The sequence below is a fragment of the Varanus komodoensis genome, unplaced genomic scaffold (assembly GCF_004798865.1).
Source record: "Varanus komodoensis strain SLA01 unplaced genomic scaffold, ASM479886v1 scaffold14_1, whole genome shotgun sequence".
Taxonomy (NCBI): Eukaryota; Metazoa; Chordata; class Lepidosauria; order Squamata; family Varanidae; genus Varanus; species Varanus komodoensis.
Window position 1 is genome coordinate 7033966 of NW_025335438.1, and position 70046 is coordinate 7104011.

At 40.8% G+C, this 70046-nt stretch overlaps 1 protein-coding gene across 2 annotated transcripts; it reads right to left on the minus strand.

Moving 5' to 3' along the window:
• Positions 1–5912: 5912 nt before the first annotated feature.
• ZBTB10 (zinc finger and BTB domain containing 10) lies at positions 5913–49931 on the minus strand. 2 transcript variants are annotated; one of them, XM_044423789.1, is made up of 5 exons: positions 48920–49931; positions 36842–37733; positions 16134–16199; positions 13604–13776; positions 5913–8467 (listed from the first exon to the last, which is right to left on the minus strand). In XM_044423789.1, the coding sequence occupies exons 1-5, from the start codon at positions 49892–49894 to the stop codon at positions 8162–8164; spliced, it is 2412 nt and encodes an 803-aa protein (XP_044279724.1). In that variant the 5' UTR covers positions 49895–49931; the 3' UTR covers positions 5913–8161. The 2 variants fall into 2 exon arrangements, with proteins under 2 accessions (XP_044279724.1, XP_044279723.1); XM_044423788.1 differs by having other exon boundaries at positions 16134–16271.
• Positions 49932–70046: the final 20115 nt, after the last annotated feature.

Consider the following 70046-nt stretch of genomic DNA (forward strand, 5'->3'; position numbering starts at 1 on the left):
ATCGCACCAGCGATTGTGCCAGTCTCCCCCGCTCCCCCACAGTGCACCCGCGGTTTTCATCTTGGGCCCCATGTATAAGACACCCCTCCATTTTTAGGTAAATATTTTAAAGAAAAAGTATTGGCTTATACATGGAAAAATACAGTATTTATTAAATTCCTACCCCACCCATTAGCCAGGATGGCTCTCTTGAGTTGAAAAAAAACAGCAAGAGTTAATGTATTTGTGGGTAAACTAAATTAAAATGCATTCAAAAGCAGCCTTTCAATCTTTCTGTTGGAAATAATGTCTTAGTGCTAAGAGGCTGATTATATAGTAATAATTACGAGTGTAGTGGAATACTTCTGAATGTGCTTGAGTATTCCTGTGTAACCACAGAAAGCCTTACCCAGGTAGTGACTTACCTGGAGAAATTTTAAAAATCAGATCATTGTCTCTGCTTAATACTAATTGTAGCTTTTGGTAATAGATGCTTTGTCTACACCAAGAAAGTAAGTCTGTGAATCAACATGAACAGTTGCTTCAGTCCCAACTAACAGATTTAGAAGAAAGAGTTACCAAAATTCAAATGGAAAATTCCAAGCTGCAAACAAAAAAAACTTTTCTGGTAGAACATATTTCCTATTTACATAAACAGGTATCTTTACACTGCTCAGATGGTGGATTCTTTTGCCTGTGGTCCTTCATTATCTTATTTGTTCTTATTCTTTGTAAGTACAAATTTAATGTATTGCTTTTATTAACACAAGTTGTGGTGATAACTGCTTAAGGCCAATGCTAATTACGTGCATGTAGGTGATCACACAGTGAGCCAAGTGCAAGAAATCACAGCTGCACAGGATGGAATCTGATCAGAACTGGGAGTGTGTAGAAGGAGATGCTGGAGGATGGACCTGTGGTCTGATGCAATAGTATTCTTATGCTGTGTTGTAGGGTAATTACTAGGCTGCAATGAAATCCCTTTCCAATAATCCCCAAGAACAGTAACAGATCTGTGTCAAAAAAAGACCCAAAGTCCTGCATCACCATCTAGTATTATAAATCATGCTTGAAATAAAAGAGGGCACCTGTTCAATGATGAGGTGGAGGGAATACCTCTGGATACAAACTTCTAAAATTGGACTTTCTATCCCAGTTTCACAACTCAAGATAAAATTGTTCCTGACTTTTGTAAATGTTAAGTCATGGTTTATTTTAACTAATGCACTGTGAAATTCTGGGTTGTCATAATGTGTGACTCCAACCACACTAAAAGCCATACTTTATTAACAACCCAGAAAGAGTATGTTGTTGGATTATGAACATCTGGTAGTTTAAACCGTAAGTTGTTATTACAGTGGTACCTTGGCTCACGAACTTAATCCGTTCCAGGACTCTGGTCATGACCCAAATTGGTCATGAGCCAAGTCAAATTTCCCCGTAAGGTTCAATGTAAGTAAGGTTAATCCGCTCTGTAACCATTTTTTAAATCAGAAAGATGTGAAGGAAAGTGACAACAACAAAGATTCCGGCCATCTCCCCTGCCACCCCAAGCACAAGCGCAGCCATCTCCCTGCCCCTCCAGCACGACCGAGATCGCGCCTGTCATCCCTCCACACATCTGTCATCCTTGCAGGCACCCGTCATCCCCGCACGCTGGGAGGTGCGGGGGAGAGGCGGGCGTGATCGCGGGCGCACTGGGGGAGGGAGAGATGGGCGCAAACGGTGCGCTGGGGGTGGGGAGATGGCCTCAGTCGCAGTTCTGTTCCTGCAGGGAAGGTGTGCCTGATCAGAGGTGCGCTCCTGCAGGAAAGACAGGCAGAATCTCAGCTATCTCCCCCGCAGCTCTGCTTTGCTTCTCCTGTCTTTCCTGCAGCAGCGCGCCTCTGATCACCATGCCTTTCCTGCACGAAAGCAACTGCGATCCATGATCAGAGGCACGCGGCTGCACAAATGACAAGCGGATTCGCGGCTCTGCTTTGCTACACCCGGCTCTAGTGCAGCCACGCGCCTCTGATCATGGACGCCTTCCCTGCATGAAAGCAACAGCAATCATGGCCATTTCCCCACCAGGGGGCAGGGGGGGAGATGGCTGCGATCTTGGTCGCCACCCAAAGTGGTGTTCATGACCCAAGTAAAAATTTTGCAGTAATTTTTGTTCATGACCCGATTTGTTCATGAGCCAAGGTGTTCGTGAGCCAAGGTACCACTGTACATGCAAAAAGAGTGATAAACTCCACTAGTCTGCAGTGCTGTAAAGGCATTTGGGGTGGAGGGAGGGAAAGGGGGAAACCATCCAGCAACTGAGGAAATAAAGACATGGTTTCTTCAATCATTTCCAAATTTACTCTGGGCAGAGTAACGAATATATGATAGTGTTACATTTGTGTAGTATGTAAAACTGAGCTACCAATGAACAGTGTTACCAATTAGCATATATTCAATTTGTTGAAAGTTTTTACTGATACATATCAGTAGAATGAAACGGAATAGGAAGTTGATCATAAATATTGATATAGTTAATAGCATCAACTAAATAGTATAGCAGATAATATGGTCAATATTGCAACTTACGTTATTTGAGTATCATTAGGGCTGCAGAGATTGTAAGCCACCATTCATGGTTCTTAATTCAGAATTCAACATACAATTTTGGTGTTGTTCTAAAGATAACTTATGCTAGTGTTACGTAAATTGTGTAAGTAGAGCTGTTGGGCTGGATATTCCTTGTTTTTCTTTTTAAAAAATCTATGATAGGATTGAAAATATTTGGTGAAATCTCAGAATCCAGTATACCAGCAAACTTCTGCACTGTACATAACTTTGTAAAAAGTGTTTACATAGTCTGCATAATGTACATAGTCAGATTTCAACTTTCCTTGATGCAGAATGACCACCTCAGGTCGTCTACCTATTCTGGTAGCCATTAGGAAGAGCTAATGCAGCCTTGCTGTGCTTATTTGGAGGGTGTCCAAAATTTCAGCCATGAAACTCAGAAAGAAACTGGGCAGGTCACTTTCACAGCATGTGCACATTCATAAACACTTCAAGGCTAAGAAGCAGTAAGTTCTTGGGAAAAGCAGTAATTCTACATAGATTAAAATGTATTCCCTCCCGAAAAGGAAAACCTTGGGGACCATTCCTACTGCAGCAATAAATTCCAGTGGGGTTGCCATATTGGTCAGGAGAAACAAGGGTTGGCACCTTAAAACTATTTGAGTACAGTCCTGTGGAGATGCCTAAAACCTGCCACTCAAGGATTATAGGCATCCTATGGAAGCAAGAGAAAAGCAGAGGTAAATGTTACCACTGCATTCCTCTCACTCTGTAAATCACTTAGATGGCCAATTCTTTTTTATCTTGGCAGTGCCAGTCACCTTGCTGCTTCCCAGAATGCCCCAAAGTCCTTCTCTGAAGTCACTGTTCCAACTTTGTGGAAGCTGCTAGCATGGATCTTCCTCCACAGGCAGTGGAAGGAATGCAAGCATGACTCCAAATCCAAAAACCTATGGTCACCTAAATACCATCTAGTAGCCATAGGATTGCACCGCTCCTTGTGTCATAAGCATTTGTGAAATAGAGCCCACTTCAGATGCATTAAGTTTAATGAAGGGTGCTCTGAACTTTAAAAGTATCTGCTGTCAAGTACTTTGTTTTGTGACTTTGAGTGGACAGACATTGTAAGTATGTCCTGTGTATTTTAACTATACCCCCTTTATGTACAGAAATGCTAAATATAAAGCAAAAGTACTAACAGGGCACTGAATCCTCCTGCTGTTGTTGACCTATTCACTTTCAGAAGTATCATGGCAAGCTAAAGGGCAAGAAACTTGTGCTTTCAAAAATAAAATGAAGTAAGAATGTCTCAGGATGCTGAATTCTAATGGAAGTATTTTAACTAATCATTTACCATGGTTGCCTGTGAAGAGTACTCCTCAAATAAGTACATTTCCTTCCTAATCATACAGAGCAGAGCAGCTATAACTCCTTTCACTGAAACTTTTCAACAGAATTATAAAATGCTCAACCTTTTAACATAAATTTATAGTCAGTCAAATATGAAGACTCTAATTTTCTTTGTAGAATAGTTTTATTGCAGTACTCAGAATTAACATGTCTTTTCCATTTACCCAGCTTGCTGAAAAAGAGAAAGAAATCAACTTTGTGCACAGCCATGTTAATAGCTTGTCCTGTGACCTCAACAATTTGAAGACTCAAGTGGATCTTGCAATGCTCCTGCAGAAAGAAAAATGAAGAGTTCTCCAGAATATCAACAGCAAACCATGTATCAAGTTAACTTTCAAAAAATATGTATTATTTTCTGGCTTACTTATAAGGGTTTTAGCATTTCTAAATGTTTCCTCAAATTGAGAAGTTGCATTTTGCACATCATACTGTTCTTCCAGGATAAATTAATTACAGGTTGATATTTGAAGATAAAATAGGGTTTTTGTTTCAGTCAGTCTGAGACATTTGTGTCTCCTTAGGATCTCAGAGAAGTTTAAGCTTTTTGGAGTATTCATGGACCAGCATTCTCCGAGTAGAAAGGATGGAACACAGACACCAATCCTAAGTTAAGAATGGGCCTTGCATGGCATCCAGAAGAGCCATGCTGGATCAGACCAAATTTCTAGCATCATCATGCAATCAACACCCCCCCCCCATTTATTTTGGTTCTATACTGAATACCTCAGCAAAGAGGTAACAGCTGATAGGTTAACAGTAACGGGAAATTCATCTCACAGCCTGCTCCCAGAAAAATCTGAGAGTCAAGGAAAAGAGGACCTGCAACTGATGCGGTGCACTAATTTTGTACAAAATCCCAGTTTGCTGGGGGCATTTCCTTCACTATAAATAAATCTGTGTTATCAAAATGTTTACTTTTCAAAAAAAAAGGTTTCATTTTCTAGAAAAACAGAGGATGGTGAGCTTTAATCAAGCCTTTGATATGTGGCAAGTGCAATCTTACAGGAGCAATAAAGGAAAAACAGAAGGTATGCTTTAGCCAAGCTGCTTTCATAATTGGGTCTACACTGCTCTTTCTGTAGCACAAGCAGCACATGGATAAAGATACCTACTATTTAGTATCCTTAGGAGTTTTCTTCACCTTCTCGGGTGGGTGGGGGGAATTTATTAATGAACTGTGAATGGAATTTATTAATGAATTGTGAACGCATGAGCATAGTCAGGCTTTCAAGGAAAACTTACCCAAAAAAGTGAGATATGACTTGAAAGTTGTTTTGCTTGGCAACTACTAAGTAAGATGTTTCAATGTACGCCTTTAAAAACCAGAAGTATTTGGAGGATATGTTCTATACCCCATCTGGTGCAAAAATAATGTACTACCAATTTCTAGAAAGCAACTTTAAAATTAAACTTGACTTGCTTAAAAATAGCTGTTGTGTATGAAAATAATTGCTGCCTTGGAGCATCCTATATTGCATGAACAGAAATCCACTCCTAACTAGACTTTCTCTTCCTCACTCTACAGTCCCCAAAATTTGCTCTGAGAGATCTCTAGAACAGACTTTGAGGGTACATGAGGAATTACAGAGAGGAATTGTGCCTCTCCCCAATAGTTCTGCTGATGGAAGCAGTTCTATCCATGCCATAATTTAATTGGATTCCACCCTTTGTATTTAAAAAATAGAAGTCTACAGAATAACTAGTAAAGAGGTCTCAGCTACTAAAGAGTCAAGTGCCTACTCTAATTAAACAGCCCTAATAAAACTTGCAGGCAGCATGTTTTAAAACAAGCAACAACCACCAGAATACAACATTTGATACATACTAGTTTCTTTTAAAAAATCAAGTTTGACCAAAGAGGTACAAAAATCATTATTATTCAATCCAAGGTCAACAGGATGTTTGAATGTGTCTATTATAATTTTGTCCAAAATGATGTAATCCGAACAAAAAGCACAACAATTCTGTAGTGTACCAAGTGTATATTTCAATTTACTGTATGCAATCTAACAACAAATTTGGTCATAATTTACCAGATATACATAAATGATTTAAGTAGCAAAAGGAGATTCGGTTTCAAGAGAATAAGTAAAATACATTAAGAATGTAAAGCCAGGTCCAGTTTAAGCTTTAAGCGAGTAGTATGTTCTAATAAAGCAGATTTAGGTGGAATTCTCTCTCTCTCATATATATATGATCTACCAATTGTAAACTATTTTAAGGGGAATAAATGGGATGAAAGAATCTTTATACTATAACTTACATATTCACAGAGCAAAACATTTACTTAACGTTTAAAATACTTCCCATTCATATTATCTTTGCCCACTATTTTCTACTTTGGACCCCACCAGAATTACACATCAGTCTAGAACGAGAATAAGATGTATTCATTTTTTTAAAAGCAAAACCAAAAAAACTATCCATCTGTCAGGTTTACAGTGATGTGGAATCTACCAATGAAGGATTTGGATAGAAAAGGTTATACAATTTAATACCCATATAATTCAATCTCTGTTTCATCCTGCAGGAACAGTTTCTAACAATCCATTGTTGTACTGAAATAAGGGATAATAAAGCTGTCTCTTTAAATATATTTATATATAATATCATACTTTGATCAGATGGAGCACCATTAAGATTCTATCTGTCAAAGCAATTAAGTTTACCACACAACTACCATAATTTAGTTCTCAGATATAAAATAGGAAAATATACTCATTTTAAAGTTAACAAACTCAAATATGGTGACCCCTCAACTTATATTACAGTACTATCACACTGGCCTAGCTATGTGTTATGGTAAATGCTGTGCATATTTATTCATTGTGACATAGTAATATATTGAATGCAGTGTCTAACGTTCATGTAGCTCACTTACATTCAAGGCTAGATGAAGCTGAGAATTCTAAGCATAAAAAGGTGCAATACCCTCCCTTCCCTCAGAAAAAAGGCCTGAAATCATTGGTACAATATAACAAGTTTAGAAAAGATTTATGGCTACAAAAATTCAAGTTTCAACATCTCATCCAAAAACAGAAGCAAAGAGCATTGGGGATAAATAGCTCTAGCGGTTATACCAACAAATCTTTAAAAAAGTTCCAGCAAATTAAGCTGCCAGGTTAAATGTAGTTTGTTTGGTATATAAAAGAACCCCCAAAATAGGAGAGAAGCAAAGGTTCATTTTATGTTCACTTTAATGAAGAGCAATGGGGCACAAAAAAGGGGGGGAAGACAGCCTTGTCTAATTTTTCACATAACAAAACTAGACAAAAGCAGACAAATTGGGTTAAACTATTTAAACAAAACAAAAAAGAAAAGCCAATTACATTTATTTCTATTACACTCCTCCTCAGATTCTAGAACTCTAAGCTTTGTGATGGACTGAGGTATACAGTAGTGAATAAAAAATGATAGCCAATAGGAATAGTGCTAACAAAACATAAATTAAAACATGGGCAGCCATGCCAAAAAGTGTCTAATATAAAGTTCTTTAAGTGACAAGGAGAAAATTACTTTCATTCCAATCACAATCCTCCTTGTAGTTTTAAGTCATTATTGTCTATTTGGTGAAAAAGTAGTAGCTTTTTGCAAACTCAAGATATCAAACCTGGAAAGTCAGTAAATTAAATATCAATGATTAAGTTCTCCAGGACTTGTCAGCTAAATCACATCCTGACAAAACTAAGTGATTTGGATCCAGGTCATCAAGACGTTTTAAGATATTTAAACCATTGAGGGAAAGGCAAGGGAGATGTGGCCAAGTCCCCTTTCAGGAAACATGAGCCACTAGCTCAAATTAGCCACATTTGTTCACAAACTATGATTGGAATCAAGGGAGCCATCTCCAAAGATTGCAGTTTGCTTCATTCATGTTAACGCATGAATGTCTAACCCAAGCACAGTTATTACTATGCCAGGTTAGGACCCAGATAGCTATATCCTATAAATAATAAAAATACATTTTCTTTTGATAATTGACTGTAGATGTGAGGACTCTATAATTCAACCAAATGGCTGTATGCTGTACAGTCCTGTGCAAATATCTTTAAAAAATTAATAATCCTTTTTTGCTATAAGGCTTTGACCCTACAATTTTCACAGCAACATAACTTCTATCCAGCCTGTACCATATTTTCCAAGCTTTCAGTCCAAAAATCCAAGATGGTCACTTCCATATGACATCTCAATAAAGCATCTAAAAGATCAAGCCCCGTCAGTCTTCTAAAGGCACACAGACTTCCCCGGATTCATCCCATCGAGTCTGGTCATTCTGTTCTTCCACGTCATCAGGCAGTTCTTCATCAGCCTCCCCTACTTCATTTTCTTCAAACTCTTCATCTCTAGGAAAATCTGTGTCCTGAACCTGGTCAACTCCCTCTTGCCCTCCTGGTTGAGATTTATCTGCACAGTCAACACAAACACCATAACGTCGAGATCCATGTCTTATCCCAACACTGGCTGCTAACATGAAAATCTTCTTACACACCATACATTTGTACTTTTTATCCTTTTTGTGAACCTGCATTAAGAGAAGATAGTGTCGATAAATGAATATTTTCCATATAAATCACAGACACAATTCTGTTTAGACTCAAAAAAAGTCCACAACTCCCACAATCGCTCCACACCCAGCTATGCTGGCTAGGACATACTGCGAAATTTAGGATGTCTTTAAATGTCTAAACATGCATAGCATTGTACCGTTAATAAATTTGTTTTAACTACTGCTATTAATCCAAGGCATAGTTAGAAAAGTTAAGATACTGTATGAATTCTTTGAAAGCATGAAACTGAAATTACTGTGTCAAGTCCAGAATGTTGCATTTCACAAAAAGCACACCAATACTAAGTTCTTGCCTTTCATCCCTTACATGGACCAGACTTTCTTAATGTATTTTGAGCTACACGGAATTTTTGGACCATGATTTAGAGAAGGGATATTGAACTTGAGGCCTGTGAGGCAATTCAACTGCTTAGTCTCAATTTCTCTCTTCATGATTCTTCTATGTTTTGTTTCCCCTTCCTCTATCTCTACCTTCTTTACCCATGCACCATTCATTTCCTGACTTGTGTATGTTGTTTCCCCATTCTAAAGATTCAAATGGGTCACCTAAGGTGTACATACTACTACTACTACTACTATTTGAAACCTTATGTTAAAACAGACTGCTATTTTTGCCATGCTCTTTGCTGTCTGGCCCCACTCATTTTGACTTAGGTGCCACCTATCATTGGAATGTGTTGTCTGAAAGCTTCTTTGAAACTGACTTTGTCCAATGGGGTGAAAATGTTCAACACCTCAATTTACAGAAATGTAAAACTTAAGTCAAAACTTTTCGGAAATACAAGGGTAATTAGCAAAACATGGTGGTTTGTATCTAAATTAAATCACCTGAATTTAGTCCGCACTAAATTCAAAGGGATATAAGTGTAAAAAGCTTTGATTGGATACAACCTAATGTTATTATAAGAATTAAATAATTCCCTTTGAATTCCCTTTGAAATAAACCCAAGGCTTCCCTGAAAACCAGAAAGCAATGCAAACTATCAGGTTGGATTCACACTTACATTCACACTGAGTGGATTCATCCATCCAAATCACACATGAAAAAGTGTGAAAGTGTGTAAAGGAATGCCTTCTTTCATATTTGCCCTCCCGCCCCCTGAGATCGGCAGCAGAGGCCCTCCTCCGGGAACCCTCTGTGAAAGACATTAGGAGGCAAAGTACCCAGAGGAGGGCTTTTTCTGCAGTGGCGCCCCGCCTATGGAATGTGCTCCCCAGAGAGGTCCGCCTGGCGCCGTCGTTATTTGTTTTTCGGCGCCAGGCTAAGACCTTTTTATTTAAACAATATTTTAATAACTTTTAATATCATCTATAGGTTTTAATTTGGAGCCAGGGTGAATCTGGATTTTATTTGTATTATTTGTATGGTGTTTGTTTATTTTATGTAAGCCACCCCGAGGCTATGCGATGGGACGGCATACAAAAATTCTAAATAAATAAATAAAGTTAGTTAGTTAGTTCATACTCTAGACCTGGTTTTCTTGACTAGGTAGAAAGGTGATCTGGAAGGGGGCAGGGGAGAAATAACACTTACCCCTTTGTCATGGTCAGAACACTTTCTACCGAGATTTAGATGCATGACCAGTCTGCCTGCCTGCCTGCCTGCACGGAGGAGCTCTTAGAGGCCTGACCCAGAGTGTGATGGATCCAGATGGTTTCCAAAGGGCTCTGGGGGATTTTCCATCTGACATGGTTGATACACCTGTCAACACCCAGGTCACCCTGTGGAATGCAAAATGACCTGGGCGATTGACTCAATAGCACCTAAGTTTGCATAGCACCTAAGTTTGCTCTTCCCATTCATAGTCTGTGTGATCCTTGGTACACTGCTGAGGTGTAAGCAATGAGGCGAGTGGGAAGTCAGATAAGAGTGCAGGTGGAGAAAATCTGCACTGAATCTGACTGAGCATAGCTTAGAATCCACTATCATGCCTATGCTGTGGTGCTGAAGGCAGCAAAGAAGTCTTTCTTCTCCGCTAGCAGCACATCCTAACAATCCCACACGGCAAAGCTGGTCTGGGGCTTTCTAAAATCTGGCTCCAAGATGGAGATGGTGGAACCCTCAGAGACCCACTGTGACAAGTTTACTAAGCTCTTTGAAAATAAAATTCACTCAGATTTGTTGCAGACTGGATTCCACATTGAATGTAGTCCTGGGAACAGAGATGCCAAGTGCACCACTTTGTGTGATTCTTCTGGATGAGTTATGATTACTGAGGTCTGAGGACGTGGACAAGGTGATTGAAAAGATTTGGCTGACCACCTGTGTTCTCAACCCTTGCCCTTCATGGCTTATTCAAACTAAGAAGGGAATGCATACCTGGATCCAGGAAATTGATAACACCTCTCTGAGGGAGGGGATGGTCCTGCTTGTGCTTGAAGGAGGTGGTGATTAGGCCTTCCTGAAGAAGGTGAACCTAGATCCAGAAGTTAACAACTACCGGCCTGTTGCCAGCATTCTCTTTTTGGGCAAGGCGCTCAACAGGTGGCTGTGGTGCAACTCCTAGTACTCTTGGAGGAAACTGACCATCTAGATACATTTCAGTCCAGTTTCAGGCCTGGCTTCACACAGAAACTGCCTTGGTTGCCATGTGGGATGACTCATTTTTCTAGATCTCTCAAGAGGTTTCTGATACTGTTGACCTCAGTATCTTCTGAATAGGCTGACTGAGTTGGGGGCACTGTGCTCCAGTGGTTCAACTCCTACTAGGCTGGCCATTTCCAGAAGGTGGTTCTGGGGCATATGGCTCTGCACCACAGGGTCTTGCAGGATTCTCTACTTTCCCCCATGCTCTTTAACATCTAAACAAGACCACTGGGTGAGATCATTCAATGGGGTTCTACTCCCCCGAAGGATAGGGTATGGCGTTTTGGGTATGCTCCTGAACCTGGAGCTGTCTCTGAAATATCAGGCGTGCTTCATGGCCAGGAGCACTTTCTATCAATTCCAGTTAATTCACAAATGTATTCCTATCAGGGTCCACGCACTGGTAACCTCCCATTTGGACTATTGTAACACACTCTGCATAAGGCTGCCCTTGAAAATGGTCAAGAAGCTTCAGCTGGTTCAGAATAGAACTGCCCGGTGGTTGACAGGAATCTCCAGGTGGGAACATATAAAACCCATATTGTATCAGCTCCATTGGCTTCTAGACTGATATTCAGACCCACTTTAAGGTGCTTACATTTGATGCAATGGCTTAGAACCTGGGTGTCTTAAGGAATGCCTTTTCCCATATGTGCCTGCCCAGCCCTTAAGGTTAGCGAAGGAAGTCCTTCTCTGGGAGCCATCTCTTCAGGTGGTAAAGAGGGAGGCAATTGGAAGGGCCTTCTCCAGTGATGCCCCAATTATGGAATTCCTCGGAGAAGTGCACCTGGTGACAACCCTTTACACTTTTTGGAACCAAGTTAATCTTTTTTCTCTGTATTTTAATTGTTACCAATTTTAATTGTTATTTTATTACATGGTTATCTTTTTGTCTTGTGGATATTATGACATAATCGTAATATTAATTGTAAATTTTAATTATTTACCAAATTATTTTTATTGATTTTATTACCCCGATTTTATTTAATTATAGTAAGAATGCCACTGTATTTCCTGTGGGCACTGTGATAGTAGGAGCAGGTATAAGATGTGAGCAAGCAATGGTGGAATGGCCTCTCTGGATAAATTTTATTTTTTCTGATTCTATTTTATTGTTATATAGTGTTGTGATTATTTGTTGTATAACTATGTATTTTTAATTATTTATTTACAGTTTTTATAGACCATTCTTTCACATGTACACCCCAAATTATTGTACTGTTATATTGTTATGTGTTTTGTTGTAAACCATTCTGAGAGCTTGAGAGCTGTGAGTGGTATACAAAAGTAGTAAATAAAATAAACAAATCCCAAGCTCCAAGCTGGAGACACAAAGTGGACCGTCTATGTTTCTGAGCTGTGGTATGAGTTCAAATATAAGACTATGTCCTTTGGAGATTTGCTAACTCTTGGTTACTAGTCATGATGGCTATATATTGCCTCCAGTATCAAGAATGTTCTCCCTCTGTATACCAGTTGCTAAGGGAATATGAATTACAGGTTGGATTGCATTTTATTAATTAATTAATTAATTAATTAAAACATTTTTATGCCGCCCCATTCGCCGAAGCCTCGGGGCGGCTTACATTTATGTCCTACCAGTGGCTTATGCATACAAATTGCTGAACTAGATGTACCTTTGGTCTATACAGCACAGCTCATAAGTACTGTGAACTGGAATCCCTCAGACATTTCAATTTTGTTTAAATAGCAATCAGTGTACTGTCTTTATGACCATTGCAAACACTGAGATATAATAGAGATGTGTTTTAGCCTTATATATTCCTGTTTGAAATTCCTATCCTTAAGATTTTAAGGCTGTGCAAAGTAACACAGCAGAAAATTAACTGCTTGTTTGGTAGATCATTTACGTTTGGGGGCCATCTTCCAAACCTATCTGAAACCATGAGCTCTAGAAACATAACTGCTCTGCTTCCAAGATACTAGAATACATACTGCAGTCACAATACATGATACTGAATTTTGCATATATAAGCTCAGATCTGCATCCCCTATTTATCAAGCCTCCACTTTCCATGAAAAGTAAGTATCCCCTTTCAGTTATCTCTCAATTTAGGACATGTAGCTCTTATTCAAATTCAATTCAGGTAGCACAGTAATTTGTATGAAGCCCTCTGCATATTTAGTATCACTTATTGAGGCTGCAATTCTACATACACTTACCTGGGTGTAGGTCCCACTATATTACATGGACTTCTGAACAGAGATGTACAGGACTACATTGTGAATACACCTATTTGATTGTTTAGTCAAGCTATCTTCTATTAGTAAATTCAGATGTCAAACTATTTATCTAACTCTGTAATGTGGCTCCAAAATTAAGTCACAGATAAGCTTGCAGAAGGAAATGATCTTTAAAGTGAAAGTTGTAATGAGCATAAATCTGAAATCAGTTTAGTCATTTTCTAGAGCTGCCTTCTGATAATTTACAAACTATCACATACCAAGTTCCTTTCTACTGTAGTCATTAAAATGTTACCTACCAAGGAATGTCTCTTTACATGTTCTCTACGAGTAAACAGCTTTCCACAAATGTCACAGCTAAAAGATCTCACTCCGGTATGAATGAGCAAGTGTCTCTTTAGTGTTCTTCTGTATTTGGCTACATAGTTACAATGTGGACACTTCAGTTTGTTCATGATTAAAGAAGAGTCACCTAAAAACCAAAGACAATGAGTTCAGTAATACAGCGTATTTTCCAAATATTTTTTCTATTTGTATGAATATTACAATCTCATTGTACAAAGCTAATGTTTTGGAAAAGCCATAAAAAGCCCAGGCTATATATTACCTTCTATGTTCCCTTCCTTTCATGAATTCCCTGAGTAGTATAAACCAAGTAGGCACAAGGCAGATTACAAAGGTATCTAGCACCCAATGGCTAATCAACAGCAACACCTAAAAGGCTCCCTGCTTTTCCGTAGTTAGGATTCTCTAGTGAGGAAAACTTGAGTGAAAACTAGATATGGATTTTTGGGTGCTAAAAGATTGTGAGTTCAGTTCTGGCAATAAAAAGCTGTTGTACTGACCTAATCCTTAATTTGAAGCATACAGAACCCTCCCGAATCAATATGGATCTGACTCAGACTCTGACTCTCAAGCTTCTAACAAAACAAAGCTGAGCCACCAAGTTTAAAGTCTGTCTTCCTTTGGTATAGAACATGGAAAATTGGCACTAGTTTTTTAAACTCACATACAAAGGATACAAAATCTAACTGGCCCAAACTACATGAAATAAGGATCAGGTACACAGTACAAACATTTGTTGAGATGGAAGAGAAATCAAAACACTTCTGAAATGCATTTTGCACATGCTTAAGCCTACCAAAAGATAACATCTTTATGGAATAATCTGCAAGTAGCCTAAGGAAGGGCTTTGAGTACTTTTTAAGTATGAAAGTACCCCAGAGCCACCACTGCCTCCATACACACAAAATTCATGAATGCCCACTCAGAACTTTCTTTAGTATTTTTTCACTTTCAGTTTTTAAAAGCCCAACTGCTGCATATGGGAGGGGGGAAGAGGCGAGGCTGAAAACTAGCTTGAGGAAACTCAAATATCAGATGTTTCCCACCCCTGCCATAGGGAAAGCAACCTCTGACACAGCAGCATTTTCTGGAGTAAACAACAAAATTGCTGGAGATAAGTGAAGCCACAAGTGCCCTGTTTCCTGCATGCTTGTCATTTTCAATATGAGGGATTTCCTTTTCCCAGCACTGCCGATGGGGTAACTGCTCCTGCACTGGGAAGTCCCACCTATGAGGTTTCTTACTGATAGCAAATACTTTCATTTCTAGGCTTAAGGAACTCACTCTCCCACTATAACACAAGAGATCTATAGGCTAACCCTTTTCTGCTGCCATCAAATCTCCAAAGGCATAATTCAATGAGGTTGCCCACAACCTTCCACAACTTGGAGGATTAAAAGCATTCTGTATGCTGGCAGAGCCTGTTTTCTCCTCTCTCCTCCCTGCTGCCAAAAGCTCATTTCCAAGATCAGTCTTGGGACTTTGGAGACATAGATGGCACAGTTCTTTATGGGCCACTGTGAGAGTTGGGGAAGGTTCTTCAAGTTTGGAGTCCTAGCAGGTTTCTTAAGTCTATGTTTGGACTCTAAAACAAATTCTATTAACTGTCTAGCAGTCACAGGACTACATTGCCTAACTTAAAAAATTTCTAGTAGCTAGTATAGAAAGATTAGGCACAAGACAAGATGCACTAGTGAACAAGTAATGTATTAAATGTATATTTTGTACAGAAGTAATTGCTAATATACAGTTTGGGATGTTTCACATCATACGAAAGTTGAACTCTGGGTTGTTTATATGATAAACAGTACAATTAACCCAACAACCACCCAGGAGATTTCCCTGTGTTGTTAATTAAAAATGGAAAGAAGCAGCATAAATATGTCATACTTAACAACCCAGGAACTGTCACTCCAATGTACAAACTAGGTTAACAGGCTTAAATAAAGCTTTCTAGTTTCTTATTGTCCATAAGTCTGCAATATACCAGTCAACCAAGTATTTACAGAAGTTCTTGATAAAGCAAGAAGAAATACTGTAAATGAAATACTGTTCATTTTCCAAGGTTTCAAGATGTTGTGTTTAAGTTGATAAACAGTTAACTGCAGCACATGTGAATATTTGTGAATGTGAGATTTAGAGGTCCAACCTCTATTCTGATTTACAGAGCACTCTTTTAATCAAACCCTGGGAAAGGTAATGTAAAGTTGTCACAAATAAATCATCTATAACAGTTTTCAAAATATAGCTAAATGGGGACTGTGCCCATAATATGCATTAACCATTTTGAGGATATGGTGACTAATTAAACCAAAGCCCATGTTTAAATGTCCTAACCCAATCACAGTTGATCTACAAACAAATAACAAAAAGCCATACCTCTCCATTAATTTAAAAAGGAATAGAGTTGATATTCTTGCTGAAGACACAAGTCAGAAAACACAAATATGAACAAGACATTCATAAACACTTAATTACACTTACCATTTTCCCAGTTTTCTTTTGGCCACGATTCAGGTAATAAGCCATACTTGAAATCATTTGAAGTACCTGGCAACAATCCAAACTTGAAATCACTTGACATACCAGGAAATATTCCAAATTTGAAATCATTTGAGGTACCTGTTAACAAGATTTTATTGAAAAAGTATGTGCAAAATATAATTGAAGCTGAACAAGTGATGTCATCATTTGCACATCTATGCAATTACGAACTAGTGTACAGTTGAAACAAAAGAACACAGATAATAAGTACTAAGTAACCACCTAGAGCACATCAGCCATCTGGTGGTATAAAAAATAATAACAAACAGAATTCTGCAAAATCAGTGTTTCCAAGACATTCCAGGACATTCGCAGGTCTGTGGAAATGTTGCTGAATCTTTAAGACCTTGATCCAATTTAAAGGAAAATGAACAGGGTTAGATGTCAACTCCTTGTACTGACACACTGGTTCCTAGGATTTCTCAGACATATTCTACTGCTCTGTTGCAGAACAGCTCTGCTTTCCCCTTTCAGTCTACCCAAGTTTGTCCCTCAATATTCCTTTCATTTTGCAAGCATCAACTTAAAGGTAAATAATGCAAACCATCTGAGAGGAATGGTTTAACTTGGAGCCCAGCACTGAGCAGAGGTTTGGACCTGATGGCCCTCTGGCCCCTTCCAATTCTACTAATCTATGATTTCGTATGTATATGAACCCTGAAAGGTTACCAGTAGGTGCTGAGACTGATCAGAGATCATATGTACCACTCAGTCAAGGAGATCACTGGGGGACATTAGGCCATTCAAAGTCACTCAACCCAGCCAACTTCACAGGGTTGTTGTGAGGTAAGTGTGAGAGAAGGAGAATTATGTAACCCAGCTTGAGTTCCTTGAAAGGAAAAACTGGTGAGGGTATAAATAATAAATATATTATCTGTGATGTTTTAATTTATTGTTGTAAGCCGCCCCGAGGCTTCGGCGAATGGGGCGGCATAAAAATGTTTTAATAAATAAATAAATAAATAAATAAATAAATAAATAAATGTACCTATCTGAAGCTTCTATGTTCTAGAAAAGTAAAGGACAAATTCAACAATGAGTTTTGGACTAACAACAACAGCTCATAATAATCACCAACAGATAAAAACGCTAATTTTATTGTGAACTTATATGAACTGCAATAATATTTACTATAACAATATGCTTAATTTATGAAAATACATGTTTCCACAACCAAATAGTAATCTATATCCAACAGTAAAAGTTCTCAAAAATAAGAGAATATAAAATTGAGCAATCTGTATGACAACCAGAGGTGGTAAACTGGATTCCTAGAATCTCTACCTAGTCCATTAAGCCATTCATTTAATAGTTACCATCAAACTTACAGAGATGAATAAATAAAATCATGTTTACAAATACAGAATACAGGATTTCAAATAAACTTAACTCCTTAGGATACTCAGAATCTTTTAATGCAAGTAATGTTGGATGAAACATTGCCATTGCTTTATTTTTTTTCCTGCAAAATGTTCCATTTTGTTTTGAATGGGTGCAAGTTGCAAGGGTGCAAGTTGCAAATATGGTATTAGGTAAAGCTTGCAGTTTCAAAGTTGTAGATGGGTGGTTGTATACATATCATATACTTCTTTAGGTTGCTGAAATGTATTCATTTCAACTGTATTCAATGTCTTTTTTTCTTCTTAGTTTTAAACAATGCAAGGGAAGCCCATAATTATGTCTACATTGAAACAAATATTTCAATAAATGCTTACATACTACAGAATTTAAATCACAGCAAGTTTGCTTTAATTCCTTTAATCAATTATTTCAGGTCAGATCCTTGTGATGTATTGGTACAAAAAAATTAAAAGGGAATCTGTTTTTATTTTACTTGCATTCATAAACAAAGCTTAAACACACTCTCTAGATCACTCTCTAGATCTCACATAATAAAAAAAATCTCACACTAGATCAATCTCTAGGATCATCAGAAAGTGTTTCAATATGAAATGAAAATTTTCCAAAACAATTAGCCTAAGAAAATTTTCCATTTCAAAAGATTTTGACAAACCCACATTGACTATTTGAGACATTTGCACTCTTTGCTGTACTAATTTTTCAGCTTCGTGCTCAATGCATTTCAGTATATTCATTCCTCCCACTGCATTCATTCTGCATACATCACTGTTAACTGCAGACGGAGCAGCAACAAGTGATGAAATCCCCCTTACTTTCAATAATTGAATTTTGCTAAGAGGTATTTTAGGAACTTTGAACCTTCTCTATTATAGAAGCTATTATTAGGAAGATGTACAAAACTTTTGCATATCCTTAACAGTGCTGGTCCATCCAACCCACACTTCAAAATAAGAACAACAAAAATACACACATTTTCAGAATTTAAGTTTCATAGGATAGCAAGATAGATGCCTGTTTGTTAAAAGTACTTTTTGTATTACCACACACAGCAAAGCAGATTACCTATATTTAGAAATATATTTCCTCTGTACACAAAGGTTTCATTTAGCTATAATGATAGAAAAAGGCTTCCATGGACACAGAAACTCAAATATGGAAGAAAAAGCATAAGAAGACTAGAGGTAGGGACCAGGAATGATCATATGTCAAAAGGGATAGCAACCACCAACAGCTCTCTCATATGGACGCAATTTCACTCTGTCAGCCTTCATGCTGCCTATTACTGTGTCCAAACAAAAGTTCATGATTGAGGTAACAACATGCACAACTGGAAAAAAACAGTAAAATTGAGTGCATCAATATACTGAGGACCAGTGCTTTTTTTGTTTAAAAAAAAAAAAGGTGCCGGAACTCACCTCTTGGGGTCACACTTTTACACTAAAAAAGATTTTCAATTCACCAACTTTTTTTGAAATAAATAGGGGAAAGGGCAGGGACGAGGGAAGGGAAAGCTGACCGAGGAAATATAAAGAGACCTTCAGCCTGGCCCTCTAGAGAGGCTGCAAGGAAAAGCCAGCCCCGCAGCAGCCATGGTCCTGCTCAGAGGTAAGGCTCCAATGTGGGTCTTCGGTTCGAATGCCTCTTCCTACACCGCGCTCGTTCTCATGCACTGGATCTTGCAAACGTGCCCTCTGCATCCTTCCTCCTTGTGGGCGCAGCATGGTAAACTTCATGGGGTAGCATTTGGTTTTGGTCCCAGCAGAGGCAGTAGAGCAACCAAATTCCCAAGGCAGGGGGAAATGCTCCTTTCCACGCCCCCGCCCCCTCCGGCATCTCTTGCGGCTCCCCGCCAGGCGCCCCTCACCCCCCTCTGGGCGCCCCCACTTGCACACGCTCGCTGTGCCCGGGCGAGGCCTGGATCCTGCAGCGCTCGCCTTCCAGCATCCTTCTTCCTCTCTATTGTCCTCTGGTTTCAACAGAGAATGCTTCTGCGGGCTGGAAGGCTGGTCCAGAAGGAGAAGCAGGGGAAAAGCAGCATCCCGAACCGAGCAGCGCCCTCACAAGCAGCGTGGACACACACGCAGCCCACATGCACTATTTTCATGCTTTTTGCTGCCGACCTGCTACGCCCGACAGGGCGATTCACAATCACATGGAAAAATCCGTCAAAAAAAGGTGCCGGAATGCTGTTCCAGTGCATTCTATGACAAAAAAGCCCTGCTGAGGACAGTGCACTCCCATGCCTTTGAGGCACTATTTGACTGTTGTACTGACTTCAATGCTACCAGCATTGAAGCACCTTTAATTCAAAGATGAAACAAAAATCACATATAAGGTAGTACTAAGTTCACCCACTTTAATAGGAGGTGTAAGTTATAGTAAAGATTCTGAAGCCCCAAACTCTTCTAGACTGCTTAGAAAGACAATGCTTTCAAATATGACAGAGAAGCTATGATTGTAAGAGTTATACTGGCCTGGTTTGCACAGAACACTTCCCCACTGTTGAATTCTGAATCGTCATGATGTGTGAATGTGGATATTTTGTTGACCACAAACAAAAAAGAAAACTCAAGGTTTGTTGTTGGGTTGTTACACAAGAAAATTAATTTGCAATGTAGCTTCCAAATAAGCTAAATTTGACCTTATTTGTGCTTTGTGGTGTTACAGGTATCATTTGTCCCAAAATGTATTTTTCCCATTTTTGTTGGGTGTGGGCAGAAGCCAGTAGGGTCTGTATCAGTGCAGTGGGGACTGTATATGCCCCACAGCTTAATGGTAGAGCACATATTCCACAGGTTCAATTCCCCAAGTAGGGCAAGAAAAAACTAGTGTGAACCTGCCAGTCAGTGCTGACAGTACTGATCTACTCAATATAAGACAGCTTATGTGTTTCCTAAAATAGATCAAAGTTTTAACAGTATGTGTGAACAAGGCTATTGTCTATAATAAGATGCATTATTTAGCAAATCTGGAAGGCTGTCTGAAATCCAACTCTAAATCTAGACCGCACAGTGCCTTCTAAGGATGCCTTAAGGTGATATCTATTAACCTGCTCAAACAACCGGATTTAAGGCTTCCCTCGTTAGAACTGCCTAAAGGAAGCTGTTTTAAGAACTTTAAAATAAAACATCATAGCATAATTCCTTTAACACAGAACTGTAATCAACTAAGTTGTAGAGAATAGATTTCTATTATAATGCAAAAATTTTAAAGCATTTCTGGATTATGCATATGTGTTGTAGCAGGTTATTATCTTTACAGGGAGAATTTGTTGCCCCTAATGTGAGAGCTGAACTAGTTATGCTGTTAATTGTATGAATACCATTCATCTTTTGGAAAATGTAAATAGCAACACTGGAGAAACAAGAGTAGTATATCTGTACTGCAGAAGATCCCTTTCCCTCTTGTGGTTCCAGAAGCTTCTTCCTCATTCAAATAGAAGTCTCTCTCCTGATCTGAACAACTTGAAAAGCTAATTTTCATTGGGATAGATTATTTTTAGAAGATGTATAAGCTAACTGCATTCAATTAGTAAGGTTTTTAATTTGCCCCAAGAGAGGGGTGACAATTCTTAAGATGTTCTTGTCATCGCTTGTTTCTATAAATACTTTTAAAGGTTTTTTTAAACCAATGATTAATCTAACCAATTAATTCATGCAACATTGCAGCAATACTGTATATTCAAAAAACATTAAAAGAGAATGCAACTGAGATCCTAGCTCTGACCAGATAACATTCTGTCCAGAGGCATCATGTCACACAATGTTCTCTATCCTCAGTTACTTCCTTTGAAGGGGGTGTAAAATATACCCAGTGTAAGCCCAGCAATATGCACAGGGACCTCCACCATTTTCACTTGTCCTGGCAATCTAATCTCAAGTTTCAGCCTCAACACTGATATGGATATCCTCTAGAATCAGCAGTCCCAAAAGTCTCAACACAATGAAAGCACTTTAGGACAATCTATGTTAGGCAGCAAGTAGAACAGTTCCACAAAATATAATCCCCAGCACAAATTAGAAAACAATATCCAACTATGCAACCTGGACAATGTTATCCTACATATCACAGCAACCAGAATTCCAATCTTGAGGCAGACAAAGTACTGAATACCCACTCAGGCAGGGACTAGCCAATATAAGTCTACTAACCTTAAGCAGCAAATGTACACTAGGTAACCAGCATTGTCTATTACTAGAGGCAGTGATATAGCACAAACTATTGGTAGCTAACTGGTAGGGGAAACTGGCTCAATGTCCTGTTTCTCTCTTCATAACACTTACCTTTCCTTCAGGACCAACATGCACAAGCATGGAGTTGATAATCCTTACACTGCCAGGACTCTTTCCACCTCAGTACATACTTAAAATGTTGACACCTCTATAAATCCCTCTTTAGTAGGTCAACAAAAGGCAGATTTAACCCATTTATAAGCCCTCATCTTCACAGAAAATATAATAGACTCCGACTACCACAGCCAACTTAAGAAGCAGTTTATTTGCTGTTAAATTTATTAACAGACAATTTAGCGCAAAGCTAGCAAATATTTGAAGTTAACAATCTTGACAGTTATCTTCTATGTCCATCATCCTCAAGTTTTCCACAGGTTCTTAATACAGAATATTCCTTGGGTTGTATGTATTTTGAAAATGAAGTACAGATTTAAATGCACAGAACACACACCAGTAGATGAGCCTCACCTTCCATCTTGAGGTCCTGCCCTAGACTGTTGCTGAAGTCTAAGATGGAGAACATCTTGAGCAGGAAAGGAGGGGAAAAAAAAGACCTTCTGAAGCTAATTGCCAACTGGAGGCAGCTGGCTGAAAAAGGATTCACCCAATTTACTAGAGGCAGTGTAAGCCATCCAGAGACGACAGTGATGGATGGCCTATAAATCTCCTAATAAATAAACAAACAAACCTGGGGCTGTGATAAAACCAAAGAGGATGCCAAAGAGGGCTTAGTGATCTAGGGGGATCTGCAAGGGCAGTACATCCATACTGCACCTTCACCCTCTTGGCCTAAAAATGCTAGTGAGAGGAAACAACCAGCTGTGCCTGGAGGATGATCAGTGCTTCTCCACAAAAGCAAAAGGTCCAATGCTGCCTTAGAAAGACCAGTCCTAAGAACCTCTCTCTGAACCTGGAAGATCCAAATAATTTTAGACCAGTGGTAAACAAGTTCTAGCTATTTTAGAATGAGAAAGATTACATGGCTCCCAAAAGTATGGTCACATCAAAGATTTCAATAGAGGGAGCAAGCCCTTGGCAGTTCTGTTTTCTATTCCATTCCTAATTGTGCCTAACACGGAGTTTACCTTCTGCACAGCAGCTGCGCACTGGGATGACATTTTCCCCAAGCTGACAACTACTACCCAAAGATCCGTTTCTTGCTTGGCCTCTGCTAGCTCAGATCCCATCAGCCTATACGCAAGTTTGGGGGGGGGGGGGTTGCCCCAACATGCATTACTTTATGCTTGTTGTTAGTAGCGAAGTCATGCCCAACCCATCGCGACCCCATGGACAACATTCCTCCAGGTCTTCCTGTCCTCCACCATCCCCCGGAGTCCACTTGAGCTCACACCAACTTCTTCAGTGACTCCATCTAGCCACCTCATTCTCTGCCATCCCCTTCTTCTTTTGCCGTCCATTATTCCCAGAATTAGGCTATTCTCCAGGGAGTCCTTCCTTCTCATTAGGTGGCCAAAGAATTTGAGTTTCAGTACGTGGCCTTCTAAAAAGCAGTCAGGGTTGATTTCCTCTAGGACTGACCAGTTTGATTGCCTTGCAGCCCAAGGGTGTCGCAGGAGTCTTCTCCAGCACAATTCAAAGGCCTCAATTCTTCAGCACTCAGCCTTCCTTGTGGTCCAGCTTTCACAGCCATGCATTACAACTGGGAAAACCATAGCCTTGACTATACACACTTTTGTTGGCAGGGTGATGTCTCTGCTTTTTAGTATGCTGTCAAGATTTGCCATGGCTTTCCTCCCCAGGAGCAAGCGTCTTTTAATTTCTCGGCTGCAGTCCCTGCCTGAGGTGATCTTGGAGCCCAGGAAAATAAAATCTGTCACTACCTCCGTTTCTTCCCCATCTATTTGCCAGGAAGTGAGAGGACCAGATGCCATGATCTTAGTTTTCTTAAAGTTGAGTTTCAAGCCAACTTTTGCGCTCTCCTCCTTTACCCGCATCAAGAGGCTCTGTAGTTCCTCTTCACTTTCTGCCATGAGAGTGGTATCATCTGCATATCTGAGGTTGTTGATATTTCTCCCAGCAATCTTAATTCCAACTGATGATTCATCTAGCCCCACCTTTCTCATGATGTGCTCGGCATATAAGTTAAATAGGCAGGGCGACAGTATACAGCCTTGCCGAACTCCTTTCTCAATTTTGAACCAATCAGTGGTTCCGTGTCCAGTGCTCACTGTTGCTTCTTGACCCGCGTATAGGTTTCTCAAGAGACAAATAAAATGGTCTGGTACTCCCATCTCTATAAGAACTTGCCACAATTTGTTCTGATCCACACAGTCAAATGCTTTAGCATAGTTAATGAAGCAGAAGTAGATGTTTTTCTGGAACTCCCTAGCTTTCTCCATGATCCAGCGTATGCTGGCAATTTGATCTCTATTTCCTCTGGCTCTTAGAAATCCTGCCTTTACTTCTGATAGTTCTCGGTCCACATACTACTGGAGCCTAGCTTGTAGGATTTTGAGGCTTTGCTAGCATGTGAAATGAGTGCAATGGTGCAGTAGTTTGAACATTCTTTAGCATTGCCGTTCTTTGGGATCGGAATGTAAACAGACCTTTTCCAATCCTGTGGCCACTGCTGAGTTTTCCAAATTTGCTGGCATATTGAGTGTAGCACTTTTACTGCATTGTCTTTTAAGATTTTGAATAGCTCAGCTGGAATACTGTCACCTCCACTAGCTTTGTTCTTGCTCAGACTTCCTTATGCATACTTACATTGAACTGCAATTTCTATTTTGATGCCCATTCTCCCAGGTTGGAGAGATCCCTTTGGAGCTCCTCACAGTCTCTTTTGGTTTAACCATCCTAAATAGTTGTGCCATCAATCTTGCCCACTTCACTGCTTGCTCCTAACTCCGTATCATTTATGACTAGGTTGAAAAGAACTGGTCCTAATACAGAACCCTGTGGGACTCACTTGATGACATCCCTCCATTGGAAGAAATTGCCTTTTATTCCTACTCCGTCTCCTGTTCTTTAACCAGTTAGTGATTTGTCCCCCCCTTTTTTATTCCATGATTGCTTACATACGATCAAGAACTTTTGGTGAAGAATCTTGCCAAAACCCATTGGAAGCTACACCTCTATCTGGACAGGTATCGCCTCACTTCAGTAAGCTTGTGTAATCTCTAAACTAGACTACTGCAGTGCCGTGTATGTGGGGCCGTCCTGAAAGACAGTTCAGAAGCGGCAGCTTGGGCAAAATGCAACCGCAAGACAAGTAAGTGCAACCAAACAGTCCCATTCTGTCCTCCTTGCACTGGTTGCCTATATGCTTCTTAGCCCAATTCAAGATGCTTGTGTTAACCTGTAAAACCCATCATAGCTTGTAACCGCAATATCCAATTAAACACCTCTTCTAACCACAATACACCCAGATACTATGCTCAACATCTGAGGCCTCCCTCTAAATGCCACCACTAAGGGAGGCTTGGCTGGTGGTAACCAAGAGGACAACTTTCTTTGTAGTAAGAGAGAAGAGAAGGTAAGCAAAGGTGGAGAATCCCTGGATTGGTGCATGAAAGGATGAGATCTGGACATGATGGCTTGGAACAATACTCTGAAAAGCTATGAGGGGATTTTTGCACCACAAGCATCTCTAGGTGGTTGATGTGTTTGGTGGTGTTGTGGATGTCCCACCTGCCTCAAATTGTCCACTGGCCACAGTGAGCTCTCTAGCCAGGAAGGGCAGCATCCACAGTGATTGTCAGGCTCAGATCCAGGGAGGTCTAAGTAGTCCCTGTGGAAAGGCTATGGCACCCAGTTCACCACTGGAATCTACACCGGACATGTCTGAGAATTTTCAGCTTAGTTTTCTGCAAGTTGGCAGAGAGGCTGAAGACACTGATGAGCCATAGCTGAGGAGGTGTGCATATGAGTAGGGCCAGAGGGATGGCTGTCTTTAAAGGCTACAATAAGACTGAGGATTCTCTGGATTTGAATGGCAGTAGTGATCAGGCAAGTGAGCAGACTGGAGATCTCTCCTAACAGCATGGATACTCTGATGGACCCTTGCTGCGGTGGAGTCTAGACAGACTCTGATAAAAAGGACTGACTCGAAGGGAGAGCAAGAGGATTTTTCCTGGTTTAGGTAAAGCCCAGGCAGGATAGCAGTTTGCACGTAGGCACCAATGCTTGTCTGGATGGAGCAATGATCAGCCAGTCATCCAGTCATCAGTAGACTCAGATACCCTCAAAGTGAAAATGAGCACTGATTACATTCATACATTTTTTGAAGAATTGAGGAACTGTGGCGAGGCTGGAGGGAAGGATGACAAATTAGAACATGCCCTCTCTGATCTGGAAGCATATCGGGAGCCAAGTTTCCCCCTTCACACATTCAAAGTTACAGACTCTTCCCTTTGCAAGAACTCTTTATTCTCTAAGGCACATCCAAGTAAGCAGTCTCCACAGAAGCATGGACAGAGAGTTTCATTAAAATCAATCTAGCAAGTACTTCTGAGAACCCTCTTTTTGAGTACCCCATACTCCCCTCTGAGAGGACCCTTTTGGAGGCAGACAAGCATGTTTTCTCTTGAGTACCACCCCTCACTCCCAATGCCACAACATGGGGTAACAAAACCTACCAGACTCAGCAGACTGCTGGAGTTTTCCTCCCATACTCCTTCCCTGCAGTTGTAGATCCTGACTATTCTCAGAGTCTGACTGAACACCTGGGGAGAGTGGCCCTAAGGTAAGCTCCTTTGCTTCTCTCATTTCAGTGTCTGAGGCTGTCAGTTCCCAGGGCTCCTCCTCATCTGGAAAGTCCAAATCTATCTGACTTTGAAACATACACCAAGAACAACTGCCCCTTTCATACTAAAAGTGGATGAAGCACTTGTAGGAATCCTCAACGGATTTGTGGAAGTAAGACTCTTTAAGGTCTATTGAAATAAACCATTCCTCTTTTATGCAGCTATTCTGGAGCATGACCATGAAGAACTGACAGTTTAAAGTTCTAGAATTGGGCATAGACCCCTGTCCTTTTTCGGCATGGTAAATATCTGAAGTAAAAATCCAGTGAGGCCCTGGGGTCAGTGACTCTCTTGATGGGACCTTTCTGTAGTAGTAGTGAGCAGACTTCCTCCAGAAGGACCTCAGAAGGGGTTATGCCTCTGATGGCAACAAGAGATAGAAGGTCCTAAAATTTTATCCTACAGCCTTGATCTATGATGGAGAAGACCCACAAACCTGAAGTTATTGTAGCCCAAGTGTAGAAGAAGAGATGGTGGCCAAAGGTGGGGGAGGAGGGGGGCTGGGGATCAGAAAAGTCATGGCTGTCTCCTGGCATAACCAGGGAGCCTGTGCCTGACAGAACTGTGGGGCAAACTCTCCTTGCCTAGGAGTCCTTGAACCTTTCAGGTGTCAGAGTCACTGAGGAAAGGCTTCCAATACTGCTGCACTGAGTCCACGAGGGCTGCCAAGGAATGTATGGCAGCTGATCCTGTGGCCTCTGTGTTCACAGCCTCAAAGACTGGGTCCTTTACCCTTCTGGGCACCTTCTTAGGGCCATTCACAGGACATGGTTGGAAAACAGCCCCTGGTCTTCCAAAGGTGGGGCTGTGTTTTGTGGGGCCACATCAGCTTCTGGGGAAGGTTCAAATGACTAGTCAGGTGAGGTAGATTCTGGACACAGTCATTACATCACAATGCCATATACTAACAAAAATATTTGCCCTGCTCTCATCTGCAGTTATATTTCTAAATTTTCTTTCTACTTCTACCTTTCTACCAGAGAAACAAAATGGAAGAGAATATGACTATGACCCTACCATGTTTTCTAGGGAGAAATCAAAGCAATACACCCAGGAAGCTGCTATGTAACATGCATATTTTCCAGTTTACTCTAGTGCAGGCAGTCCCCGAGTCACCAATGCCCAAGTTACAAACAACCCAGATATACAATCAAAGTGTCACAAAGCCTATTAATTTTAAAAAAATTACTATGAAAAATGGTTATTACCATACAGAAGCAAAAGAGGAAAGAGGGAGGGCCTCCACAGTATGCATTCCTACCCTGCCCATCTGGAGAGGGAAATCCTTCTGGCATTTGCTTGCTGCAAAGGAGGCAGCACTGGTGAGCTTTAATGTTGGCAGGAGGAAGCTTAGAACTATTCAGTTTTTCCACTTGATAGGGGTCCTGCACCCCTAATTCATGCAAATGTGGGGGTGGGGCTGATCATACATGATCTGTATAATCAGATTTGTCAACTTAAAAGACAAATTTCCATTTTCTCAAGAAAGGAACTCATTCATAATCCAGGGATTACCTTTATTTGCAAAACTTCATTTCTCTGAGGTCCTTGGTAGTAAAGTGAACATTCACAATTCAGTTATTGTTCTTAGACTTTCATTACAGAAAAATACAAAGATATACTGCTTATTGCTTAAATTAGATAATACAAGTTCCAATGATGTGGCTAATTCTGTTCATAAATACTGTAACTATGGTGTAACTGAATTTTTTAGAAAGTTTTACTATCCATGCACAATTTAAGGTGCTGGGTTTAATTTATAAAATCCTACATGGCTTGGGACCTCCATGCCTGAAGGAATGCCTCTCAACAAACTCTACCTACTCATACTGTACAACATGCATCGGGGGCCTTCCTTGACCGCCACCTCCAAGGGAGGACCAGAAAGAGGCAGCAAGATGGTGGCCCCTCTTCCCACTGAGGTCAGCCTGGTGTCAACAGTGGCATTTTTCTGGCATCAGTTTAATACTGCCATTTTCTGGCATTTAACAGCAGTATGATGGCTTATGTCTGCTGTTTTAGCCAGGACTAGTTTTTAAAGAAAAGTTCTAGCTGCAAAACTATTTTATATTTTTATATACTGGAATGTTTAGCTGTTTTAAATTAGAATACAGGATTTTTATATTGTGCTTTATTTTTATTTGAACAGCTATTAAGACCTTCAGCTATTAAGAAGTACAGATATAACTAAATAAATATATTCAGACTCTTACCTATTTGGAATAGTAAAGTACACTTAAGTATGAACAAACAATCTCAACCTGTTAAAGAGTGACTATTTCCATTTGTAAATAATGCCCATTAACACCCAACTTAACTTTTGCTCATTTTTCAAAGTTTATTCCTGGTGGTATCCTATGGCACAGAAACCCGACTGAGTATCTTTTTGGAATAGAGGGTTTGTTTTGTTGCCAGAAGTTAAAGATTTTAAAATGGTAGCTGCATTCAGAAACATTAAGGTCTATTTGGGTTCTTTAGTAAAACTGCAGTAGGATGTTCCATAGGACCAACCCTCAAAGTTTGTTGATAAAAGGGAACACATGTGGAATAATTGGGACAGCCCACATGTTTTTCAATCACATGTAGTAGCAGTATGAAAGAGACAGAGCTTATATGCGCAATGAACAGAAAGTATGAAGAGCTAAGCACAACTGCAAACATCCCTAAGTATCAGTAAAAGATGCATGGAATAGTATTCAAGTGTACTTCAGCACCAGTGCTAATGATGTTGCACTAGTGTAAACGAACATCTGCAAGGGAAAAAATCAATTCCCCCCCTCCCTTTACTCTAGAAGGAACTAGTTACACTACACAAGTGCTGGTTTACTTTACAGCAATGTTAGTGCTGGGACACAGTTTGATAACCCCACTATTTCACTAAACTTAGTATGAAAAGGAAAAGCTATGCTGGGAATCCTACAGAGAAGATTAAGCATTTTTCCTCCCATACCCTCAAAATTTTCGTAAGTTTTACCCCTGCAGTCATCCTAAAACTCCTCCTAGTCTGCAGATTTTTGGAAATCATTTCAAATAAAGGCCAGCTACCAATATAGGAGCACCCCATCTTATATAATCCCAAAAGAAGACATTCTAAAATTTGTCATATTATATAAGCTGCCTTGAGTACCTTGGAAGGAAAAAAGGCGGGATAGAAATATAATAAACATTTACATCCCATCTTTCCTTCAAGGACTCCATGGTGGTGTACATGGTCCTCCTTTGCTCTGTTTGATCCATACAACCACCCTGTGAGGTACATTAAGGTAAAGAGGTGTCCCCCCACTCATGTTTTCCATTGGCTGTTGGGATGCTCCTTGGAAAAATGAGAAAGATATATTTGTTCGGTTTATTAAGACTTTCACATCCCTGCCCCAGTGCAATGATAAAATTCTCTGCCATCACTCCAATTCCAGCATTACACTGGCAATGGGGGTCTTGGAAACAGGCATGGATCCTCAGAATCCTATGCTCTTAATCCCTCAACATGCCACTGGATAAACATGTAAGCAAAATAAGTGTGTTTTAACAGACTGATTTTACATGGAAGTGGTAGAGCTACCAATGCATCTACAATCCTGAGGCTCACAGTGGCTGGCTGTTAGGGGGCAGTTTTTCGAGTTCCCTCATTTTCCACTCTAGCCAATGGAAAGAAATCAGTCTGTTAAAACTTTTTTTTTTTTGTTTAAAAAATTTAATATATTCCTACTTCATTCCTGTTCTCTATTTTCACAATTGTCAAAATTTAGATGCACTTAAGTACCTAAAGTACTTTTTATTATTATTTTATTTTATTATTAAGAACTTTTTATTAGTTAAATTTTAGGACATTGTGGGGTTTTTTAAATTGCATTTTGTATTGTTAAACCGTCCTGAGACTTTGGTAATGGGACCACCTACAAAAGTTTTAAATTAAATAAATACCTGCAGATGCAGGAGATGGATGTTCTCTCTCCAATGCTAAGTAGACTTGTAATTGTTTTATTTGGAGGACAATGTAATTTTAAATTTCATAAATATCCAGATGTTAAACTCTAAGCACTAATGTATTCACGTGCATTTTCTGTTACTGTATTAGCAAAATTTAGATCCACTAAGAAAATATTGCATTTATTTCAATTTCTGCACATTCTGAATTTTCAGGATGGGAGAGGCAGAAAACAGAAGAGTTTTCTAAGGCTGCAACATTTTGTTTTTTTAAACATCTTTGAATGTGAAACTCCTACTGGATACTCTTCACAAAGCACTATTACAACACTCTTATCTGCTTATGCTCATGAGAAAACTATTTTTCCCAAAGAAAGTAAGTGAAACAATATCCAATGCTTCCCATGTGCCAGCAGGATCCACAGCCATTACACTAGAAAGCTAGCATGTCCTTAAAGCAACTGTTTCCACAGTAGAACAGGTCCGTAGGGACCTTTTTTATTATAACATTTTAAATTTTTACAATTGCTTCCAATGTGTAAGTTATAATAATTTTGTTCTGAATACAATGTTCTTAATGTTTATATTATGCATGTTTTTGTAACTTGATATTGGATTCTGTCAATTCCTGAAACAGCAAATCTATTTTTAAATGTATTAAATAGCAGCAGAGTATTTATATTGAAAAAATTCACTAAAAACATTCCAGTAGATTATACTTTTCTCTCAATTATTAAGCAAAATATAATTATCTTTCCATTTATCATTAAATTATTTGGCTGGTCTTTTATTTATATAACTGGTTTGTTTTGCCATTAGTACATATTCTGCTACCTTTTCCAATCTTCACTGGTTGGGCAGTCTTTTGCTTTCAATCTTGTTGTAATTGTGACTCTAGCTGCTATTATATATTTAAATAATTCTTTCATATTTCTTCGAAAAGTTTCTGGCATGATACTCAATAGCATATTCTTAGCATTCATAGGAAAGTTAATTATCAAAATTTTCTGTATTTCAACATGTATTTCTTTCTAAACTTCTTTCCACTACAGATGGCAAAAAGTCCAGTCCACTTTCCATTATACTTTTGTCCATTTTCTCAGTATTTTTTTCGGGTAATACACCATCAAAAAACATTGTACCAATTTTCTCTTAATGCTTGATTGGCTGCAAATGTTATCTTTTGTCCATAAAGTCTCTCATTGGTGGATGGATTTTTCTTCCTCAGAATTCTGCATCCATCTTATCATACATCATTTAACTCGTTCAGTTTCTATATCATACTGTAATAATTGCATGTAGTTCCATCCTGATACATGATCTTTTTGCTGTAAAATCCACTTTTCAAATTCCTTCAAATTTCTTATGGCACCTCTTCCTGTGTGCATGTCCTTTTACAATCTCACAAGGATTTGAAAATACAGAAGCCATTGTATCTTTTTCCCTTCATCTTTTAATGTTTCCCAAGGCTTAATTCCTCCTTTTCGATCAGTCTTCTTTCAATATGTTATAAAATCATTACTTTTTTTAAGATGCTTATCACAATATGTCTCTATTGGAGATATCAGAGGAGAAATTGGAGGGCCGATTCCTTTTCTAAAATAATAGATTCTTATTAAAGTGCCTCTGATTACCCGAGTTTTGCTTATTAATCTTTGTTTCTTCAGCCCATACATAATTATGTAATCCTTCTTACTAATCTGCTGCTTCAAAGTTTAATAATCTTTCATCTGGATTTTTAATCCAATCTATAATCCAAACCAGGCTGGCTGGCTGCATAATATTGTACTATTAGGTACTGCTAAACCTCTTTTTTAACTTGTAAAACTTTAAATCTGATCCTAAGGTTTTTTTTCTGATTCCAAATAAAGATGTTCAATGTAAATTAGTAACATCTGGAATAGATAATTCAGTTTGGGTACAACATTCATTTTTATAATGGAAATTTCTTCCCAGCCACGACATATTTAATTTAGACCATTTCTGTAGTTCTTTGAATCTTTGCCCACATTGTTTTGTAATTATCGAAATAATTCCAAAATAATTAACTAGATTAGAAGGTATTTCAGATCCTGAACATTCTTTTGATATTTTCCTCTTGTTTGGTTAAAACTTTTAAAATAATGTTTATATTTTCTGTTCATTTATAGCCAGAAAAAGATCCACATTTTTCAATTTGATCCGTTATATATTGCATCGATAGGTGTGGGTTTAAGAATAATCAACATTTTATCATTGGTGTAACTTTTCATTTTCATTTTATATTCTTCTCTATCTACTTTTGGGCCTTTAATTTTTGGATCTTATCTTATGTTTGTAGCTAAACCTTCCAATATGAGGATAAATAGAAATGGTGATAATGGACATCCTTGACAAATTCAGAAGGGACCTTCTGTGACTTCTTCATTTCCAGAAGCAAGCATTTCAGCTCATTTCCAGGTTTTACTCTAGAAAGTGCTAGCTTTTTGTGGCTCCAACAAGTGTAGCCCGCAGATGCAGCAGAATCAGTAGAAGTGTAGCACTGGATACCCCCCAGAAATGAGTAATTGGAAAATATGCCCAAGGACAGACTAAGAATAAAAGGGCCATGCATTATACTATTAGTAGCTATAATACCAAGAACCAGTACAATGCACCTTTTTGAATATGTTATTTAAGGAAGTAAAGCAACTGGAAAGTTGGAGGATTTAGATTTGGTGGTTCTGAAATCTTGGATCTTTACTATTTTTGTCATTTGAAAATATACAGTGTTTTTAAAAGCCTGTTTAGTCTTTACAACAGAAAAATGATTTTAGTCTAGTCTCTCCCTGTCTAGTCTAGTTACTCCGTGATAATCAAGTAAAAGCAAGAATGCCTACCACATACCTTTAATTAGACTACTTGATTTTAAATCACATTTTAAAGTCAACTGCTAATCCCATCTATGTTTCACTCTTTCAGTTATGCCATGGAGTACCGCAGGGATCCATTTTGTCCCCTGTGCTATTCAACATCTACATGAAACCGCTGGGAGAGGTCATTAGGAGGTGTGGGCTGTGGAATCATCAGTACACTGATGATACCCAGCTCTACCTCTCGTTTTCTACCAATCCAGGTGAGGCAGTGGCTGTGCTGAACCGGTGCCTGGCCGAGGTAATGGGCTGGATGAGGGCCAATAAACTGAAGCTCAATCCAGACAAGCCAGAGGTCCTGTTGGTAGGTGGATCGGGCTTCAGGGAAGGGGACCTTGACCTTGTCCTGAAAGGGGTTGCACGCCCTCTTAGGGACAAGGTCCGCAGCTTGGTAGTAATCCTCAACCCAGAGCTTTCACTTGAAGCTCAGGTGACGGGGTGGCGAGGAGTGCTTTCTTTCAGCTTCGGCTGATCCATCAGCTGCGTCCCTACCTGGAGTATGACTGCCTGGCGACAGTGACACAAGCGTTGGTAACTTCCCGATTAGACTTCTGCAACGCGCTCTACGTGGGGCTGCCCTTGAAGACAGTCCGGATACTTCAATGGGTGCAAAATAGAGCTGTCAGGCTACTGATGGGGACTGGGGGTTATGGTCACGTGACTCCAGCCCTCCGTCAACTCCACTGGTTCCCCATTGAAGTCCAGGCCCAATTCAAGGTGTTGGTTATCACCTATAAAGCCCTTAACGGCTTGGGTTCTGGTTACTAAAGGAGCGCTTTTGTCCATACGTGCCCTCCCGCTCCTTGAGATCAGCGGGAGAGGCCTTTCTCCGGGAACCCTCCATTAAGGATATTAGAAACATAGAAACAGAGCGAGTCAGAAGGGGCCTCCCGGGCCATTTAGTCTGACCTCCAGCACCAGCCGGCTCTGCTCACGACATTCCCACCATGTGGATGTCCAGCCTATTCTTGAACACCCGCACTGAGCCTCAATGACCTCTTGTGGAAGCCCATTCCATACCCTCAGGGTCCTGACTGTCAGGAAGTGCTTCCTGGCATCCAAATGGAACCTTGGCTCCCTGAGCTTTGCTCCATTGGAGCGTGTCCTGCCTTCCTCTGCAGGGGAGAACAGGTCTCTACCCATCTCCATGTGACATCCCCTCACATACCTGTATGTTGCCAACATATCCCCTCTGAGTCTCCTCTTCTCCAGGCTGAAGAGACCCAGTTCCCTCAGTCTCGCCTCACATGGCATCCCCTGCAAACCAGCCACCAACCTTGTGGCCCTATGTTGCACTGACTCCAACCTGGCTATATCCTTTCTGTAATGAGGGGCCCAAAACTGAACACAATACTCCAATTGCGGGCGCACCAGAGTCGTATAGAGTGGTAGTAATACCTCTCTTGAGTCGTATAGAGTGGTAGTAATACCTCTCTTGATCTAGAAGCCACACTTCTGGCTATGCAACCAAGCGTGGCGTTCACCCTCTTGACCACCGCATCACACTGCTGACTCATGTTTAGCCTGCAGTCAACCAGTACCCCGAGGTCCCTTTCACAAGTGCTGCTCTCCAGCCACTTGTCACCTAACCTGTACTTATGACACCTATTCCTATGCCCCAAGTGCAAGAACTTGCACTTATCCACATTGAACGCCATCCTGTTGTCTCCTGCCCACTTCCATAGCCTGTCCAGATCCTTTTGGATCTGGAGTAGCTGCTCCTCAGTTGTGGCCACTGCTCCAGTTTTAGTGTCGTCTGCAAATTTGATAAGCAGACTGTTCACCCCTTCTTCCATGTCGTTAATGAAAAGATTAAACAGGATTGGCCCCAGGACAGAGCCCTGGGGGACCCCGCTTGTCACTGGCCGCCATCCCGATGATTCCCCACTAATGGTTACCTTCTGCTTTCGGCCAGTCAACCATGCCCTAATCCACTGGACAGTGCTTTGGTGTATCCCAAAACTCCTCAGTTTCTCCACCAGGATATCATGGGGCACTTTGTCAAAGGCCTTGCTGAAATACCACATCCACTGGATCCCCTCCATCTAGCCATCTCGAAACCTTGTCATAGAATTCCACAAGGTTTGTCTGGCAGGACCTGTTTTCGCGGAAGCCGTGTTGTGTGGCTGTCAGCCTCCCTTCCCTATCTAGCATCACTAGATCTCTCTCTATTATGAGCCTTTCCATTGTTTCTCCTACAATGGACGTAAGGTTAACCAGTCTGTAATTCCCCATGTCCTTTCTACTACCCTTTCTGAAAATTGGGACCACTGATGCCACTCTCCAGTCCTCTGGAACTTCACCTGTTCTCTATGAGGTCTCAAAAATGGAGGCCAGCGGGCATGAGAGAACCCCTGCCAACTCTCTAAGTACTCTCGGGTGTAACCCGTCAGGGCCTGGCGCCTTTGTAATGTCCAATGCCCTGAGGAGCCCCTCGACTTCAAGGGGGATGACGCTAATCTGTGCCCCTAAGTCCCCAGCCTCATAGAATCTCCTATGCGGATATCCCCCATCCTGCTTTGGGGAGAACACAGAGGCAAAATAGTCATTTAGCATCTGTGCCTGTTCCCTCATATCACTCACAGGATCTCCTTCCTCCTTATTTAGTGGTCCCACCACTTGTCTCCCCTTCCTCTTCCTATTTACATGCTGAAAGAAGCCCTTTTTGTTGCTCTTGATATTCTTGGCAAGTCTCAGCTCGTAATCAGCCTTAGCCTTGCGAAGAATCCTTCTGCAACGGGCCTCCTCCTCCCGGTATACCCTTTTGTCTATTTCCCCCAAGGAGGGTAAGTACCTGGAGGAGGGTTTTCTCTGCGGTCGCGTGCAATCTATGGAATGCGCTCCCCAGAGAGGTCCGCCTGGCACCGTCGTTATATGTTTTTCGGCGCCAGGCCAAGACCTTTTTATTTAAATGGCAATTTAATTGTTAGCTTATTTATTGATTTTATATCTTTGGCCAGGGCGTTTCCAATTATATTGTTTTTATATGATTATATGTATTTATTTATTGTTGTAAGCCACCCCGAGGTTTCGGCGAATGGGGCGGCATAGAAGTTTACTAAATTAATTAATTAATTAATTAAAACAAAAACCCAGTCTTAAATCTGCAAAGAAAACAAGGCATTGTGAGAGTGCACTTCGCATCTCAAACTCACATGATACATTTAAGACAAAACAAGTCTATTTGATAAAGTAAGGGCACAATGCTATGCAAATTTCAACAAAAAAGGCTTATGACTCCCAACATATCCTAGCCAGCATAGCATTTTTTTCTGTCTAAACTTACATGTTATTATTATTTTCATTTCTATACCACCCCAGAGGCAAAATGCTCTGGACAGTTTATATTAGTACATAAAAAGAACACAAAATACAGTTGTCATAGGACTATGTCTAAAGTAAATATGATTTTAAAATTTAGTGACAGTTTGAACTGTGGAAGGAAAAGCTACTTGGGAATATAGTATAGTTACCTGCTTCTTCTTTGATAAACTGCAAGTCTTCTTCTGGGTACTGGGCAGATGTTTGGGTAGCTGGGCATTCTTCTAATGCTTCTTCATTATTGGGTGGTATATTGTAAACAAACCTTTTTGCAGTCTGGTTTTTCCTTCTTGCTTTTCCAGGTTCTTGAAGTGATTGTCCTTGTGAGCTCATATCATTCCATACAAAGACTTTTCCCTCACCTTGAGATTCATTTTCGGCCATTTCAGGTGAGCTGTCCTGGACCCAATCATTCATTTGGTAGTTTTCAGATTGGCTTTCATCATTGCAGTAGCCATCATTCTCAGTTTTTATACTGCTTGCCAAGTTAGTAAGATTTCGTGTGGCCCAAAAACTAGCAACTTTCTGATCCCTTGAAGTTAATCCATCCCTGCTAACAGATCTTCTATTGTAATCCACAACTACAGCTTCTGGGGCTTCTGACTTTATGCTTATATTTAAGGCATCTTTGATAAAATTGCGACAGGACTGAACAACTTCTGTCATTTGAAGGTAGCTGGCAACTGACATCACTTCAATTGCATTCTGGCTTGTAAGCACAAGGTTACCAGAATATAGGAAGTCCAAGATGACAGAGAAGCCCTGAACAGCAACAACATCTAAATAGGTAACAGTGGTTTGGTTACGGCTTTCCTTGTTTGTAAAGCAATACAGAGTCTTGAAGAAACGGCTGCCTGCAACCAGGATGTTTTTATGAGCTCTGAAGACCCTTCCACTCACTACAATATTAACATCACAAAGAATGCCCTTTTTTCTCTGCTCATTTAATTCTTGTAATAGTTGATAGCAGTAAGAGTTCTCATTTGGCCTGATGTTGTAATCACAATCTCTTTCATTAGCCAATTCTGATGTTACTTCTGATTCCTGCAATTAACAATGGGAGGAAGACATTAAAGACTTAACATTTAGGTACTGACTTGCTTGGTTTTACAATCCAAGTGAATAACATTTATTTCTAAATCCCAGTTCAAAAAGTATTTTAGTTGTTTAGCCCATAGTCACATCACGTCAATAAAGCATACATTAATAAAAGTGTGAGCATACACCAAGTATAAATACAAAGAATACTCTACTATCTAATGTTTCTTGATAAAGTCAGCTACCAACAGAATAATAGCTACATTTTCACTGCCAAGTAGGTATGCTGTAATAAAGATACAATCTTATGCGGTTTCCAGAGGAGAAACAACCACTGTGCCATTACAAGTATACAACTTTATTTTCTACAAAACAACAAACATCAACTACTTCTCTGCACAAAGCAACTTAGCTATGCAAAAACTTTTTAAGGAGTGACCAACCAAACCCTGCTCTGTTCCAAAATACTTTCCCAGCCCAGTTCCATTAGGTCTTTCTCAATTCTTCTCATATTCTCACACCAATGGATAATAGAACGAAAAGCAAGAGCTATATTTTTCATCCTATCCAAACGAAGAGCTATCAGTTTAAAGCTGGGAGATACTATGGTATAGCTTCTTTGATATTATATTGGATGTTGGACAGGAAATTTTCTTTCCAGTTTAAAGTCAATTTTTCCAAGTCTATTCCTCTTGCCTTCTTAGAACTATGGATTCAAAGAAAGGAAAGACACAGTCATCTCTTACTACCTAAATTAAGATATTATTTTTTTCTCTCTGCACCTTTCTGAAACGTTTTTCACTACTGCTGCATCAAGCCTCTTTCTTCACTTCCTTCTCACCTGGAACTACTGATTTTCAAACCCCTTTTCTGAATAACTTCTGATTACTGCTGTTGCAAAAAGGCTCTTAAGAGAAAATTTTGGATCAGAGGCAGGTCTCCTGTATCAATACTGACTTCTTCATCACTTTCCAGACCCCACCTCTCCCTACCCATAATAAGCACAGTAAAACAGAATCTTTGTTCACTCATTTCTGTGCCAAAGTGTTTTCAGAAGCTCTCCTAAATAAAATTTGGATCATGTCAGTATTTAATAAGCCTTCAGCTAAATCTTATCAGCTATGAAAATAGAGAGGAAACTAAACTGATTTAAAGATTTTTTTTTTTAACTTGGCAATTTCAATTGCTGATTAAGTTAATCCACCCTTTTCTTCTCTCCCCCTCCACAAACTAAAAGCCAGCATTCTCCTCAAGCTGCATACCCAGAAAAATGCATTCTTCTATTTATTTATTTATTAAAACATTTTTATGCCGCCCCATTCGCCGAGGCCTCGGGGCGGCTTACAACAATAAATTAAAGCAACATTTTAAAATATATACATTAAAATAAAATACAAATATATAAATATTTGTCTATAAATCTAGACAAAGTATAATTCCAATGTCTCTGCCCACTCAGAATCAACAATCTCAATTATCATTTTGTGTACTGACTATACACAGACTCACAAGAGGAGGAGGACTAATACACATTTGACTGAAGCCAGCATTAGTTACCTGCTAGCACAACTGCAATCACTAGTGGAATGGACTTCCCATCCCCTCTGAAGTCCCCCATGCACCCCACCAAATGTATTTCTTAAGGTTGAAGGACTCTCCAAAACAATTATGGAGCACACATAAGCAAATGCAGAGTGAAAAAAAGACGGGGAAGTTCTCTTGCACCATCTGAAGTCCTGTTAAACAACTGTTGGATCCCACCCATTAACTTTCTATGACATGTAGCAGGACAACAGGAAAAAGGACAGTGACACAGACATACATTGCTCCAATATTTGCCTGAAGGCCATTGTTAAACTGCCATATTTAACTTTCAAATGCTAGCCTTTCCACCTTTGTCATGCAGGCTTTCATCCTCATCTGTCCTGTGCAACATACTGCACACCAGGATGAGGTATAACTGACTGCTTTAGCAGCACAAATTCATGTTGCTATATAGATGAAAAGCAAAAGGCTAGGATGTCTCACTGTTACATTATTGTATCAACCTAATAACTTGATATAGCTAGTAATAGAATCCAGCTGAAATTTTGCCAAAGTAAGCAGTTAATTTCCTAATCTGAGCACAGTTAATACATACTTCTACAGCTACATACAGATTCTGGCCCAAACTGCCCCTTGAATGAGAAGAAATCCCCCATTATTAATTTTATTATTCAAGTTAAATACCTGTGTAATTTATATCTTGAATCCACTTTTTCCCTTTCAAGGAACTCAATGCAGTTTATATAATTCTCCTTCTCCCAAACTTACCCTCATAAAAACAACCCTATGAGGTAGGCTGGGCTGAGAATCTGTGAATGGCTGAAAGTCTGTCAGTTAGCTCCATGGCTAGGTATGGACTAAAACCCCTGTCTCCTGAATCCCAGTCCCACTCTCTCAACTATTACACCACACTGGCTCACAAGGTCTTATATGATGACCATTTTTCTTTAGAAATAGATCAGTGGATGTATTTGCATAAAACAGTAAGACATGAATTCAGGGAATCCTCACTGGACCAAACAGGAAATTACCTGTAAAAAATTGTTATATCCAAACCAGACTCCTAGCTTGTAGCTGCCACAGTAAGAAACCCTGATTTTCAATTGCACAGGGTCTCTGACTAGTGGGGTGGCATATAAATTAACTCAATAAATTCCAACATGTTGTGGGAGTAAGAAATCAAGAATTCCAGTCTGGATGTAATATTAATTTAATTTAATTTAATTTAATTTAATTTAATTTCTGAGCTATGGTCTGCCACTTATTTTGTACCAGCATACTGCTCATGAATGGAAATCTACGATTCTGCAGAACTGTGTCTTACTGATTTAGTGAAATGCACCCATCATGCTACAAAAACACAATTCTGACCCAATGTCACCATCAGCATAATTAACAAGTTCCAGAAGGTGAAAAACCAATTTAAGAGCCACTTTGTAGCAAGTGATCCTAAACTAATGCAAAGATAAATAATTCTTATTTAAATACTCAAGCACCTATGATCTATTTATTAGAACTTTAAATTACAGAATAATCTTATCCCATAAATTGGTAGAGGACCAACTAGAGGCTTTTAAAGCTAGCTATTGTGCATGAAGCACAGATTCCTTGGAGCAAGACAAATGAGATGCAATCGTATATATTTAATATTTGCAATATTAAATATGACCTTCACTTCTACTTCCCCCAAGCCAGTACAATTGCTGCAGACTCAGCAACTATTGTAAAACCCTGTTAGCAAATAAGAACAACTTCATAATACTAGAGGTCATTTATCCTATCATAATTCAATCTCTCACTTTGCAAATCTGAAAAATAAAATTTAACTCACTAACAACCCAAACAGCTGCTAGACATCTATATGTCCATAGGATTTTTCAGATTTCCAGCTGTGAGTTCAGAAAATGGATCCAACCTTGTAACTGGAGAACCATACCTGGATTCCCTTCTACACCTTGCAACCTAGTGCAAAAAAGAACCAAACCAGGTACTTCTTTTGAGGTCCTAAGAGCAACCTCAGAGAAGATTTTTGGACCATTCTAGTCAGTGGGTGGATTAGTGGGGGACCACACACTATGACATATCCTGGAAGCACCTCTGCTTTCTTCCATCCTTTTAGAATTTTATTTTGTACATTTATTTAAGGCATTTTAGCCCATCCTTAATCAAAGTCTCAGGACAGTGATACAACAATAAAAAGCAGCATCAAAGAAACAAAACCCCATGAAAACCAGTAGTAAAACTAAATCACCTCTTAAAATACTAAGAAAGTAAAGGTTTTGGCCTGGTGCCAAAATGAATAAACGCATGAGTGCCAGGTGCACCTCTCTGGGGAGCATGTTCCACATACAGAGCACCACTAAGAAAAGGCTCTTTTCCAGGTAGCCACTCTTTTAATCTCCTTCAAAGAGGGCTCTGAAAGAAGAACCTCCAACCCAGATCTTAGGGGATGGGCAGGTGTATAAGGAACGAGACGCTCCTTCAGATACCTAGACCCTAAACCATTTAGGGCTTTCCAAGTCATCATCAACACTTAAATTGGGCCAGGACTTCAATTGGAAGCCAGTGCATGTGGTAGAGGACCAGTATTATATCTGCAGGTCCCTATTAGAAACCTGGCTGCTCTATTCTGGACTAACTGAAGTATCCAAACTGTCCTCAAGGGTAGCACCATGTAGAGTGCGTTACAATAGTCCAATCTATTTCGGTGCAGAATGCACTGCACTGAAACAATAGAAGTAGTGGTCTAAGTATTTTGCAGAGCAAGAGACACAACCTTTGGCTCCATGCATCTCCCACCATCCACAGGATGCCCATAATCTTGTGTTTGGTGGGTTTCAGGCATACCCATTAAACTGTGCCCTAATGTATGGGAAAGTGAAATTACCCAATGCCAAAATAAATTCAAGTTCATTCTATTCCCAGCATCTTTTCAAAATGGAATATGCATTGGCATTTTTACTTTATCATGAACTCTGTAAACTTACCTCTTCAAGGGCAGCGGAACAAATTTCTTGTTTTGTTTTTAAAACCTTCGCATTCTCCCATATATTAAAAAATATTGCAAAAAAACACTGGCTCCACAGACAAATTTTTTACTTAATGATAGGTAGTCTATACAACGATCATGTGCATCTCTAAACATTTTTTGATACCTGCCAAGGTGCCTTAACAAATTTTACTTTTAGTGCCTGGGATTCCTCCAAATGAGGACTACCTCCAACCACTGCCATCTTTACTACTCATTAATCCCTGTGGCCCACATTTGAGTTTCACAGACATTAATAGTTAATTAAGGTAAGTAATTGTCACAGTTTCCTTTTCAGTGTTCACTTGTAAGCTGGGGGTGAGGCTATGCAAGGGAGCAGTAAACTTGTTTGGGGTTCAGGAAATCCAACAGTAAGCCAGTGAAGAGAGGAGGAGGAAGCGCAACAAGAAGTCACCATGGAGCAACTTGGAGGGGCAGGGGATGTTGAGGCAGGCTATGTGCTTGTATGTTTCAATGGATGGGACTGCATGTAGATGAGAATGTGGGAAGACAGGTGGTTTGGAGGATTCCTAAAAAAAAAAGGGAGCAGTCTCAGAACATAAGGGAGGAGAGTTTTGAACTATTTTTCAAATTCAGCTAAGTATATAAAACAATTATCATCACCACACTTCAGTTCAATCTGCACTTTAAGATAACTAAAATTTCTTTTTTATGAAGTTACTCTTCCTATTAGATGTTGCAATGCACAGTTGACCATTATATTATAAACAATGTTAAACATAATTCAATATGATGCACAATTTTTCATCTGAACAGCACAGATCTATCCCACCCACTTCTGCAGAGAGTTATAGCATGTTCAGACAAAGGAATCCAGACTAAAAATTAAAGAGATTAATGAAATGTAGATGCAGAATTCTATTAGAAATGCAACAGATGCCCACACACTAAGCATCTGTGGTTAGTTTTCCAATCAGTGTCACCAGGAATAAATGACAGGAATGTCTCTCTCACAAGCATTTTTGTACTTCACTCATTTTTTGCTTCTGAGGATTTGATTTTTTTAATGTTTACAATATAGAAGGAGGGGGTTGTTATTTAAACTGGCTTAACCTGTTTGGCATACCTAAAGCAGCTCTTCCAACTGTACAGCCCAATCTACTGCATGTTTACTCATTAGTAAATCCCACTGCATTCATGGAGGTTATTCCTAAGTGCATGAAGAATTGGAATCTTTGTCCACAATGTCACAAAAGTGAGGAAAAAACAAAGCAACACTATTTTCTGTTAGCAGTAACAAATTATGATTAGAAATGTTAGTTCAAAAATACATTCTTAGATACCAGCAAGTACTTCCCCTTGTAGAATTCACCTCACCACAATCATGACCCCCGCCAAGGGAAAAAATCTTCTGAAATCCCTGCACTGGATCTGAAGTGTTAACTCATAAAGAAAAACTAGATACAGAACTCAGAATTTCGCAGTCACTTAATTTTCAAGTTATTTTCCTTGCATGAAACTACATACCCAGACCCAAGTGAAACAGAGGTCTTTTCCACGTGCTACATTATCATTAAAGATCTAAAGCTTTATGCTTAAAGTAAATAGTATTTTTCCTGAATTGTTTAGTGCTTATAAACCAGAATCTCAATTGTTTTGCTTTATATTTTTGCAAGCTGTACAACTTTTTCCCTAGATCTGCAATACTCCCCTTTTCAGATAAGGCATTTTGGTTGCTACTTTGAATTTCTACCTATTCATGCAATGAAAGGATAAGCATGAAGAAAATTTACAAGAAAATTCTAACTGCTGTTTTATGCTGAAGATAAAGTTGTTCTCTCCAGTTGTCTGTAAAATGTATAAATGGGAGAATTTTAATTAACAACCTAATTCCTAAACTGATCTTCAGAAAGAAGTCCATGAGATTGCACACAGGCACCCTAATCTATTTTAGGGATCCTTGAACTGAAGAACGAGATCAGCTTCCTGTGTCTGTTTAAAATACTATAATGACATGCTCAAGTTTTAATATACAATAAACTTTATACCCAATAGCAATTTACAATATTTAGCACAGCACAACAGGAACAACCTCTATGCTGTAACAGTAGTTAATCACTTTTTCTTTGAGGAAATTCATATATGTTAGGCTACTCACAGGTATACTGCTGTGGTTACTGCAGCTCCCTTAGGGTTCATGGGAGGGAGCTTTCAAAGAAACAAATGCAAATTTAATGTCTAAAAAATAATGGAGACGAAGTTTGCCAATTTAAAGGGTGGGAATCAATGTGGGAGATTTTGGGTACCTGCAATCACTGCTCCACAAGGCAGCTACTGAAGATGGCAAAGTAAATATTTTCCCCTTCTGGAATAGTTGGAGACTTGGGGAAGTGTTGAAAAGGTAGAAAGCATTCAGAAGTGTCAGCTGAACAATTAAAATCAAGAAAATTGCAGCCACCAAGCACTTCTTGTACATCTATTTCCGCCAATTTCCCCCCAATATTGTGTACTGGTGCTTTTCAACTGACAGCTGGGCAAATGCCAGCTAGCAACTGAGTCCAAATTAGCTTATATGAGGTTTCATCTTGCCAATTTCCCCATCTGTTACCTATGACCCTTCTTGGACTTCTCCACTGCTAGAACAGGTAAGACTACACATATTGGACAGCTGTAAGAGTGCACTTATCAAAGTCCAACTAAATAATTTAAAATATGATTACATATGTTTAAATATTCTAGGACCAAACAGTACTTTCAGAAAGAGTGGTGAACCAGCAGTGGTTGCCCCAAAGTGCCACTTGGTCATTAGTACAGGGGCAGTCACTTCTGGTAGCACAGGTGAGATCACAAGCAGGAACAGGGGACTTTGCCACTCTTTTTATGTGGCTCACTAGTAAACTCCCACAACAAAACTGGTCTTCCTAGTTTGGCAGCAGTATGGGTTGTTTGGGCACCTGTTTCCTGAAAAATAACCCATCCTTGCAGGAAGTGGTCAGATTTAGATAACACAACTCACCATAGCTAATCACCTACAATGAGTTGCTGTGTTGTGCAAACCTGGTCACTGCTACGACCACTTGCATCTACCACTGTGCTGTAATACATCAGCTTTGAATCATCATAACGAAAATTCAAACAGCTTCTACAATTTACTACATGTTAATATTTAGAAACATAATTTGAACAACACATTGCTTTTATTAGCCTCCAACATTCAAATTATTATTAGTCTCCAACACATACAGCATATTAAACTACTGGTCAGAAACACAGATTTTTAACCAGTTCTTTACAAAGTTATTGTGATTATAACCACAATTGAGACATACAGAATATGGCCACAAGTGAAACAATTTTCTATCAAACAACTAAACATCCATACAGTGCATAGAAAGCAAATTAAATTAGCCTATATTGTTACAAGGGCTCATTACTAAAGTTTAATATGGCTTGTAAGCAAAACAAAACAAACCTATCCTAGGATATTAAAAAAGGAACACAGATACAAAATACAGGTCAATAACAGATGACTGCAACTCTTTGGGTGGTCTTTGAAACCAACCAAAAATTTGTGGTCAACATGATTTTCTCAGTAAAGGACTAAACCTTGTATGTGTCATACTGATTATGCAAGCACCTTCAGAACATAATAGTGAAAAATATTCCATTCATGCTCTTCTCTCAAGAAAGCTGGATTGTTTGTATTATTTTGTATTTTAATACGTTTTTTAAGAACAGCACTACAAAGAATTCGCTAGCCTTTTCCTACATTTAGAACAGCAGAGGGGCCCCAATGCTACTTCTCATACTCCAATAACTTTCCACCCAACTGCGGCAGCAGACACTAGAGCTATCTCCCCCTACTGTAGCTTTTCTCCCACTCTCCAGCTCTGATTAGCCCAGGTTAAAAGACAGGAAGACATGTTGGTAAAAAATAGTGAATGTGTTTGAAACCAGATGTTTCTGGCAAGGAAAAAGGAAGCACACACGATTCGGCAGTCCTTTACACAATTCAGTGGTCCCTGAAAGGGAGCACTTAAGTCACACTTATTTATATCAAGTTTCCCCACTGATATTCATGTATTTCCTAATGTGTCAAATCTGACCATTAACTGTGTTAAACTATAAAATAAAGCGGTAACAGTTGGAATTATAAGCCAAACATCTGAAAATTGCTAAATTCCTTTAGCCAACATAGCCAAAATTTGAACAGCCAAAAGTTTCTCATGCGTGATTGTTTCATTGTTGTTCATTTATTGTTTCATTCTTCAACCAAAACTTTCATTGGCACTTGTTTCCCTCTTTTTTAGCTATAGAGGGAAGGGCTTTTAAAGCATCTCTTTCAGCCAGGAACCATGACACTTGTGAAATAGAGAGCCAGTGTGGTGTAGTGGTTAAGAGCATGGGACTGGGACTCAGGCGACCTGGGTTCTAGTCCCCGCTCAGCCATGGAGCCAACTGGGTGACTTTGGGCCAGTCACAGACTCTCAGCCCAACCTACCTCACAGGGTTGTTGTTGTGGGGATAAGATGGCTGAGGAGATGTAAGCTGCCTCGAGCCCTTTGTAGGATATAAATCGAAAAATAAATAAAATAAAATAAATACAAGAACCTATAAACTAAACATTTATTTTGTTTTATTTCCAGTATTGCTTCTTTCTGCTTTACTCTACCTTGGTCCAGTCCACCCTCACAAAAACAAAGCTGCAATCAAAAATGAAGTATTACTGAGAAGGTCTGGTTATCAGTAAAAAGACTAAAATTGTTTATTTTCATCAGGTGTTTGATAAACAGAATGTAAGTATTCAGCTTCAAGATATCAGCAAGTTGAGTTCTCATCAACACAACAAAAATCCTCTCCCTTCAATAATTATGGTAGAAGATACTGACCCACAGTTTGGGGAACAATCAATACATCCATTTAATTCAAAGACTAGTATACCTCTATATAAAAACTAAAAACAAACAAACAATTAGGGACATCAGTGACTCACCATGCTTACAGAGGGAAAGGGATTTTGCAGTGGCACTATACATGAAGCCCTGAACAAGGAAGTCTGAAGTAATGGTTATGGCAGTCAGGCCTACACTCCTTCCTACATCTCTAATCCTGTACTACTCCCCAACTCAGATAAGAAACAAGCATGCCAATATTTGGGGGGGGGGGTGGAGAGAGATGCATCAAAGATATAGCTGTTCTGTAATATGCAATGAAATTGTGCTCCTTGTAACTATATGACACATATAAAAAGAAAATTGACCTCCACTAGGGCAAAATCTTAGATTTAAGTATAGAATACTAAGTTCTCTGAATTTAACTCTAAACTTTAGACTAAGTCACTTAAAAAGGGTTTTCGGCATCAACATTTAACATAGACACAGCTGGAGATCTACAACACTGGCTGTATCAGATATGACCCTTGCTTTCAATATGGCCCAGATGAGTTTACCATTCAGATGCACATTTCCAGTAGCTACACTCATGCATCTCTTGCTGCATTCTCATCTCTCAGCTAACCTACCTCAAAAGTTAGGGAGGGAGGTTAGCTGAAAGGCAAGTTCAAACCTCAAAGGATTATTTACCTAGAAGCTGTAGTTTGAATTTCCTAAAATGTTACAAGGTCTAATTCACATCTATTTTAATCAGCATGTGACAGAAATTTAATCATCAACATTCAGGTCTTCAGATGTGGAAGTGACATGTCTAGCTAGTTTCAGTAGCAGTTTCTGAAAGAGTGAGAATATTTCTGGAAAAAATGAGTACAGTACATAATAAACCATCTACTACAGTCAAAAAACCACATGCCACATAAAAGTCACAACTTAGGATTCTTGACAACTCAACAGGAATTTCTGAAGTTTTGAATGTATCTACAAGAACACATTATATTAGAAGAAGGCAGACCTGTTGTGTTTTATTGAAAATGTGTATTAAAACTTTCAGAGAACAATTAATTTAGTTTTACCATTATTTCAGATACTAGTGCAAAGAAGGGAATGAAAGCAGCCCAAAGCTTTCCAAGGTCCTTCAACAGTTTTAAGGAACTTATTACTACAGTGAGAGAAAATTATACCTTAGAAAAAAGTTCAAAAACTTTTGGACTCACTTTAATACTATTTACAGACATTTCTTACTTACCTATACATATATTGTCCAAGCAAAAATTGCATTATTTGAATGTCATAGATTTCAGAGACATCACCTAAGTTTGAATGAATTCCAGACACAAACAATATAGATTTATGAGAGAATAGGTGTCCATGTTAGGTTCCCATAGGGATCAGCTGCCTGTTTAGAAAATTTTATTTATATCCATCTTTTACACAGGAGGCAGATCAGTGAAAGCCATAATTCACATTAAAGAACCAAGTAGCTTATAACATAACCATTATGAAAGTTCAACCTGTTAAAAGGTTACATGGCCACCAGTAAAGCTTCTAAACAAGTCTGCCTGAAAACAGAAGGCAGAATAATCTGCTTACTGGAGACAGAAGGTGAACCAGGAGCATAAAATGCCCTCAGACCCAGGGAATGAGAAATAAGAATCCATTTAAATCAGCTCACACGTGGGCCTGCTGCCTGGCCAGAGCCTCTCCGAGGGAGGCACACCAGTTTCCCCTAGCCCCACCCTCGACCATATTGCCCCGATTCTACTGACCTGCTCAGTAGTGACAGGTTCGTTGAGTCGGTGCTCTGCCGAGTGATGGTGCCTGAGAAGCAGAGCACGTTTGTAGTTGCGGGTGCCCTTGCAGAGCTCGTCGTGACCGCTGCCACCGTCTGTGGAGGAGGTCGTCGAAGCGGCAGCGGCGCACCAAGCACAGGACACTAACCCTGTCTGTTGGCAATACCTCAGCCATGGGAACTCCTTGAGCCAGGAGCTCTGGAAGGAGACGTGCAGCTTCTGCAGGAGGGACTTGGGCCGGGCCGCCAGCGGAAAATGTTGGATGCTCTCCCCCTCCCCCGCGCCCACGCTGTTGACCTCCGCCTCGTCGCCCCCGGACCGCCTGCTGCTACTGCAGCTGCCGCCCTCGGCGCCGCTGCCATCGCCCAGGCTGCCCCCCTCGCCGTCCTCCTCGTCCTCGCTGCTGTCGCTCAGCGACCCCCCGTCCTGCACCAGCTCCTTCACTTCTAGCAAGCCTTCCAATTCCAGCTCCTCCTCCTCCCCACCAGCACTACCGTCACCCCGCCCGTTCAACGGCCGCCGCGGCCAGGCTGCCCCCGCCACCTCGCAGCCATTGTTCGCCGCTGTCGTCGTCGAGCCCCCACCGCGGAAGGCCAAGGTCCGGCGGTTCCTCTCAGAAAATATAGGGGGGACAACTGGGGCGGCAGCGACAACAGCGGCGCCCACGGAGTCCGGAGGAGTAGTCGGCAAGAGCAAGAGCTCTTTCCCGACGACGTCCGTGGCCTCCAGCTCGGCCACCTCCAGTTCCACTGTCTCCAACTCCACTTCCTCCTCCACCCCCTGGCCGTTCAGCTGCTCGGCCTCCTGACGGACCCAGGCCTCGCCTGGGCCGCCGCCAGCTCCCCCGCTACTGCCGTTAGCCGTAGAGCCGCCTCCTCCCACTGCGGTGGTGGCGCTGACCAGGCCGCCCCCCCGAAACGCCAAGGTCCTGCGGTTCATCTCGGCGAACATGGCGGGCGAGCGCGCGCCCCCCGCCCGCCTCCCTCGCCCCCCCCTTTTCCTGCCTCGTGCCCAACTGACCCCCTTCCCCCGAACCGACCGCTATGACGGGTAAAGGTGAAGGCAGGAAAACCAAGCAACCCACCCACCGGGCAGGGCAGTTTCAGTCCGTCCGTCAGCTCAGCCGGCCTACGCGAAAATTAAAATACAAGGTGGGGGGAGTTACAATCTTATTCCTGTGTTCTAGTCTGCGTTGCTGCTGCCTCCGCCTCCTCGAGCTCTCCCCCACAATAGATCCGGCTCAGCCAGCAGCAGCCCTTCCGCCCCACCAGGCCCCGGCCCAGGTCGAATGGCAAATGAACAACGGACTGCGCCCACAATGCACTGGGGCAGCAGCCACCGACGCCGCGGGGGAGGGGAGGGGAGGGGAAGGGAGGGGAGGGGAAGGGATAGGAGGAAGGGAGAGCAAAAGGAGGGGGCTAGGAGGAGCCCGAACAGCTGGCGAGTGTCAGGTTTTAGTGCGCGCTCACGTCACGTGCGTCTATTGGGTTACTCCGCCTCACCACGATTTGGCAGGACTTTCTGTGTGTGCGCGCACGCACCTCTTCTCGCGTTCTGCCTCTCGCAGTCACCCTTCTCCCCCCAAACACTTCGTCGTCCGAAAAGACTCGACACGATTTTTCCCCGCCCCTCATTAAGGAGGCACTGGCACTCCACCCTCCTCAGGCGCACATAGTAATCCCCACCCCTTTGACATCATCACCCTAAAGCGCCTAAGAAGTGGACATCTTGAGTCCCTCCACAGCACGACTCCCTCTCTTTTCTAAACACCACCTCCCACCCTGACAGACCACCACACCCCGTTTCGCAGCCTCCGTCCTCTCTTCCATGAGCCCGCCTCAGAGGAAACTGAAACATTTAATAGTAGGGCTCGTGAAAGTCCTTCTAACACAACGCCCTGACTGATAAACAAATGACCCCCCTACTCCCACAACACACGCCCTCCACGCGAAGTACCGACAACAAGCCCTTGCGACACGGCAGAGTCCAAAGCAGGCGCTATAATCTCCCTCCCCTCAGAGCACACACCACGTGGTTCCTCCGTGTCCTTGAACTGCGGTGCCCCATATTCCACACCCCACTCCCGCTCGAAACGCTGCCCCGCCGGGCGGTACATTCAGGAAGCCTGCCTATGGGCTAAGGCGGCTACACGCTGGCCGCCTCCGCTGACGAGCAGCGCGATGCCAGGCCCCAGTAATTACTCGGGAAAATGCACTGCCCCAAGTGCCTTTATTACTGTTCTTGGGAAACGCGTGATTTAAATATAAAGGTCACGCACGTGTTGCTGCGCCGGGAAGGACTGTGTTCTGTTGACAAGGCAGTTGCATCACTCGCAGCCAACTCCAAGGGCGCGGGGCATGTTGCTACCTGTGCAGCCTTCGAAACTTGAGTTTAGTTTATGCTCTCTCAACGACCTAAAAGGTTGCGCGGAGGTTGCTAAGCGAGTTGCTGGCATGAGCAGGAAGACACAGAAATGCAGAGCTCTTAACACCGTTGCGAACGCTTGAAGGCCTGGCGAAATTAAACACTTTTGGAATGAATAGGTTTAGCTTCGTCTAATTCTGCATTGGATAGAGCTGAAAGAAGCCTAACAAATGCTTTGAAAAACTGTGAACACAGCTGTCTAACGTTACTCTTTTCAGACCCTTTGCTGCCCATTTTCCAAGTATCCCGCAGAAAAAGGGGGGCCGTTCAGTCGCCGACCTGCCCTCCACCTTTTTATCCTAAAGTGAAGGGAAGGGAAAGAGAGAGAGATTCCCAGAAATATAATTGTTTCAGTTTGTACTATTCTATGTATTAAAAATAAAATTCAGGCTAATCAAATATACACACCAATGTATCTTGAGCAGACTAATAAGGTCCTTGTAGAATGAGGGTGTTGTGTTGCATAGGCAATATTTTAGAGGGGAAATACAGTTTTGTTGTATTCTAGAGAAAGACTAACAAATTTATTACGGAATATAACTTATGGACTGGAGTCTCCTTGAAAAAGTATTGCCTCATATGTGAAAAAGGAATGCTTCTTTCAACCCAGGAGCTTCTACCTACAATTTTTAAGTGTTTGCATTTTTAAACAATTGCCCCATCAATTAAAATAAACCCTTATTAGTTGATCAAAAATTAATCTGAGTAATTGACTAAACAGTGCAGCCCTATCCACAGTATTTACTTACAAATATATTTTAAATTGATCAAATATCAATCTTCTTTGGGCAGATTACAAAATCTGAAAGAAAAAAATACAATAGAAACAACACAGGAATAAATATAAAAGATATGGAAATAGCCACAAAATCAAAACAGTATAAATTTTTAAAGAATAAGGCTTTTATTTATAGAGATGCCCCATTATAAACAGTTAGCATACACATACCTTTACAGCAAATCCTTACGTGCTCACTGGGAACTATGTCCTTCATTTAATGGGGCTCATCCCACTTACTCAACATAATACTTTTTGTGTTTACCTGCATTCTGTGGGATTCACTCCCAGATATGCATAAGATTTCCACCATTTTTTTGTTTGCTTTGTAATAATATGTTTAGAGTACATTACAGCTTGTTGCTTTTCTGTTAAATAAGTTCAGGATCCACACAAAAGAAGAAAAATGGGAGGGGGAAGGATATTTTAAAATGTTGTTATAGTGAAGTTTCATCTTCAAGTGAATGCTAGTTATTGATCCATCCAATGATGAAACTTTTATTTCTTTTTCCAGATTCACACAATCAATTCTTTCTTCAGCACAATAAACTAGATAATCTATTTATTAAGCATAATTAAATCCATTTTTGTTTAGTATCTTCATTCACTATGATTTGATTACAACATTATATGAATTTTTGGTATGAATTTCTTGCTTTTTATTCTTATTTATTTCACAAATATTTCTGCTCAAGCTAAATATGCTTCCTGGGTGGCTAACAGTTTAAATCAACAGTCTCAGACAACAGTTAAGCCATTTAAACAATAAGACCCACAGAAAATTCCAGAGTATCAGCCATGGTAAGGAAAACTTAAAACTCATACCAGTAGGGAAAAAATAAAAAAAATAAAAAAAAAGGCTCAGGGAAGTAAAATAATTTTTGCCCAATGTCAAAAAGTTACTAGTCAGTACCAGCTGAAGGACAGAATTCCAGAATGTGGCACCATCACCAAAAAGACTCTCCCTTGGGTCACCACTTGTCATACTTCAAATAGGAATGGGATTCTAAGAAGTACCTCAAATATGATATTAAAATTATGCAGGAAGTTCTAGGTATATTAGTCCTAATGCAGAGCTTTAGAGGTCAAAACCAATACTTTTAACTGTATTTGGAAGCAGAATGTCTGTTCAAGAGAACCAGTGTTTCAAGGTTGCTGGGATGTGGGCTGCATCCAGCTACAGTATTTTGCATCCAAGGGACTAGAACACCTTTATCCCAGGTCCTAGTCCAACACACTAACCACTATACCACATTGACTATTAGGTTGTAGAAGATGTCCATAAGCAATTACAAGCCTACCACTCAAGGCCTGTGAGGAAGGAGTGACATCTTCTATAAATTAATTTATATGCAGATGATACTACGCTATTACAGGATCCTGTAAAGGTATCTGGGGAACTTTTAGATTTGCTTAAAAATTGGTCAATTACATGGGTATAAGATCAATTTACATAATTTAGAATGGCTTGATATTAATTTAGAAAAGAGAGAGAAGGACCATAAAGCTAAGTATACTCAATTTCGTGGAAAGATTCCCCTGTCAAATATCTCAGTCTTTGGATTGTACCTTACTTGAAAGATGCAGCAGGTTACAATTGTATTATTTATTGTAAACAGCCCAGAGAGTTTCAGCTGTTGGGTAGTATAGAAATAAATATATAAATGGCTACCTGAACGAGCGCTTACGTCCGTATATGCCCGACCGCCCTTTGAGATCTGCGGGAGAGTCCCTTCTCCGGGAACCCTCCATGAAAGAAATTAGGAGAGTAAGTACCCGGAGGAGGGCTTTCTCTGTGGTGGCGCCCAACCTATGGAATTCACTCCCCAAAGAGGTCCGCCTGGCACCGTCGTTACTGGTTTTTCGGCGCCAGGTAAAGACCTTTTTATTTAAACATCATTTCAATTGTTAAAACATATGATCTGGCCAGGGCAACTTCTTCTTCCTTCTCTTTCTCCCCCTATATTTTTATTTTATACTGATAATTTTAATTTTATATTTGTAAATCAATGTATTTTTTGTATTTTTATATTTAATGGTAATTTATTATGTACTATTGTATTTCAATGTATTTTATCATGTTGTAAGCCGCCCCGAGGTTTCGGCAAGGGGCGGCATAGAAAAGTTAATAATAATAATAATAATAATAATAAATAAACCAACATCATCATCTTACTAGAAGTAAATATTGATCTTGAAAAATTGTCATAGAGCAAGATGACTTTGACTTGGAAAAATATCAACAGTCAAAATTAATTTAATGCAAGAATAATGCAAGAATAATTTGTCATTATTTCATTGCAGGTGAATACAATATTACTTAACAAATGGTAAGGGCAGAAAAAATTGCTAGAGGGCAGGAAAAATGGCTAAAAGTTAATGAACAAGTGTTATATCAACTTACAAATTCAGGAAATTTAGCACTTCCCTGCATTAAATTGTATAATACTGCTTCTATGTTTTCTGCTAAAATCATAGTTTATACCAGATAAAAGAACAAGGACAGAACAATATAATTTAACAGCTAGTATTAAGAACACTCTGATTTTGCAGTAAGAAAGATGAAGAAATGACACTGATCAGCTCTTATATTAGCAATTTATATAAAATATGGAAATTATAAAAGTATAATTTAACTCCTTTTTCCACTATTAATTGTAATGAACAAACTGAAGATCAAACAGTATTGAGTAAAATGAATTTCTGGAAGAACAATAATTTAACAGAGGTTCTAACAGAGCTTTAGAATAAATTAAAATGGTCATATTAAAAGTTACCAAGCCAATCTTGAGGAAATACAACATAATCAAGTCTCAGTTTTACAGATTAAGCACATAATATCCTGTCTAATATCTAAATCAGGATCACTAAGAAATTGTTCTAGCTTTGATTCAATAATATAAAATGGGATATATAAGTCAACCTCATAAAATTACAGTTAACCTGAATATGATAAGAAACATTTATTTGATCAAATGGGAAAATAATTTAGGAAAGCAAATTATTCAGGACATTTGGGATTCCATAAGTGAACGTAACCCAGAGAATACACTCTGTACGAATTTTTAAAAGAACATTTACAACCTACTCTTTAGATCAGGGGTCTCAAACTCAACTTACCTGGGGGCCGCTGGAAGTAGAGTCTGGGTGAGGCTGGGCTGCATCAAGTATTCCACCACCGCGGTGGTGGTGGGCCGCTCATCCCGCGGCCGACCTGGGCGCCGCCGCTGCTTTGAAGGCCGCAGGGCCCCTCCCCCGGGCCCAGCCCGTCCCGGCAATTGGCCCACGGGCCGCGAGTTTGAGACCCCTGCTTTAGATGATGCTAAGCACCGTTCAGACTTAGTAAATCTATAGGCAGGTAGATGATAAGTGTTGAAGATGTGGATCCAGTAGAACAAATATATATCTTGTTTTATTTTTGGAGGATGGCAAAGATACCATTCCCCTTCATGGATCACTGCCTTGTCGTGGCGAAGGGGCTTGTGTAGCTCAATGAAGCTATGAGCTTTGCCGTGCAAAGCCACCCAAGACGGACAGGTCAAAGCAGAGAGCTCAGACAAAACATGATCCACTGTATAAGGAAATGGCAACCCACTTTAGTATCTTTGCCATGAAAACCCCATGGACAGTATCGAAAGGCAAAAAGATATGATGCCGGAAGATGAGCCCCACAGGTTGGAAGGTGTCCAATATGCTACTGGGGAAGAGCAGAGGGCTAGTACTAGTAGCGCCAGAAGGAATGAAGCGACTGGGTGAAAGCCAAAAGGACACTCAGTTGCAGATGTATCTGGTGGTGAAAGGAGAGTCCGATGCTGCAAAGATCTATACTCCATGTGAACCTGGAATGTAAGATCCATGAATCAAGGCAAGGTGGATGTGGTCAAACAAGAGATGACAAGACTGAACATTGACATCTTAGGAATCAGTGAACTAAAATGGACAGGAATGGGTGAATTTAATTCAGATGACCATCAGGTATACTACTGCGGGCAAGAATCCCTCAGAAGAAATGGAGTAGCCTTCACAGTCAATAAAAGAGTAGGAAAAGCAGTACTGGGATACAATCTCCAAAATGACAGAATGATCTCAGTTCAAATCCAAGGCAAACCATTCAACATCACTATAGTCCAAGTCTATGCTCCAACCACTGGTGCTGAAGAGGCTGAAGTTGACCGGTTCTATGAAGGCCTACAACACCTAGAATTAACACCCAAAAATGATGTCCTTATCATCATGGGGGATTGGCATGCTAAAGTAGGAAGTCAAGAGATTACTGGAATAACAGGCAAGTTTGGCCTCGGAGTACAAAATGAAGCAGGGCACAGGCTGGTAGAATTTTGTCAAGAGAATACGATGGTCATAGCAAACACTCTTTTCCAACAACCCAAGAGACGACTCTACACATGGACATCACCAGACAGTCAACACAGAAATCAGATAGACTATGTGCTCTGCAGCCAAAGATGGAGAAGCTCTATACAGTCAGTAAAAACTAGACCAGGAGCTGACTGTGGCTCAGATCATGAGCTTCTTGTTGCAAAATTTAGGCTTAAATTGAAGAAAGTAGGGAAAAGCACTAGGCCACTCAGGTATGACCTAAATCATATCCCTGATGAATATACAGTAGAGGTGACAAATAGATTTAAGGAACTAGATCTGATAGACAGAGTGCCTGAAGAACTTTGGACGGAGGCTCGCAACATTGTACAAGAGGCAGCAACTAAAGCCATCCCAAAGAAAAAGAAATGCAAGAAAGCAAAATGGCTATCTGAAGAAGCTTTACAAATAGCCGAGGAAAGAAGGGAAGCGAAAGGCAAGGGAGAAACGGAAAGATACACCCAATTGAATGCAGAATTCCAGAGAATAACTAGAAGGATAAGAATGCTTTCTTCAATGAACAGTGCAAAGAAATAGAAGAAACAATGGAATAGGGAGGACCAGAGATCTCTTCAAGAAAATTGGAGATATGAAGGGAACATTTCATGCAAAGATGGGCATGATAAAGGACCAAAATGGCAGGGACCTAACAGAGGCAGAAGAGATTAAGTAGAGGTGGCAAGATTACACAGAAGAACTATACAAGAAAGAACGTAACATCCCTAATAACCACGATGGGGTGGTCACTGACCTTGAGCCAGACATCCTGGAATGTGAAGTCAAATGGACCTTAGGAAGTCTGAGCAACAACAAAGCTAGTGGAGGCGACAGTATTTTAGCTGAGCTTTTCAAAATCTTAAAAGATGATACAGGAAAAGTGCTACACTCAATATGCCGGCAAACTTGGAAAACAGTGGCTACAGGATTGGAAAAGGTCAGTTTACATTCTGATCCCAAAGAAGAGCAATGACAAAGAATGTTCAAACTATTATTTATTTATTTAAAACATTTTTATGCCTCCCCCATTGCAACAAAGCCTCGGGGCGGCTCACAACAAGAACAAAATACATAAATATAACAATTATACAAGTAAAAATAATTAAAGCCCAGTGCATTTCAGCTTAAAAGATTTAAAATCCTATAAATACAAATAAATTAACAATTAAATTGAGTTTTAAATGAAAAGGTCTTAGCCTGGCCCGAAAAACAAATAATGACGGCGCCAGGCAGACCTCTCTGGGGAGCGCATTCCATAGATAGGGCGCCACTGCAGAGAAAGCCCTCCTCTAGGTACTCACCCTCCTAATATCATTCACAGAGGGTTCCCAGAGAAGGGCATCTGTTGCTGATCTCAAGGGGCGGGAGGGCATATATGACGCAAGCATGCCTTTAGATACCCAGGTCTCAAGCCGTTGAGGGCTTTATAGGCCATAACCAACACCCTGAATTGGGCCCGGACTTCAATTGGGAGCCAGTGCAGCTGATGGAGAGCTGGGGTTATATGAGAACAACGCCCAGTCCCTGTCATCAGCCTAGGAGCTCTATTCTGCACCAACTGAAGTATCCAGACCGTCTTCAAGGGTAGCCCCACGTAGAGCGCGTTACAGAAATCTAATCAGGAAGTTACCAACGCGTGTGTCACTGTTGCCAGGCAGTCATTCTCCAGGAAGGGACACAGCTGATGGATCAGCCGAAGCTGAAGGAAGGTGCTCCTCGCCACCGCTGTCACCTGAGCTTCTAGAGACAGCTCAGGGTTGAGGAGCACTCCTAAGCTGCGAACCCTGTCCCTCAGAGGGAGTGCAAGCCCATTTAGGACAAGGACCAAGTCCCCCATCCCGAGGCCCGAACCACCCACCAACAGGACCTCCATCTTGTCTGGATTGAGCTTCAGTTTATTGGCCCTCATCCAGCCCTCATTACCTCGGCCAGGCACCGGTTCAGCACAGCCACTGCCTCACCTGTATTGGTGGAAAACGAGAGGTAGAGCTGGGTATCATCAGCGTACTGATGATTCCGCAGCCCACATCTCCTGATGACCTCTCCCAGCGGTTTCGTGTAGATATTGAATAGCAAGGGGGACAAAATGGACCCCTGTGGAACTCCATGACATAACTGCCATGGTGCAGAGCCATAGTCCCCCAGCACCACCTTCTGAAATCGGCCGTTGAGATAGGAGCGGAACCACCGCCACGCGGTGCCTCCAACTCCCAATCCCGCTAGCCTATTCAGAAGGATACCATGGTCAATGGTATCGAAAGCTGCTGAGAGGTCCAGGAGAAGTAACAGAGACGCACTCCCCCTGTCTCTCTCCCTGCACAGGTCATTGTACAGGGCGACCAAGGCAGATTCAGTGCTGTACCTGGGTCTGAAGGCAGACTGAAATGGGTCCAGATAATCAGTTTCATCCAAGAATGCATGGAGTTGTCCCGCCACCATCCGCTCTAGAACCTTGCCCAGGAACGGGATGTTGGCCACCAGTCTGTAATTGGCGGCCACCTCTGGATCCAGGGATGACTTCTTTAGAACTGACCGGAATACCGCCTCTTTTAAAGGGGAAGGTACCTGACTGTCTCTTAAAGAGGCATTGACCACCACCAGGATCCAGGTCCCAATCCCGCCCTTGGCTTTCTTAAGTAGCCAAGATGGGCATGGGTCTAGTAAGCAGGTGGTAGAGCGTACTTGTCCAAGCACCTTGCCTCAACAACTGAAATTCATCCATTAATTGTGTACTCGACGGTGTCTTTGGCATCTCCTCAGTAGAATCTGGTTCAATAGTAGAGTCAAGCTTGTGACGAATCTGAGCGATTTTCTCCCTGAAATGCCTGGCAAAGTCGTCACAGTGGGCCTTCGAGGGTGGTACGAGATCTTTCTTTGGGCCTGGATGTATCAGCCCTTGCACCACCCAAAAGAGCTCCACCTGACGGCATTGTAAGGAGGCAATGGAAGCAGAGAAGAATTTCTTCTTCGCCGCCCTCACTGCCACAGCATAGGTCCAATAATGGGCTCTTAAGTGTGTTCAGTCAGATTCACCCCGTGATCTCCTCCACCTACGCTCTAGACGTCTCCCAACCTGCTTCATTCAGGTGTATACCAGGGAGATGAACGGGCTCTGCCAGGTGGGAAAGGACGCTTGGGAACAATCGTGTCAATAGCCCTGGTCATCTCCCCATTCCACAGTTCAACCAGGATATCAACAGGATCACCAGCCTTGTCAACAGGAAAATCCCCCAGAGCTTACAGGAATCCATCAGGACCCATCCGGCTCCGGGGGTGGACCAATACAATCTGGTCCACACCCTTACAGAGGGAAAGGCCACTCTCAAGCTCAAACCTTATGAGGAAGTGATCTGACCATGACAAGGGCATCAAACTTAAATTCCTCACCCTCAGATCACCCTCTTCCTACCCCGTCGAGAAAACCAGGTTCAGAGTGTGTCCACGTTCATGGGTCGGGCCACTGACGTGTTGAGACAGCCCCATGGCTGCCATGGAGGGCATGAAGTCCTGAGTCGCCCCGGTTAGAACCATCTCGGCATGGAGATTGAAGTCCCCCAGGACTAACATCCTGGGAGTCCGCAACACCAGGTCCGAGACGATCTCCGTCAGCTCAGGCAGGGAGTCTGTTGGGCAGAAGGGTGCACAGTACACCAACAGAATCCCCAATCTGTCTTGGTCACCCAACACCAAGTGGAGGAACTCCAGCCCCAGCCTCGAGAGGACAGGAAGCCCCACAAGGGAAATAGAAGCTCGATTAACCAGAGTGACCCCCCTCCCCTCCCCTCTAGGCGTGGTTGGTGCTGGACCAGGTACCTGGGCAGGCACAGTTGTGAGAGGGTGAAATCCCCCCCCCCACCTACCCAGGTCTCTGTGGTGCAAGCCAGGTCAGCCCTCTCATCCATGATCAAATTGTGGATGAGTGTTGCCTTATTTTGGACTGACCTGGCATTAAGCAGCAGCACCGACAGGCCCAGGGGGCAGTTGACAAGTCTACCTGGAACCCGCCGGCTGGGGGAATAACCAGAAAGAGGGACAGGTATTAACCATCTGTCCCTCCGTCTTCTATGCAGACCCATTAGACCCCCAATGCCATAATGTCCATTGCCCATTACCACCCCAATTGTGGCGCCCACGCACTCCCCAGGCAACATCATAGTAAAGCACGAGATGCACCAATTAAAAGCAACCTAAAACCGACAAAACTACTAAAAACATCCTACTTTAATCTTTAAACTACCGCACCATTGCACTCATTTCACATGCTAGCAAAGTTATGCTCTAAATCCTACAAGCTAGGCCCCAGCAGTATGTGGACTGAGAACTACCAGAAGTACAGGCAGGATTTCGAAGAGGGAGAGGATCTAGAGATCAAATTGCCAACCTACGCTGGATCATGGAGAAAGCTAGGGAGTTCCAGAAAGACTTCTGCTTCATTGACTATGCTAGATCCTTTGATTGTGTGGATCACAACAAATTGTGTCAAGTTCTTCAAGAAATGGGAGTACCAGACCATCTTATTTCTCTCGTGAGAAACCTATATGTGGGTCAAGAAGCAACAGTGAGAACTGGACACGGAACCACTGATTGGTTCAAAATTGAGAAAGGAGTTCGGCAAGGCTGTATACTGTCGCCCTGCCTATTTAACTTATATGCAGAGCACATCATGAGAAAGGCGGGGCTAAATGAATCACCAGTTGGAATTAAGATTGCTGGGAGAAATATCAACAACCTCAGATATTGTTGTGCCTGGTGGCTCAACAGGAGACGTCACCTCACGAGAAAGAGTCAAACATTCAAAATGAGAATCAGGCATTAGAGCAAGATGACTTATACTTGGGGCCCAGTACCCAACCACCCCTCAGCAGCCCGACTCTGGAACGACAGAGCAAATAGATCCCCCACATCCTGACCCTTTGCCCTCTGAACAAACAGCCCCGTCACGGCCTGATCATGAGGTGACGTCATTGGTGTTGTTCCAACAACAACAAAAAATAACATTTATTAAATGTACATATGGAACTCTTTTAACTAATGTTATTTTTATATGAATATATTAAACATGCAGATCCAATTGGCAATATGTGCAAGACAGTTATAGCACAATCCTATAACCTTGTCAAAGATGCATGTAAGCCTCCAAACTCAGAGGCTTATGATCAGCCAATGACAGGAGTGGGTTTAGTGACAACCATGTTCAGGGCCATTGCTGCACCTTGCATTTTCTCTAGTCAGCTATTTTGAATATCTGGATTTCATGCAGGGGAGTATGAGCGAAGGAGGCTGGAGCGCCAACTGGAATTGGCATAAGTCTGTGGTCCCATCTTCCACTGCTCCCTGACTCTTCCTCCCAGTAAGCCCCCTTTCCACTCTAAGGCCCAGTTGTGACTGCTGGAGGACAGTCCATGCAGTTCATTCCATGTTGTCTATGAGAAGGTAGAGTGAGGGCTTGGCCTTCAGGGTCCAAGCTCTGAGATTGCAGGAGGCTATAGGATTGCTCCCTCAAACCTTGGACCATTAGACAATTAGTGTGTGAGCGTTTGGGATATAGCCTTAATAATGAAATTAATTATTATTAGAGAGGGATCATCAGCAAATAATCTTTTAATAGAAAAAAATGGAGTCTATTTAATACTCTAATGCTAAAGTATCTGATTCAGTACAATGTTATTTACTGCTAGGAGCAATTTAACAGGTATGAGTTTGATTATGTTTATAACTGAACATAATCAAACTTATTTCTGAATCAGTGATGGTTTTTTTCTTTTGTTTATCTACTTGGAGTTTGCTCTGTAATAGTGGAGGGATAATAAATTAATAAATAATTTCAAAATAAATACAAAATTGCAGGGATGGATAATCTCCTATATTAACGCTTAACATTAATTCACTATCTTGCACCTTGCAGAAAGGATTCGTCCTGTTTTAATCTGCTTTTCATCATAAGCGCTCTTAATCCTGGAAAACTGCTAGGCACTGTTCTTATGGCTCTGTTAGCTATCAAGTACAGGACTATCCATAAACTTTGGTCAGAGTAACAGAATAAATTGATCCATATTACAGGACTATTTACATTGGCTTCCTAGCACAGTAGAACTTTTAAGCCACTAAGTTCTGCTAGAAGGCTTTAATTCAGAACACTGTCAGTACACAGTTGGAATAAGATGATGCAGGCAAATATTCTGCTCTGAATAAAGGATTAATAGAAAATTTAAAAGCTATTAAGTTTGTTGACATTTCTGGTTTCAAGTTTTGTAGCTATGGTCCTCCTTCCACCCCCCCCCCCACCCCCGCTGGAGTATTGAATGTTATTTGTGCCCTTGATAGCCTTATTCCTCATGAATTTCTCTAATCTCATTTCAAAACCATCCAAATTAGTGGTTATCACTATATCTTGAAGTAGAGTAATCCATAGTTTATCTATGTGCCTGGTAAAGAAGTACTTCCTTTTATTTGTAAGGCCTTGGCAAGGGGCGGCATAGAAAAGTTTTAATAAATAAATAAATAAATAAATAAATAAATAAATAAATTTATCCTGATTCTTCCACCAATCAGCTTCATGGATTGACCGTGGGTTCTAGTATTATGAGAACTTTTACCACACTGTGCATCATTTTTTTTTTGAGTAAGTTTTATTCTTAATAAACCTAACAAGAAAAAGAAACTAAAAAACCCCAAAAATCATCAAAAACATCAGACTTACTGGGTCAGCCCCCCACATTTTTTCTTTTTATGTTAAACTATAAACATATTTAAATCTATGCATAGCCCCGTTTTTCTAGCCAATGATAAAAAGAGTCCCAAGTTTGATAGAAGTCTGTATCTTCTTTCTCCTTCAGAGACAAAGTCAATCTGTCCATTTCTGCACAGTCCAAGATCTTTTTTAGAATCAGTTCGTCGGTAGGTGGCTCTTCACTCTTCCAATGTTGGGCAAATGCAATCCTTGCCTCAGTAGTTACATGCAGAGTCAAATACATTGCTTGTTTACCAACATCATCAGGTACAATACCTAATAAGAAAACTTCAGGTTTAAATGTTAGAGGCTTTTGTAACATTTCCTCTAGCCATTTGCGTATTTTAATCCAATACTTTTTTGCCTTGTCACAGGTCCACCTCATATGATAAAAAGTACCCGACTTGTGTTTACATTTCCAACATCCACTTGACATAATTGGAAACATCTTAGCTAACCTATCTGGCGACAAATACCATCTATAAAACATTTTATGCAGGGTTTCTTTGTATGAGGTTGCTAGTGTTACTTTAATATTTCTTTCCCACAGCTTTTGCCATTTCTCTAACTCAATATTATATCCAAAATGTTGTGCCCACGTTATATAGTTTCCGTAACCTGTTTGTCTTCCATTCTCCTATCCAGTAAGAAATTATACAATCTTTTAATCATTTTCTCATCTGATTTAAGAATCACGTGGTCAAATGCTGTTAACTCCTTATAAAAGTCCCACTTCTATAGTCTTTAGCATATCTCGATTGCATTTGAACATTGTGCCACCAAGAAATATAAATTCCTTGTTGTATTTCTTGATTCAGTTTCAATCCTCTATCATTATCCAAAATATCATCATATCTCACAATCATATCAAAATTCAATGCATTTGGATATACAAGAGCTTCCATAGGCGAAAGCCATCTTGGTAATTTAGTATACAGTTTTGTCTTTAACTTTTCCTACACTGACATTAATGATTTCCTAATATAATGATTTAAGAAACAACCATGTACCTTACACTTTTCCTACCACATATAAGCGTGCCAACCCATTTGCTGCAGTGTCGAACATAAATCAAAACCCATAAATCAAAAATTTGATGTCGAAGAGATTCCCTCGGCATATGCAGTCAAAGTTAAACATAAATTTGAACTGCTGAACATCACAGAAAGACAACCAGATGAACTATGGGAGAAATAAATACACCCATCACTGAAGCAGCCCTGAAACATTTTCAACACAAGAAACCAACAAAATCAGCGATGTTAGCTGTCCTAACAGAACTGGAACTAGATATCCTGGAGGAGAAAGTAGTGTGGGCACTCAACCAGTTGCCTAACTGCAAAGCCCATGACATTGACAGAATTCCAGCAGAGTTGCTGAGACCACTGCCAACTAAAACACTGACAGCACTTTGTCAAAGTGTATGGAAAACTGGTCAGTGGCCAAAAGAATGGAAAAGATCAGTATTCATCCCAATACCAAAGAAGCGTGATATGAAAGACTGCTCCAACCACTGAACCATAGCCTTGATACTACAAGTGAGTAAAATCCTCTTGAAAATAATCCAACAATGTTTGAACACAACCGCCAACAGAGAACTCTCTGATTTACAAGCAGGATTTCATAAAGGGAGGGGAATGCAGGATCACATTGCCAATCTACATTGGACGATAGAAAAAGCAAAGGAATACCAAAAAGACCTCTACATGTGTTTCACTGACTACACAAAAGCCTTTGACTGTACTCTGATCAGGAAGCCACTGTAAAAATGGAATATGGAGGTACAAAATGGTTCAGAATTGGAAAAGGCACTCAGCAAGGTTGTATCCTGTCACCTACACTATTCAACATATATACAGAAATAGTTATGAGGAATGCACATTGGAAGAAACTACCACTGGGGTCAAAATCGGCGGTAGGAGTATCAACAACCTCCGATATACAGATAATACAACTCTGCAGAAAACAAAAAAGATCTGGACTGACTAATCCTTAGTCAAAAATGAAAGTGAAGAATTTAGATTGCACCTTAACATCAAGAAAACAAAGCTAATGACAACTGCAAAGACACACAGGTCAGAGTGTAAATTGACTATGAGATCATCGAAACAGTAAAGGAATTCAACTTCCTAGGATCTAAAATTGAGCAATGTGGTGACCACAGTTCTGAGATCAGAAGGCGCATAACACTTGGAAGAACAGTAAAGGCATCAGCCTCTCTACTAAATGCAGATTAGTCAACACAATAATTTTTCCGATTGCCATGTATAGCTGTGAAACTTGGACTCTGACAAAGGCAGATAGAAGAAGGGTAGATGCTTTCGAATTGTGGTGCTGGAGATGACTGTTGCACATCTCATGGTCTGCAAAAATCATACACAAAGAAGTCCTAGACTGAGCCTCACCAAAAATTTCACTTGAAGCCAAGATCACCAAATAAAGACTGTTATACTTTGGTCATGTCATGAGAGCTGATTCATTCAAAATGTCAATCATGCTGGGAATGATCAGAAAAAAGGAGAAAGGGCCACTTTCTTTATGGCAGTCTTGAAGGAAGCAGTGAGAGACAGAGAGGCATGGAGAGCAGTGGTCCACAGAGTGGCCAAGGGCCAGACACAACTGAATGGCTGATGACAATGACAACAACGTTTTTCTGGAGAATGAGCAGGGCAATTCTATATGTCTCCTGACAAGCAACTTCCACTGAGTTCACTAGGGCTTAATCACAGGAAAATGGGTAAGATTGTAATTTTAAACACTTAGATATTCTTCTTTAGTGCTGCGCTGTGACTTTTCTAAACTTGACACTATCATATCACTTATTATCTCCTGTCTCGTAATAACTGAAGTTGCTTGTTTCTTCTCCATTTCTTATTCACACAGCTAAATTTTATTTTGGGCTACAGGAAATCTAATCTTCAATTCCTTACTGTGTCTTCCTATGATTAATAATTATTTCTATACTGCTGAAGGTCTGTGGGTGGAAAACAATAGTTAATAAATATAATAAAATACAAATATAACAGTAAAAATATCAATTGAATTAGCATTCAAGACACGTTTTAACAACAAAACAAAACTAGTTTACACCACTATGCCTGCTAAATCAAAAACGAAAAGCAGGTGGCAATTTAGGTTGGTAAATGGCTTGGCAAAGAAAGCAGTCTTAACCTGGCACTGAAAAAACAATAAAAGTAGTGCCAGGTGGGACTCAGTGGGGAGACCATGCCATAATTCAAGGGCTTCCTAATCAGCTTTATTCCAGATTTGTGGTGCACATAAGATCCCAGCAAACAAAGTTCAGCTGCAGGTAGCACTACTGTTTGGGTGAAAATGTTGTTATTGTGGAAGACACATCTGTAATTATGTTCGACCTTGTCTTGAAAAATCAAATGCTCCTAAAGGGAAAATAGATACGTACGTGTCAACTAATGAATTTAAGGGAGCAATCCAATGACTACTATACATTGTCTGAGAGGTCATAGGATAGTTCAGGTTATGAGCTCCAAGCTTGGAGACCGCACAACAACCTTGGAGTGTGGAATCAGAGCTCTATCCCTGTCTACTTGCAGCTAGCACAGAAAGAATCACACTGGCTGCTCTCCAAAGTTGAAAAATTGACCTTGGAGAAGGGGAGAAGAGGGTGAGTGGGGAGGGGATGAGACTAGGGAGGACAGTACATGAGTAAGCTTGAGACCTCTTCAGCGTCTTTCCCTACCCCATGACTCACCTTACCTAGTGGGATGAGAAAGCTCAACTAGTGAAGATGCAGAGCAGGAGGAGCAGAAAGGCAAAGATGGTTTCTGCCACTCCTCCTACTTGGCACTGCATGCACATGCCCCTGAGGGGGTTCTGGGCATCCCAGTAGGAATTTACCCTAATCAATGCATTAAAAAGCAAAATCCTTTACAGACCCCAGCAATCCTGTACGCATTTAATTGGGAGTAAGTCCCATGGAAGTGAATGTGGCATATTCCAGAGTGAATAAAGAGCAAGTTGTACTGTAAATGGTGAATTTTGCTGCTGGGGAAGAGTTAGCCCCACCTTTTAAAAAGTACTTTGTAGCAGCAAGGCAATCTCTCACTGTTAGAGCTTTGCTTTGGTTTTTACTTTTAAAGTAAAAACTTTGTTAACAAGTGTTATGGGTATTGTGGAGAAAGAATTGTGGTTTGTCATTAACCACTGTTCCATGACACTGGTACTATATTTTATACAGCTCAAGCAATAGCAATGAATGTGCCAGCTGCAGGGGGCAGGGGAGGGCAGTTACAGAATAATGCAGCTGCAAACAAGGAAAATTAGATCTATATTTCTACCCCACCCATCCCATGTTCCCTACCTGAATGTACTTTTGTGCTTTCGTGATGGACTTTCCTTTTCAGTTTTCTACATTCATCTTACTTAACTCTACTGCCCCACCTAGAGACGAATGGCAGTATTACTTCCACTTTCACCTTGCATGCCTTTTGAAATCAAACATTGCATACGCACTTCTGATATGTATAATGCATGAAAAAGGACAGCTTGTGTACCAGAACTAGAGCAGGCTTGGCATGACTCTCTACAGAGGATATTATTAATTTTGTTTAAAATGCTAATGTAGTGCTTGGTAGTAATTTAGCAGAGAGAAGGCAGAATCTATGCAAGAATTGTAGCATAGCAGTCAAAACCTATTTATTTATTTATTTGTTTGTTTGTTTGTTTATTTTTGAACTTATATTCTCCAACCGACAGTCCAAAAGGACTCTCTAGGCAGAGAAAGAGCAAGTTTTGTGGCTATTATGCCCAATTTCCCTTCTCCAAAACATCAGCTACTAGAATATGTTTTCACAGAGGAAGAGGCAAAACCACTGCTTTATACTTCTGCACCAAGCATAAAGCTAATAATATAAAACAAGAGGCTATCCTACATACAACTGTACCTATCCACTCCCAGAGGAACTGTGTTAAAGAGTGATTAGAACCGCATGGGGAGTGACTTACAAAAGTATTCTTTCACTCAGATGTGCAAAGCCTTATTTAAAGCAATGGTCATGCCATGTAGATCAGGATAACTGAAGTCCTATATATTGCAACCTGACAACATATTAGTGAAGCATTTCCCTCTGCTTTGCTAAATGTGTCTTAAATATTATTTTCTCATCTCAAAAATGAGTGTCTCATTTGACCTTGTTGTTAGTCGCGAAGTCGTGTCTGACCCATCGCGACCCCATGGACAACATTCCTCCAGGCCTTCCTGTCCTCCACCATCTCCCGGAGTCCACCTAAGCTCACACCGACTGCTTCAGCGACTCCATCTAGCCACCTCATCCTCTGCCGTCCCCTTCTTCTTTTGCCATCTATTGTTCCCAGCATTAGACTCTTCTCCAGGGAGTCCTTCCTTCTCATTAGGTGGCCAAAGTATTTGAGTTTCATCTTCAGTATCTGGCCTTCTAAAGAGCAGTCAGGGTTGATCTCCTCTAGGACTGACCGGTTTGAGGACCTTGCGGTCCAAGGGACTTGCAGGAGTCTCCTCCAGCACCACAATTCAAAGGCCTCAGTCCTTTTGCGCTCGGCCTTCCTTATGGTCCAGCTTTCACAGCCATACATTGCAACTGGGAAAACCATAGCCTTGGCTATATGCACTTTTGTTGGCAGGGTGATGTCTCTGCTTTTTAGTATGCTGTCCAGTTTTGCCATAGCTTTCCTCCCCAGGAGCAAGCGTCTTTTATTTTCTTGGCTGCAGTCCCTGTCTGTGGCGATCTTGGAGCCCAGGAAAATAAAATATATTACTACCTCCATTTCTTTCCCATCTATTTGCCAGGAAGTGAGAGGACCGGATGACATGATCTTAGTTTTCTTAATGTTGAGTTTCAAGCCAACTTTTGCGCTCTCCTCCTTCACCCACATCAAGAGGCTCTTTAGTTTCTCTTCACTTTCTGCCATTAGAGTGGTATCATCTGCATATCTGAGGTTGTTGATACTTCTCCCAGCAATCTTAATTCCAACTGGTGATTCATCTAGCCCTGCCTTTCTCATGATATGCTCTGCATATAAGTTAAATAGGCAAGGCGACAGTATACAGCCTTGCCGAACTCCATCCTCAATTTTGAACCAATTAGTGGTTCAGTGTCCAGTTCTCACTGTTGCTTCTTGAACCGCATATAGGTTTCTCAAGAGACCAATAAGATGGTCCGGTACTCCCATCTCTTGAAGAACTTGCCACAATTTGTTGTGATCCACACAATCAAAGGCTTTACCATAGTCAATGAAGCAGAAGTAGAAGTCTTTCTGGAACTCCCTAGCTTTCTCCATGATCCAGCATAGGTTGGCAATTTGATCTCTAGTTCCTCTCCCTCTTCGAAATCCTGTCTTTACTTCTGGTAGTTCTCGGTCCACATATTGCTGGAGCCTAGCTTGTAGGATTTTGAGCATCACTTTGCTAGCATGTGAAATGAGTGTAATGATGTAGTAGTTTGAACATTCTTTGGCATTGCCTTCTTTGGGATCGGAATGTAAACTGGCCTTTTCCAATCCTGTGGCCACTGTTGAGTTTTCCAAATTTGCTGGCACATTGAGTATAGCATTTTTACTGCATCGTCTTTTAAGATTTTGAATAGCTCAGCTGGAATACTGTCACCTCCACTAGCTTTGTTGTTGCTCAGACTTCCTAAGATCCATTTGACTTCGCATTCCAGGATGTCTGGCTCGAGGTCAGTGACCACCCCATAGTGGTTATCAGGGACGTTAAGCTCTTTCTTGTATAGTTCTTCTGTGTAATCTTGTCACCTCTTCTTAATCTCTTCTGCCTCTGTTAG

Bases quoted from the DNA above. Each gene is read 5' to 3' on its own strand.
- ZBTB10 (XM_044423788.1), bottom strand. From the start codon at position 49,894: ATGTTCGCCGAGATGAACCGCAGGACCTTGGCGTTTCGGGGGGGCGGC. The intron at 16,272-36,841 runs GTAACTATACTA...TCTTGTTAACAG, and splicing joins GTTTATCAAAGAAGAAGCAG to GTACCTCAAATGATTTCAAA. The intron at 13,777-16,133 runs GTAAGTGTAATT...TTTGGTTTTTAG, and splicing joins AAAAGAAAACTGGGAAAATG to GTGACTCTTCTTTAATCATG.